Below are 72089 nucleotides of genomic sequence, written 5' to 3'. Positions count from 1 at the left end.
AAATCATTTAAATTGCAAATGTACATATGTTATTTTATCTATTTTAGACTTACTTGCTAACTTATTTTGTATTACGTTTTAACTGCTACATTGGAAAGAGGATGCCAACCCAATTTCACTGCTGCAACACTGTTCCTAACATTGTTTCCTCAGCGACAATAAAAGACTATTCTATTCTATTCTACACCTGGCACAGTAGCCAAAAATCTCGGTGTCAATCTCGATTCTTGACTTATTTGATAAATACATAAATAATACTACTAGGATAGCTTTTCTACATCTCCGCAACATTACCAAGTTAAGAAATGCATTATTTCGTTATCGCATAAAAAGCTCTAACATGTTAAAAGTGCATACTTTTTAGAATTGTGTAATGTTTTCATATATATTTTTCTACCTCCATTTTTTTAAATCGCAGTTAGTATGCCAGTGAAAGCTGGTGTTCTGAAAATCTGTGCTACCCGTCAAGCTGTCCTACCTAGGGCTACTGTGCATGCGCATTCTACTTTCACATTAGTGTTTAGCGTAGCCCATAATTGTGTGCTGCCAGCTGTTTTTTCTCTTGGATTAACGGTGAATATTGCCCATTTATCGTATTTAATCATATTGCAACATAAATCTTTTTGCATTTTATTGTGTTTTGTCGACAATTGTTAAATATTTTTGTAAATATCCTAGGAAAGACCTCGTAAATATTACTATTATGTGTTTCTAACACATAAAGGTTCTAAATTTCTGCTGGTCAGTTTGTTTTACCCTTGCCAATAAATACTCATTCTCGATTTTATCCATCTGTTTATTCTGTCCTACACTAGCTGGTTTTAGTTGATTGACCTTGAAACGAGCACTTCTTAATGCTTAACGTTCGTTCTGTTTGGCTATTTTACATTTCTAAAGCAACTTTCTTAAACAGAAATAACCATGTAATGTGAATGACGTTTGCACTGTCACATTGATCTCAGTGGGTTTCTAAGACATTTCTTAAGCACAGTGTTCCAGTAATCAGTACATAACTTAATTAACTCTTATTGCAGAAAGCACAAACCGATAAGCTAATATAGCCTATAAAATGATTGTACCTACAGTTTAATGGTAGAAGCACGTACCAATAAGCTAAAATAGCCTATTAAATGATTGTACCTAAAGTATTAATGGTAGAAGCACATTCGGATAAGGTAATATAGCCTATTAAATGATTGTACCTACCTACAGTATTAATGCTGTACACACGTTCAGATAAGGTAATATAGTCTATAAAATGATCGTACCTACAGTATTAATGCATGAAGCACGTTCGGATAAGGTAATATAGCCTATAAAATGATCGTACCTACAGTATTAATGCTAGAAGCACGTTCGGATAAGGTAATATAGCCTATTAAATGATCGTACATACAGCTACTGCTGCGGTAGTTCATTTTTACATATCGATAGAAATATAGATATATCTCTAATTTTGCGCTACGGGTGTGCACTGACAATGACGTGAAATTAGCATGCGCAGTAGCCCTAGGTAGGACAGCTCGACGGGTAGCACAGATTTTCAGAACACCTGTTGAGAGATCGTTCATGTAACTTTTTCAGCAGCAATTCAGTGCTGAACATGAGCCGCTATGCAGATAAATAAAATAATATATTTTAACAACAAATTTCTGTAAAATGTTGTGATAAAATAAATAGACTAAGATTACAAAGAAACAATGGTACATAGCGCTGAAAATACAGGAGCTAAAAGAACTGTGTTTAAACTGAACTTAAAGGCTGGTCAAAACGTTTTTAGTTTCCGTGTTTGAATCCATGTTCCGCTGAAGATTTCTTTCTTTTCCACAGACATTTGTTATTCGTGTTATTACTCCTCTTGCTGTGGGTCCATTGCTTAGACACTGTCGCAACAGGTTGTATGAAAACACATCCCTAAAGCTCAGTATTTGTTAAATATATACATGCAGTGTATATATACATGCAGTGTAATTTGTTAGAGCATATTTCAATGTTACACTGTTATGTCAAGCAGCCTAGTAAACATACTATAAATGTTTTGGCTACAAATAATTGTTTTAACCTGTTGAAGTGTCAGTGATGCAGCACAGTTCCTTCAAATCGAGTGGAGAGGAGGGAGGCAAAAATACCAAGGAATTAAAAACAAGTAGCAGAGTTGAGGAACGTAAGACAAAATTCCCCATCTTGCCCCTGGGCCTATCATGACGGTACATTTTTAAATAAGTCTGTCTGTCTAGCACGTTTTTAAAAGCCTTGATTAATCGTACATTGTAGGAAGTGAGTCGATACTTTCACGTTGATAAGGGAACTCAAGTTGGATTCTTTATGAATGTATCCGTGGTCTTTTACCTCATACTGACACAATGAGACAGTCCGTTATCTTATACCCGTACACCCGAGGTTGGGGTCCCTTAGCAAAAAGAAGTTTATTCAAGTGTACTATGAGTATACTTATTTTTTTACTAAAACTGAGGAAGTATACTTGAAGGTGACTTTTTATAAACTATATTTTAGATACGTAAGCATAGTATAGTGAAGTATACTTATAGTGTAGTATATACTTGGTATAGTGAAGTATATACTTGGCTTATACTGAAAGGTCTAAACAGAAGTCTAAGACTACATTAATACCAAGACTTACACTTTGTCACGTTGAGGACCCCGGCCCCTCCCTTTTGGGCGTGTGTCAACGTTGTCCACGTGCTTTGTCTGCGTCAGTGAATTCCGTGGTGAAGGCTATGTCGTGTGAATAATGTGTCTCACCTGTGAATCGTCTCGTAATCACGTGGGGCTAATGTGGTTTGTCTATTTAATGTGCGCTTGCGCAGTGTCCTGTGCTCGTTGTTGTCTAAAGTCTACACGTCTTTGTAGTAAACGTTATATGTTTCTTGTGCGCTATTGCGCAATCTTCGTGTTTAAATAAAAAGTGACGTCTACAGCAAGGATCCGGTGTCTCGTCCTTCGCTCACCCCGTATCGTCACACACTTGTATTTTAATGCTAAAACTTGTACTTATACTTTAGTATACTTTTTACATCTTTCTGCCACAAAGTACTTATACTTACTATATCTTGCTCCAAGTGCATAATAAGGTCAAGTCGTTGACTCATGCTTAACTTTTAATTTATATATTAATAGTATAATGCTGGAGTTTATGTTATGTTTACATTTTTACAAGCATATGCACAAGTTTTGCTTTACCTGTCACGCTACAGCCCCTGACCCCTCCCCTTTGGGCGTGTGTTTATGTTGTCTACGTCTAGTCGTCTGCGTCTGTGGATCTTTGTGGGTGTGGTTGTGTCTGAGTGTGTTCATCGGTCTCACCTGTGGCTCGTCTCGTGATCACTCTGGGCTCATGTGGTTTGTCTATTTAATGTGCATTCACGAACTGTCCCATGCTCATCTTTGTCAGAGTCGATCACGTTTACATGTGTTTCACGTGCACTGTCTTTGCTTTTCATGTGTCAAATAAAGTGCTGTTTGTACCGCAAGATAGGACTCCATGCCTCGTCCTTATCTCGCACCCCAGCGTAACATTACCACTTTTTACAAACAAGGAGTTGATCTTGGAGAGACCATTATGTTTATATTTTTTACATGCAAATGTGCACTTTTCCTTTCATTTTCTCCAGTAAGGAAGGATTTTATTTCATATGTATTTGTTTTTGAAATGTGTGAAATGTTTGAAAATATAACAAACTTGTTTTCACCATTCTGTCTTGTGATTTTGTAAATGCATCACACTCTTGTGTACATAAAGTACATTTTAAGAATACTTTAAGGAGAATATTTCAAGTACATAAATAGTAAGCTACAAGTAATATGCCAAGCAAAGTTTAAGTAAACTAGTGACCAATGTTTATAACAGTATTCTTAAAGTATACAATAAAAATTGACTCGAAGTATAACTAGTACAATGGCAGTATATTGATAAGTGTACTTGTGGTATACCAAGTACATTGATACCATATAGATGAGTATACTAGTTTTATACTATAAAGTGTACTTTTGAAAACTTAAAATGAACTTTAAAGCATACTTTTATAAACTAGAATTTAGTCCATTGCAATCCAATTTAGTCCAAAAAAGTAGTAAATTGGTTTACTTTCTAGTACACTTAAAGTATATGGTTTGTAGTACACTTGCAATACTTATACTGTAGTATACTTAATAAAATGAACTTTAAGTATACTACTTTTTGCTAAGGGGTGCGGTCAGTGGCGTGCACACATAGACATCAGGTGGTGCTAAAGCACCACCAACTCTGCCCTTTATCAACGAAAGTGCCCTTTTGAAACTTCGGTTTTTTTTTGTTTTTTTTATTTTTATTATTATCATTTTACTGAGGTCGGTTTGAAATTATCTTTTGAAAACCTGAGCGATTAAAATCAATGCCCTGAAATGCGCCACCACCTCGCACACACCCGACCTCTCTCTTCCTTTAACACCAGATGCGCTGCAGCAGTTCAGTTCAGCGAGGGGAAGGAAGCGTCTTCAGCACAGCACACACGCTCACAGATAGACTTCTTCTCCCGTCCCCACCAGCCAGATCACATACACATCAAGTAAAATCGTACCGTTTGCCCTCTAAGCCCAACGTGAAATTATTTTCTTGTGCAGTAAAATGTCTCATACAGCACCAAACTACTAAGCATTTTTAGCCGACTGATCACCTGATAAACTAGTCGCTCTAGCCCAAATCAATGATAGATAACGTGAGGACGACCACATACAAATGATTAAGGTAGAGTTTGCAAATCTATGTATTAAGCTGAAAGTTTTCTGTTGTATAGGTTTTGTTAGGCAACATAAATTAACACATTCGTTTGTGAAAGAAGAAACGGGAAGTTCCCCATTACCTGTGAAAAATGCCCATCTGCATTCATGTAATGACAACACACCTAATTGTAGGCCTATATTGATTTACTAATTGCAAAATATATGCAACAAGGCCTGCAGACAGTGGAGGGTAAACAGAAGTTAACTGAAGGACATGACTGCATATTGGATATGAATTTTATTAGTTGGCTGCGTGACTTTTTTCCATTGAAAACTCACGTTTAGAGAATGTGACAAATAAAAGTCAAATTTCATTCAACATGTGCTTGTAATCTCTTTTATAATGAAGTGTTCCACGTGCGCTAAAAAGTGCCCCCCCCCCCCCGAGCACTTGCCCCCCAAAATGTCTGTGCACGCCACTGGGTGCGGTACATCATGTTTCTGCGCAGTTATATTCTGGTGCAGAGGGAGGGAGAGTCATTGGGTATATAAACGGCTTCCTGCTTCAGACAGAAGTGTGTATCTGAGCTGACAACATGGACCTGACCCTTGCCAAAGTTAAAGGCGAAAATCTGTGCAGAAAGTTCAAAAGTGGGGAAGGGGATCACGTTGGGACTCTTGACCATTTGAAGCAAGAGCAGGCCGACGCTGCGAAAAGTGCCGCACTGGAAATCCTCCAGGACGCGCTGGACAAGAAGCTGTACGGCAATCCTCCCGATTACATGAACTCGTGCACTTTGGATCCTGACCCATTCAAATATAGCTCAGTCCTCACAAAGGAACTTCTGGAAAACATGATAGAGGAAATGAAGAAAGTTACCTTCCTGGAGAACACGGATGATGAATATAGAGACGTTTATGCCTACGTTAACTCGAACGAACGGAGTAAGGTGTATCTGTGCCCGCTGTTCTGGGGTGCGGCTGATCACCTTTCGGAGGACTCGAAACCTGAAACTCTCATACACGAAGTCTCGCACTTTCTTGGCACTGAAGACATTAGCTACGACTTTGTGTGGATAGAGCTCCATGAGACCATGGGTACACTTGTCGGAACAGCCGTGGCATACAAAGAAGACGTCAAGATAATATTAGGGGAGAGTAACTGGAACACGAGTGACAGTCAGAACAACGCAAACTGCATCGAGTACGAGTTTGAAATGATCCTTAATCACACAGAGGACTATTCTGTAGAAGACCAGAAATATCCGTGTTGTGGCGAAAAAAAAAGAAATTCTGTATGTTTAGCCAGAGATATATGGCATTACGTAAACGAGACAGTGCTTTCAAATGTACATCACTAAAAAATGAACGCATGCTGTTGCTGCATTTACTAAGGTTACTTTAATTGAAGTTACTTAAATATACTTGGGTTGTCAGATGTACTTAATACATGCATATTTGGTCAGTACAGCATTGTTAAATAAACTCAACAGGCTTCGCTATTTTGTGCATCCGAGACATTGGTGTGTGTCTGCGAACTCTATAGTCTCTAACTTGATATAATCTTAGGATGTGGGACTTTACTTCGTCACTATAGTTACTCTACAATGATGTGTAATATACATAATACATCTATATACCTGCTATAATAAAAGTATTCATAGACCATGTGTAATTGTGTCAGTTTTGTGAAGATCTGTCAGATATTTGATTAAACCGGATGTCTGGCTTGACAAAATGAGCTACCATCTTTAAGAACTGCTCAGTTATATAAAGCAACAGTTAAATGGCACAAGTCATACGACACATTCGATTAGTCCACCAATCAGCCAAATTATCATCTATTTATCACGGACTTGTGTTAACGGGCCGCCCAATGGAGGATGGGTTCCCTTTTGAGTCTTGGTCCTCCCGAGGTTTCTTCCTATTCCCCACCTATAGGGAGTTTTTACTTGCCACTGTCGCCTTTGGCTTGCTCATTAGGGATCTGGACCCATACGATTGTAAAGCTGCTTTGTGACAACGTGTGTTGTGAAAAGCGCTATATAAATAAATTTGTCTTGACTTGACTATTTATACATCTCGTTATCGCTAAAATATTTGCATATATCGTGGAATTTGTGTATTCTTTTGATTTTTCTATCCCCATTATTTAAAATCGCAGCTAGTATAGCAGGAACACTAATATGACAGTAGATAGCAGGAAGAGAGCTATCACTTAAACACAACACTTTTCAGCGGCAATTCAGTGCTGCACATGAGTTGCTACATAAACAAATAAAATCATTTATTTTAACAGAACAAATTGTTGTGATGAATGCAAAATAGATTAAGAATAAAAATAATAATAGTAGGCCTACAGCTCTGAAAATACAAACGATAAAGGAACTGTTTACACTAAGCCGAAATCCTGGTCAAATAATTTTTTAAGTTTCAATTTCAAAGTATTTGGTGTTTTTCTAATATCCATTACAAGAAAACCCTGAACTACTAAACAACTACAGAAAAAGTGCTGCACATTTCTCTTTACGGAAACTACTGATACAGAGGAAGTGTTGTGCATTTCTCTTTATGGAGATGTCACTAAATAACAGGGCTTCTCTGATCTCATGGTCAACACGCCACCCAGAAGACCATCACTGTGGTCTCGCATGCTGCCTCCACTTCACTGGCAGGTTTAGAGACGCACCAACCAGTAGTGGACCTTCCTACGTAAGCATAGTATAGTGAAGTATACTTATAGTGTAGTATATACTTGGTATAGTGAAGTATATACTTGGCTTATACTGAAAGGTCTAAACAGAAGTCTAAGACTACATTAATACCAAGACTTACACTTTGTCACGTTGAGGACCCCGGCCCCTCCCTTTTGGGCGTGTGTCAACGTTGTCCACGTGCTTTGTCTGCGTCAGTGAATTCCGTGGTGAAGGCTATGTCGTGTGAATAATGTGTCTCACCTGTGAATCGTCTCGTAATCACGTGGGGCTAATGTGGTTTGTCTATTTAATGTGCGCTTGCGCAGTGTCCTGTGCTCGTTGTTGTCTAAAGTCTACACGTCTTTGTAGTAAACGTTATATGTTTCTTGTGCGCTATTGCGCAATCTTCGTGTTTAAATAAAAAGTGACGTCTACAGCAAGGATCCGGTGTCTCGTCCTTCGCTCACCCCGTATCGTCACACACTTGTATTTTAATGCTAAAACTTGTACTTATACTTTAGTATACTTTTTACATCTTTCTGCCACAAAGTACTTATACTTACTATATCTTGCTCCAAGTGCATAATAAGGTCAAGTCGTTGACTCATGCTTAACTTTTAATTTATATATTAATAGTATAATGCTGGAGTTTATGTTATGTTTACATTTTTACAAGCATATGCACAAGTTTTGCTTTACCTGTCACGCTACAGCCCCTGACCCCTCCCCTTTGGGCGTGTGTTTATGTTGTCTACGTCTAGTCGTCTGCGTCTGTGGATCTTTGTGGGTGTGGTTGTGTCTGAGTGTGTTCATCGGTCTCACCTGTGGCTCGTCTCGTGATCACTCTGGGCTCATGTGGTTTGTCTATTTAATGTGCATTCACGAACTGTCCCATGCTCATCTTTGTCAGAGTCGATCACGTTTACATGTGTTTCACGTGCACTGTCTTTGCTTTTCATGTGTCAAATAAAGTGCTGTTTGTACCGCAAGATAGGACTCCATGCCTCGTCCTTATCTCGCACCCCAGCGTAACATTACCACTTTTTACAAACAAGGAGTTGATCTTGGAGAGACCATTATGTTTATATTTTTTACATGCAAATGTGCACTTTTCCTTTCATTTTCTCCAGTAAGGAAGGATTTTATTTCATATGTATTTGTTTTTGAAATGTGTGAAATGTTTGAAAATATAACAAACTTGTTTTCACCATTCTGTCTTGTGATTTTGTAAATGCATCACACTCTTGTGTACATAAAGTACATTTTAAGAATACTTTAAGGAGAATATTTCAAGTACATAAATAGTAAGCTACAAGTAATATGCCAAGCAAAGTTTAAGTAAACTAGTGACCAATGTTTATAACAGTATTCTTAAAGTATACAATAAAAATTGACTCGAAGTATAACTAGTACAATGGCAGTATATTGATAAGTGTACTTGTGGTATACCAAGTACATTGATACCATATAGATGAGTATACTAGTTTTATACTATAAAGTGTACTTTTGAAAACTTAAAATGAACTTTAAAGCATACTTTTATAAACTAGAATTTAGTCCATTGCAATCCAATTTAGTCCAAAAAAGTAGTAAATTGGTTTACTTTCTAGTACACTTAAAGTATATGGTTTGTAGTACACTTGCAATACTTATACTGTAGTATACTTAATAAAATGAACTTTAAGTATACTACTTTTTGCTAAGGGGTGCGGTCAGTGGCGTGCACACATAGACATCAGGTGGTGCTAAAGCACCACCAACTCTGCCCTTTATCAACGAAAGTGCCCTTTTGAAACTTCGTTTTTTTTTTGTTTTTTTTATTAGGGTTCACACACGTAGTGTGGGAAACCTATTGTAATTGTCGGGTTTTTTCTTTCTTATTAGGGTTCACACACACAGTGTGGGAAACCTATTGTAATTGCTGAAGTTTTTCTTATTATTATTTTTCCCCCTGTAAAACGCATACTGCAGCCTAGACCGTAAGGCCCAGAAAGACCAAACTTGGCAACAAGGTGCAGCAGGTGTGCAATGAGAGAAATAGAGACAGGGACCCACATTGGCCTGATGGTGGCGCTATAGCGCAGCATTTTGCGTTTTGGTCCATATCTCCCACAACGTAGGGCCTAGAAACAAAATTCCACTTCTGTTGGATTCCTTGGGTCAAGGCAAATAAAAAATAAATTTGAACTATTAAGCTCCGCCTACTTAGATTTTTTGCTAATTTGCATAATATGCAAAACCTACTTTTTTATACTAGTCCCTGGTTTTTCATCCGATCACCACAACCTTGGTGTCAAAATATTCAGGAGAATCTCATTATCAAAGTTGCTTAAAAACATTTTGAGATTTGCATACAGTCTGGTTGTCACATGTCAATCAATAGCTCCAAGGCGTGGCCAAATTTACTTAAACAGCCATATCTCAGCAACGCTTTGATGGATCTTCATAAAATTTTAACAATTGTTAGGGCACATGACTCCGAGGTCATAGGTCAAAGCTGGCCACGATTGTCCACTAGGGGGCGCTATAACATGGGAAAAACTGTATCTCAGAAACCATTAGTCACATCAAGCCAAAACTTTACAGGCATCATCAGGGGCCCAAGTGATATCAAGACATACAATGATGACATCATCACTCAAAAAACATGGCCGCCATGAGCCAATTAATTTTTATTTGAATTAATTGGCCATTTGACAGACTTACCATTGGCCAAACAACATGAAACCTTACCACTGTGCATATCTCAGGACTATGTGTCATGCTGTGCAGTTTTAAAACATTTGGCCACAAGGTGGCGCTATTTGTGAAAATCATGCATAACTCCTCCAAATTTTCACTTAGGAACATGCAACTTGCTTCTTTTTATTCCTTGCCGTAGACCTGACAACTTTGCAATTGCAAGTCCTAAAAAAAATGCATACTTTTGTCACATTCATCTATTGTTTGAAAATAGCTATTTACAAACTAGTCATAGGAATTTGATCCAATTATGGAAAAATTGCTATGAGCATAATCCGTAGACTCTGTAGGTAAAAACTGATTAAAAAAATGTTGGATTTTTATTTATCTGATTGGTCCATGTTCCCATTATATCATTGTGGCCATGCCATATATGACCTATATTGCTATAACTCATAAACCATGTATGCAATCAACTCCCAATTTGAAAGGCTTTTATATCCTGAAGTCCTTGTGAGGTATGCCAAGTTTGGTTTAAATTGGCCTGTCGGGGGCGCTACAGTACCCAAAAACCTAAGAAAACATAAAAACTCATGCTGCAATCTTGTTATGCAGAATACAGACAAGTAATTGGTCTTGTATGATCCAGATCAATAAGTTCTATAACATTGCAATTGCATCTTATAACAAAAAGTGCACTGCCTGACCAGAAATGAACCTTTTAATTCACCAAAATGTCATTGCATTACTGATATTAATGAGATATCAGTATGATAGTACTTGGGCTCCATCTAGTGGCCAAACACCGAAACTGACTGAAAACTATTGCTCACATGAAACACCACACAAACACACACAAAGCTGATCTCAGCATGTGATTTAGTTCTGTGATCTGAATCATTTTGCCAATACACATTATTTTGATTCTTTTCGGCCTTTAGTGCCTCAACTGAATCTTTTTTTTTTACATAAAGTACACAGCCTGACCAGAAACGAACCTTTTAATTCACCAAAATATCCTATTTCATTACTGACATTAATGAGATATCAGTATGGTAGTACTTGGCCTCCATCTAGTGGCCATATTCTGACTGAAAACTATTGCTCACATGAAATACCACACAAACACACACAAAGCTGATCTCAGCATGTGATTTAGTTCTGTGATCTGAATTATTTTGCCAATGCACATTATTTTGATCCTTTTAGCCCTTTAGTGCCCCAATTGAACCTTTTTTTGCACATTGATTTATTTGTGCATTTTTTCCACTCAAACAGCTTCTTTTTCACATTTAGGGTCTAAAGGACCTTTTGGGCCTCTGCCTATTGAGGCCAAGAGGCCTATTCGTGTGTGAACCCGCCAATTGCCGCTTGCGGCTATATTTAGGGCTCCGAGCACCAAAGGTGCTGGAGGCCTATTGTAATTGTTAGGATTTTTCTCCTTATTATTATTAGGGTTCACACACGTAGTGTGGGAAACCTATTGTAATTGCTCGAATTTTTCTTCTTTTTTTTTTTTCTTCTTATTATTATTATTTTTCTCCGCATAAAACGCATACTGCAGCCTAAACCGTAAGGCCCAGGGAGACCAAACTTGGCAGACTGGTGTAGTCTGTTTGCGGGACCGTGTTAAAGTACAGAGACCCACATTGGCCTGATGGTGGCGCTATAGCGCAGCATTTTGCGTTTTGGTCCATATCTCCCACCCCGTAGGTCGTAGAAACAAAATTCCACTTCAGGTGCATTCCTTGGCTCCAGACAAACAAAAAAGCCTCAAGAACCATTAAGCTCCGCCTACTTAGATTTTTTGCTAATTTGCATAATATGCAAAACCTACTTTTTTATACTAGTCCCTGGTTTTTCATCTGATCACCACAATCTTGGTGTCAAAATATTCACAAGAATCTCATTATCAAGGAATATCAACAAAACTGTGACATTGGTATACAGTCTGGTTGTCACATGTCAATCAATAGCTCTGAGGTGTGGCCAAATTGACTTCAGCAGCTATATCTCAGCAATGCTTTGACCTATCTTTATGAAAATTTATCAGTTGTTAGGGCACATGTCTCAGAGGCCACAGGTCAAAGCTGGCCACGATTGTCCAATAGGGGGCGCTATAACATGGGGAAATTTGTTTCTCAGAAACCATTAGTCACACCAAGCCCAAACTTTACAGGCATCATCAGGGGCCCAAGTGGTATCAAGGCACACAATGATGACCTCATCACTCAAAAAACATGGCCGCCATGAGCCAATTAATTTTTATTTGAATTAATTGGCCATTTGACAGACTTACCATTGGCCAATCAACATGAAACCTCATCACTGTGCATATCCCAGGACTATGTGTCATACTGTGCAGTGTTGAAACATTTGGCCACTAGGTGGCGCTATTTGTGAAAATCATGCATAACTCCTCCAAATTTTCACTTAGGAACATTTAACTTGTTTCTTTTTATACCTTGCAGTAGACCTGACAACTTTGCAATTACAAGTCCTATTAAAAAATGCATACTTTTGTCACATTCATCAATTGTTTGAAAATAGCTCTTTAAGAACTAGTCCTAGGAATTTGATCCAATGATGGCAAAAATGGCATAGGCATAATCTGTAGACACTGTAGTTAACTAAATAAGGAAAAAATGTTGCATTTTTATTTGTCTGATTGGTCAATTTTTCCATTATATCCTTCTGGCCATGCCATAAATGACCTTTATTGCTATAACTCATAAACCATGTAAGTGATCAACTCCTAATTTGAAAGGCTTTTATACACTGAGTTCCTTGTGAGGTAGGCCAAGTTTGGTTCAAATTGGCCTGTCGGAGGCGCTACAGTACTCAAAAACCTGAGAAATCATAAAAACTCACGCAGCAATCTTGTTATGCAGAATGCAGACAAGTAATGGGGCTTGTATGATTCAGATCAATGAGGTCTATAACATTGCAATTACATCTCATAACAAAAAGTGCACTGCCTGACCAGAAATGAACCTTTTAATTCACCAAAATGTCATTGCATTACTGAGATTAATGAGATATCAGTATGATAGTACTTGGGCTCCATCTAGTGGCCAAACACCGAAACTGACTGAAAACAATTGCTCACATGAAACACCACACAAACGCACACAAAGCTGATCTCAGCATGTGATTTAGTTCTGTGATCTGAATCATTTTGCCAATACACATTATTTTGATCCTTTTGGGCCTTTAGTGCCTCAGTTGAATTGAATGTTTTGTCACATTGATTTACTTATGCATTTTTTCCACTCAAACAGCTTCTATTCACTTTTGGGTCTAAAGGACCTATTGCGCTTCTTTTTGCCTATTGAGGCCAAGAGGCAAATTTGTTGGTCTAAAAGACCCTTTGGGCTTTTTTGCCTTTTTTGTGTGAACCCGCCAATCGCCGCTTGCGGCTATATTTATTATTATTATTATTATTATTATTATTATTCTTTTTCTCCGCTAAAACGCGTTGTGCAGCCTAAACCGTAAGACCTACAGACTTCTCCTTTGGCCAACTTGTAGTACTCCTCTCCGCTACTCAGGCGCAACACGCCAGCCCGATCCGACCATAGGTGGCGCTATAGCGCACACAAACGCATGAAAAAGTTTAAACAGGTGTTTCTCCTAAACCGTATGTCCTAGAGACAAAATGTAAACTTCATCTGATCAGGCATGTGCTCATCTAAAAAAAGTTTCATTGAAGCCATATGCTCCGCCCCTTACATGTCGAGCTAATTTGCATAACATGCAAATACGCACACATTTTTGAGCGCGAACTAGTCCCTGGATTTTTCACATACATGCACATTTGTGGTATCCAGGCGCTCACAAGAGTCTGAACTTTGATTCTAGCAGAGCAAAAATGCACATTTCTGCTCATGGGCGTGGCCACATGCCTCACAAGTCAAAGGTCAAAAAATCCTTCGCCAAAAATACACATATTCTACTATATCTCAGGCATGCTTTCACGTATTCACACCAAATTTCACATACATGCACCTATTGGGTGTCTAGACCTGCACATACATTTTGGGAGACATGCACACCTAGGTGGCGCTATAACGGCCAAAAAACTCTCCTGCCCACACCGATTAACCAAATAACTCCAAACTTGGTGCGCATCATCTATATGCACCTACGGCACAGGTCCTTGACCTGCACCATCATATGTCCAATATGGCCGCCGCTATCGACCAATCAGCTTTCAGTCCGCTAAAATGCATCGTGCAGCCTAATCCGTAACACCTACAGACTTCTCCTTTGGCCAACTTGTAGTACTCCTCTCCGCTACTCAGGCGCAACACGCCAGTCCGATCCGCCCATAGGTGGCGCTATAGAGCGCAAAAAATTGTCACGCCTACACCGTATGTCATAAACAAAAAATTCCAATTGCATCTGATCAGTCATCTTCCATTCTACAAAAAATACATTTGAACCCATAAGCTCCGCCCCTTACATGTCGAGCTAATTTGCATAATATGCAAATACACACACATTTTTGAGCGCGAACTAGTCCCTGGATTTTTCACATACATGCACATATGTGGTATCAAAATGTTCAGAAGAGTCTGAACTTTGATTCTAGCAGAGCAAAAATGCACATTTCCACACATGGGCGTGGCCACATGCCTCACAAGTCAAAGGTAAAAAAATTCTTCGCCACAAATCCACATAATCTGCTGTATCTCAGGCATGCTTTCATGTATTCACTCCAAATTTCACACACATGTACCTATTGGGTGTCTAGACCTGCACATACATTTTGGCAGACATGCACACCTAGGTGGCGCTATAACGGCCAAAAAACTCTCCTGCCCACACCGATTGCGCAAATAACTCCAAACTTGTTACAAACCACCACAAATGGTTGTACTGTGAATATTTTAATTTCCATGCTGAACATGCATGCTGATGCAAAGGTCATTCTTTTCCTCAAAAGAGCTAGAGTTGAGCCTGTAATCGGGTCAGGCCCATTAGCTCAATGGATAGAGCAAGGTGCTCCCGGCCACAATGCATGTGGACAATGGTGGTTCGAATCCCGCGCCGGGCAGCACACCACCATAAGTTTTAAAAGCTGCAATTTAGATTCTGTTTTTTTAGCAGGCACTTCATTCACGAACGTGCTTCATATACTTTCATATACATTTCAAATACCTTTACATGATGTACCAGTGGGTGCGCAAATCTTGCCAAACCTCAGCTTGGACCCCGTAATTGCCGCTTGCGGCTATATTTAGGGGTCCAAGCACCAGCGGTGCTGGAACCCTATTGTAATTGTTCTGATTATTATTAGGGTTCACACACGTAGTGTGGGAAACCTATTGTAATTGCTCGAATTTTTCTTCTTTTTTTTTTTTCTTCTTATTATTATTATTTTTCTCCGGATAAAACGCATACTGCAGCCTAAACCGTAAGGCCCAGGGAGACCAAACTTGGCAGACTGGTGTAGTCTGTTTGCGGGACCGTGCTTAAGTACAGACACCCAAATTGGCCTGATGGTGGCGCTATAGCGCAGCATTTTGCGTTTGGGTTCATATCTCCCACCCCGTAGGTCCTAGAAACAAAATTCCACTTCAGGTGCATTCTTTGGCTCCAGACAAACAAAAAAGCCTCAAGAACCATTAAGCTCCGCCTACTTAGATTTTTTGCTAATTTGCATAATATGCAAAACCTACTTTTTTATACTAGTCCCTGGTTTTTCATCTGATCACCACAATCTTGGTGTCAAAATATTCACAAGAATCTCATTATCAAGGAACATCAACAAAACTGTGACATTGGTATACAGTCTGGTTGTCACATGTCAATCAATAGCTCTGAGGCGTGGCCAAATTGACTTCAGCAGCTATATCTCAGCAATGCTTTGACCTATCTTTATGAAAATTTATCAGTTGTTAGGGCACATGACTCAGAGGTCACAGGTCAAAGCTGGCCACGATTGTCCAATAGGGGGCGCTATAACATGGGGAAATTTGTTTCTCAGAAACCATTAGTCACATCAAGCCCAAACTTTACAGGCATCATCAGGGGCCCAAGTGGTATCAAGGCACACAATGATGACCTCATCACTCAAAAAACATGGCCGCCATGAGCCAATTAATTTTTATTTGAATTAATTGGCCATTTGACAGATTTACCATTGGCCAATCAACATGAAACCTCACCACTGTGCATATCCCAGGACTTTGTGTCATACTGTGCAGTGTTGAAACATTTGGCCACTAGGTGGCGCTGTTTTTGAAAATCATGCATAACTCCTCCAAATTTTCACTTAGGAACACGCAACTTGATTCTTTTTATTCCTTGCAGTAGACCTGACAACTTTCCAATTACAAGTCTTAATAAAAAATGCATACTTTTGTCACATTTATCAATTGTTTGAAAATAGCTCTTTAAGAACTAGTCCTAGGAATTTGATCCAATGATGGCAAAAGTGGCATAGGCATAATCTGTAGACACTGTAGTTAAATAAATATGGAAAAAATGTTGCAATTTTGTTTTTCTGATTGGTCAATCTTTCCATTATATCCTTCTGGCCATGCCATAAATGACCTTTATTGCTTTAACTCATAAACCATGCAAGTGCTCAACTCCCAATTTAATAGGCTTTTATACACTGAGGTCCCTGTGAGGTAGGCCAAGTTTGCTTCAAATTGGCCTGTCGGGGGCGCTACAGTACCCAAAAACCTAAGAAATCATAAAAACTCATGCAGCTATGCTGTTATGCAGAATACAGACAAGTAATGGGGCTTGTATGATTCAGATCAATGAGGTCTATAACATTGCAATTACATCTCATAACAAAAAGTGCACTGATGGACCAGAAATTAACCTTTTAATTCACTAAACTGGCCAAATACTGGAACTGACTGAAAAGTATTGCTTAATTGAAACACCACACAGACACTTATTCACACAGTAAGCTAATCTCAGCATGTGATTTAGTTCTATGATCTGAATAATTTTTTCCAATACAATGTATTTTTGTCTTTAGTGCCCCAATGGCCTGTTATTTGTTAACTGGGTCCATCTATATATTCAGCTGTGTCCATGTCTACTGCCTTTTGGATGATCTGCTGATCTGTGGATTAGTCCTGAACTGTGATGATGTCCTCATTCTTCTATGGACAAAATAACCTGAGTACTTGATTGTGTTGGTTTTGCCTGTATTGTAAATGAATGCTTTTCTGATCATATAAAATACAAGGTACCGCTAGTCAAAAGGTCAAAATGTGCAAATCTGTCCTAACAGCTTTGTTAAACATTTCTCTTCATCACTGGGGCCCCATCAGACACTAACTACACTGTACTGTATATATTTTTATTATAGTATATATTTACCAAAGACATACAAACCTCTTTCATGCAAAAGTGTCAAAAGTTGCAAATTATTTGGCACATTGTTTAAAGGTCAAAAGATCAATGTTTTCAACATTTCTCATAAAGTTTTCTCATGATCACTCATGATATGTGGAGGTCTCTTTATACAGGCTATGTGCACCAAGTATCTGCATTCAAGAGGCTTATTTCCAGAGGTGGGCATTCCAGGTTCAGGAAGTAAATGTCCTCACTAGAACTTTGTTCAGGTTTCCTGGATTGTGTTGATTCCACTAATTTTACCTGGATTGCACTAATTGGAAAATCTAGCAAGCTTCAGTAAAATCCTGGTGAAGATTTTTACTTTCTGAACCTGTAATGTCCACCTCTGATTATTTCACCTCACATGATCAAAGTGATTAAGGCCTCTGGTCCTGATAACCCTAACACACACGTGCATAGACATATGTGGACACTCATGCATGCATGCACATGGTCATGCACATATATCCAGTGCACACATATGCACACTCACCAAGCCAGAAAGCCATTTTCAAATAGGTTGATATATTTTCCTACATTTACACACTCACTTAAAAATATTATGCCACAAAGACATGCTCTTATATACTTTTGGTACTTTACATCTGGAATTATGGGTCCTAGTCATTTATAGAAAATGGCTTTAACAGTATGTGTGTTTGAAAACTGACTAAAATGTTGCATGTGATTGTATCTAACCCTAATCATAATTTCCTAAAAACAAGTGTGTATGTGATTTTCATTTACATAAAATTGTCAGATATATTGACAAACACAACAATGCAAATATATTTTCATATTTGGGCTTTGTTTATTTGAGACCAGTGCACATTGTCAATATAATAACACACAAGACAACCTCTTTATAAACATAATGTATTTTATTTATAACTGACAATCAACACAATGCAAATCTTTTCATGTTCAGTCTGTTTATTTAAGACCATTTCATAAAAAATATTGATCTAGATAAATATAATAAAAAAATAAATAAATAATAATTTATAGTACAACTATTGTAATAATACCTCACTATGGAGCTGAGGTGCCCTGTACTGGTTCACAGCAAATAAAATAAACATCAGATAATAATACAGTCCACAGTAAATTTAAATTTTGTCATTATTGAGTTCAAAGCAGACCTGTAGTTAGTAATCACAATATGTGTAGACATCTATATATCTCTATGTGCAGAATGCAAGCAGCTTTACAAGCGCATGGGTCCATATCCCTAATGAGCAAGCCAGGGGCGACAGTGGCAAGGAAAAACTCCCTTGGCATGATTAGGAAGAAACCTTGGGAGGACCAAGACTCAAAAGGGAACCCATCCTCCATTGGGAGCCCAGCTAGTAGTCACAGTCCCTCCAATATGGAAGTTGAGCCTCAGGTGGAAAGGACTTGTGTGACTGAATTTTCCTGAAGAATCATCTGAGCACATCAAATAGAGAGATAGTTAAGGTGCAGCTTTGACAGTTAGAGTGAAGGTGTTTGTCTGATCTCTAAAGGAATGTGAAATATGTTTAGCATACCTGCAGCAGGAACATCTGTATCACATATCTGTCCACCTTTTAATTCTGTGATAAGAATGCCTGCCAATCCACATGTGCTAGATATTACATCATTGGTAGATCACTCTAACATGGTCCTACAGTGCACCCTGATGCCATCAAGACCACATGCCATGTGTCAAGGAACCATCCATAAAGATCTGAGCACATCAGACACAGACATGGTTAATGCGCACCTGTCACAGTACAATGGTAGTTTAACTGTACATACAGTTGTTTGTCACCAAATCACAATAGAACAGCTTACCTGCTGAATGCAGCAGATCAAAATTTGTCCATCTCTATGATCTGTGATAGCACGCAAATTATTCCATATGTGCTTGATGTCACATCCTTGGTAGTTGACTGCAACTTGTCCCTGTAGTATGATGACACTTAGAAGGACATTAGAAGGACATTCATGGCTTTCCTGTATGACACCAGGTTCCCAGAGATGCAGAGGTGTCAATTCTAGGTTCAGAAAGTGAAAGTCCTCACCAGGATTTTGCTCAGGCTTCCTGGATTGTGTTGATTCCACTAATTTTACCTAGATTGCACTAATTAAAAAATCTAGCAAGCTTGAACAAAATCCTGGTGAGGACTTTTACTTTCTGAACCTGGAATTGACACCTCTGCAGACATGTATGCAGCACTTTAAATTCTGACCAATAGGTCCAGCCTTTAATCAGGAATTTTGGTTTGTGCAGGATTACATGTGAATTTAAATGCACAAGTCTAGTGCTTGTTGGTAATTGTCTTACCTGTGGATTCAATCCTGAAGTGTGATTTTTGGTAACAGTCCTTTGACAGATGATCTGAGAACTGTTTTGCCTTGTTAAATATTTGGCCTGTATTTTATATGAATACTTTTCACATAATAAAATAAAAAACAAAATAAATAATATACACAATAAAATAAAATGCTGTGAACCAGTTAATAGGGCACTCTCAGCTCCTTAGTCTGTTCCCACAAGAGGCCGTCCAGATAGTTTACCCCCTGTATCCCCCACCCCCCACATCGTCGACGCTTCAAGTTGTGCCTCACGATAGATAGATAGATAGATAGATAGATAGATAATCAAAGGTTTTAGTTCAAAGTGTCACCAAATTGTCAGTAAAGTGTCAGCAAACGTTAAGTACCTGAAATTGAAGATTAATGAAAACAGTTCAGTATAACACATTCATGAAAACTGAAATATGTTGGCATAACAGAAACACTGACATCTTCTGCAGAAACATCTTTGATATATACATGATCAAAGTGCCATGTTCAGTTGTTAGTTGTCTTATAACCTGAGTAAAGCCATATAGTTGCACAGTATTACTGATTGTACTTGTTACAAAAAGATTTTCATTGAAATCTCCCATGATCACTTTTCTTCCTGGGAACCTGTCAATATGAGAAATCAAGTGTATCAGGTTATTTTGAAACATTACCAGATTGTAGGAAGGAGGTCTGTACAGAACTGCCACTGTTGTATTCAGCTGAAATTGAAGATTAATGAAAACAGTTCAGTATAACACATTCATGAAAACTGAAATATGTTGGCATAACAGAAACACTGACATCTTCTGCAGAAACATCTTTGATATATACATGATCAATCAAAGTGCCATGTTCAGTTGTTGGTTCTCTTATAACCTGAGTAAATCCATGGAGTTGCATAGTATTACTGACTGTACTTGTTACAAAAAGATTTTCATTGAAATCTCCCATGATCACTTTTCTTCCTGGGAATCTGTCAATATGAGAAATCAAGTGTATCAAGTTATTTCGAAACATTACCAGATTGTAGGAAGGAGGTCTGTACAGAACTGCCACTGCTGTATTCAGCTGAGGTAGGATGAACTGCAGGCATTCAATGTTAATGCATGGTAAATCAACAATACTACAACCAGTATGTTGTTTATAATACACACCAACACCACCATGTTGTCGATCCTTCAAGTCAGCAAACATCTCCTGACTAGTGTCATATGAAAAATATCTGGGTTTACTATAGAATGTAAATTCAGATAATTCAATATCAATGTTGCAATCATTTGGTTGTAACCAAGTTTCTGTCACACAAATAATGTCAGCTTCCATGTACCTCGTATCATGTCTCAGGTCTTCCACATGGCATGTTAGTCCTTCAACATTGTGCAGAAGAATCTTGTATGACCCAGAGGGAGATGGCAGCTCTGTCACTGGTTCAATAAATAAAGGCATGTTTTGTAATGACTGTTCAATGTCTTCTTTTGCATAAATAGCCCTCTCTTTGAAATCTTTTATCTTAAGCCCTTCCAAAGATGTTACACGACTCAAGGCCACATATGCTTGTCCTGCTGCAAATATCTTTTTTAGTGACACAACAGCTTTTTCCACAGTAAGACCTTGTACTTTGTGAACAGTGCAAGCCCAAGCTAATTTCAGGGGAAACTGACGTCGCATTCCACCACTTTTTGTCACTCTTTCTTCTTCAGGGAAAATAGGAGTGGCTTTTTCAAATCCTGGTTTTAAACAAGGATGTTTTGCTCTTAATTTATTTCCTATTCTTTCATTTTCAAATGTGACATATATTTTGGCTGGAAAGTCATCTTCAGAATCAAAACACACTTCAGCAACTGTACCAAATGCACCGTTTACAAGTCCATCTGCCACATCAATGTTTTTAAGAAGCATAACATGAGCATTTACAGCGATGTGAAGAGATTCTGGTAAAGACGTGTGGGTAGTATGAACATGATGTCCATGCATTCTTTCCAGCCGACCTGTTTTTGCAACCCTTTCAAAGTCCTGCGCATGAATGATAGTAATGTCTGCACATACCTTCTTCAACATGTTTCCATTGTGATCATCCACTTCAGCATTTGTTGCATAAATATACAGAGCAGTACTGTCCAGTTCATCACCTGTTTCACATAGTTTCAACATATTCACATCATGTTCTGACAAATTATCTTGTCTTTTGTGTTTCCTTAAACGACTCAGTAACTGAGCAAACTCCATGTTTTTTTGTCTCATGATTTGTGACAGCTCAACCAATGCAAAGTGGTTCTGCCATAGATTTACACCTTTAGGCTCAGTGTATAGAGACTTTCCTTTCACAGGAGAAAGTTGATAAAAATCTCCAACTGCAATTATAGACACATTTCCAAAAGCAGAATAATCTCCTTGTTGTTTAATCTGTCTTAATCTGCCATGAATATACGATAAGAGTTTGTGATCAACCATTGAGATTTCATCAATAATAACTATTTGTAGATTTCCCAATTTAGCTCTCAGTGAATTAATTTTTTCATCTCCCAGCGGTTGATAAGGCAGCGTTACCTCGGGTGATATAGAGAAACAGTTGTGTATTGTTGCAGCGTCGATGTTAAATGCACTTACACCAGTTGGAGCTGTTATTAACACATGCGTCTCATCTGGATTATCTGACAATCGTGACAGGATGCGACATGATTCGTAGTATATTGCTTTGATTAACATGGATTTTCCAACACCACCTGGACCAGATATAAACACATGAAATGGCTGCGGGTTTTTAGCAAGTGTCTTTTCTAAACACCAATGTCGAATTTTGTAAAATATTTCAGACTGTTGTTCATTTAGTGAACGAAGCACGTACATTGCTTCCTCTTTTCGCATACCTTGCTCTTTTCCTATAGTACAGTGTGGTTCAGTTGGTAATAAATCAGGTATGTCAGCAGCAGAAATATTTTGCTCTGTTTCGTCAGTAGGATTTTCTTTTCTGTCAAGACATTCTAAACGTTCACGTTCGTTCTCTGGACAGATTTCTGCCCAAGCATCTTCCACTGCACCGTTTATTTTTAACTGTTCTTCGGCTTCGTCTATTGTGTCAGCATCTTTCTCGAAATATGACATATTTAAGTCTACTATTGTTTTGACTGATTGGACTTCTTCATCAGAATATTTGATAAACCCAGTCTTATAAAAATCCTCATAAGTGTTGAAAGTCGGTGGCTTCAGTTGACAATCCAAATAATGAGGCAAAAACAATTGCAAAATACTTTGATAATGCTTCTCTGGATGTTTTGTGGGTGAAAAGCGAGCGTATCGCACAACAGCAGCATCTGTTCGTGTCCGTTTCCTTATGAATCCTAAGCTTTTGTCCAACTTTATGGCATCACGAGCTGAACTTTCTGATTTTGACAATATTCTGTACTCCGATGCAAAACTGGCTAAACACATCTGGGAAAATTCGTCTGTTTTTGGTCTATATTTGTATCTGTCTGTGATGCTGTTCATCCATATGTTTTGATTATCGTCATTGTCATATTCAGCTCGCGTTTGTATTACGTGAAGTGGAAGACTCATTCTCACTACGTTATCACCAGTAGGAATAAATTGCACTTTGCGAGAGGCTTCTTTCAGTTTCATGTTAGTAAGTCGGTACACACTTTCCTGAGCTGAAACTTCACGATTGTGCAAAAATACACTTCCGAGTTTCCGTAAAGCATGTTTAGCATCAAGGTTGCCTTGTTCTGTGGCTTCTTTTTGAGTACGTGACAAAAGCAATCCCATCTCTCTCTCAGCTTTGGAAATGTAAGAGATTATATACACAATGCAGGAATATGCATCGACTACAAACTGAATGTCCATATTTGCATTCCAACAACGTATAAGATCTCTGTTGTATTGGTTTACCCATATGTCACCTGGTTTTCTCTTTAGGACAAAAGTAGTTTTTCGGGACACTCGGATATAAGCAGCTTCAAATATCTCTTGACTTATACCAAGCGAAGCAAATAACTCCTCAGTAGAATCAAAGATAACATCTGTATTCAATAACGCATCTTTTACTTTTTTCATGATAGCCTCTGCTACATCTTTTTCCATTGAAGGCATGTTATTACCTTTGGCTGATTCCACATAATTCTCATCTTTCTCTTTAGCATCTTTTTCAGGATTGTCAGTTTTACGCCTTGTTATAAATGTTCTGCTACTCGGTGGACGTGGAAAATTAAAACGACAAGTTGTTTTCTTTTTTCTGCATGATTTTGAATGTCTTTTGCTGTGTTGTTGTACACTGGAAACAATTTCATGCATTTCTTTGTCATCCTCCGATGGCATTTCACATGTCACATAGTGATCTACAAATGACACAACTTCATCATCATCATTTTTGTCCACTTGAGGTGCATCTTTCACCCAAAACAAGCAGTGAGTGTGAGGTGAGCCACGCTGTTGAAATTCAACTCTGTAAAAATAATCAACAATTTCGCCAATTGGTTGGGCTTCAGACATAATCACATCTTTAAGGAAACAGTGGAATCGATGTTCAAACATCCTGGCTGCTGTGACAGGGTTCGTTTTTAATAGAGCACATCTTTCTGACCAGTCTAGATCATCAGTAGAAGTTTCTCTCCCCTCTTGTTTGAGAATGGTTTGTAATAATTCTGGCCACCGCAGATCAGCAGATGAAAATGAGCAAAACCATGTGGGAATACCCAGTTGTCGTACCATGGCAAACAGGTCTTTTTGAACACTTTGCCAGAAAGGAGGTGTGCCACGAATAGGTCTTAGGAATTTATACCCTTCATCAAAATTGAAAATGTTCTGCAAGGCTTCTCTGTTAGTCAACATTTCTGACGTAATCCCAGGTTTGTTGCTTGTATCATGTCCTTTTCTCAATGCAATAGACACATTTGATACAATCTGATTTAACTCTGACAAATATTGACCATAAAAAATGTAATCCAAGTTCTTTGCAAAACGTCCGTCTGCGTTGAGTATTCTGGTGTTCAAGTATCTGCTCAGTGTAAGTTTCTCTTTTCTGTGGTCATGAAAAGTACCCATACCATTTGGAAATAGGACTGGAAAACACTTAGCCTCATTTGAATGATCATTCAAGAGCCTTACAGGATTATTACCTTCTGCAGGTGCCACCGACATTATGCCATCAAAGTGCTGATCCAAAACCTCTTGTGCAATATCAACCGGTTGTAAACATGTGTCCATAAACATACCATGCTGTTGTCTGTCGTGCAAGGTTTCATCTATATCCACATCTTCAGATTCATTATTCTCAGTGTTTTCCTCATCAACATGCTGTGTACATGTGTCATCAGGCTCTTGTGTTTCATGTTCAGTTTGATTTAGGGGATTGACCCAGTCATTATTAAATGTCACATCTCTGTAAAAGTCATTATGTTGTTTAAGGTACAATAATGCATCCTTTATTTTTTCTGTATTAACAAATTTGTACTCATAGTGCCCCTTGTAAGTCAATTTCCTCTTTAGTTTTATGCGAATCATCAAATCAACATTTTCTGTTCTTGGTAGCACTTCAGTTACATCTGTAATGTTAGATGGAACACACACAACAGGTCCATGAACACCATTCTGTCCACCTTTTGGTAAAGACACAAGCCTCATGAATGGAATATTCATCCCAATCAGATGTTGTTCAAGTGAGTTTAGATTGTGTAGTTCAGGTGGAACTGGTTCTAGTGCAAGATTGTTCATAACACTTTCTTCTGGCATTTTCCCATTAAGAATCTTTCTGTGACATGTGTAGCAAATCCACAGTGATCCAGCAGGGCCAGTTTGAATGTTACACTTAGGAACACAGGTATGACTACATCGATGTAAGTATGTGTCAGTAATACATCTCTCTGCTATGGAAACAACCACCTGGGCTTTGTTGAGATATGTATCTTTTCTGCATTTGAGTACTTGATTCTTGAACAATAATCGATGGCATACTGAACACACATATTCAGGACCTGTACTTATTTTCTCTCTGAACTTTTCAATCACATAGTTAATATCTTTGTGTTTATTTTTTTCTGTGTTCTGTCTTTCTTTACTTCTGATTTTAGTAGCATTAGCGTAACAGCTGTCTGTTTTATACCTCGCAATACCAAGTTGATTTTTAGCTGCTTGATGTTGAGGATCAGTATGATACATTTCAAAACTTCTCAGTTTCTTAGCGGCTTTATGTTGTGCATCGGTATGATAAGCTTCAAAACTCTTCTCCATACTCCTCTGTTTCGTAGCTGCTTGATATTTCGGATTGGTATGATACGCTTCAAAACTCCTCTGTTTCGTAGCTGCTTGATATTCCGGATTGGTATGATACGCTTCAAAACTCCTCTGTTTCGTAGCTGCTTGATATTCCGGATTGGTATGATAAGCTTCTAAACTCCGCTGTTTTTTAGCTGCTTGATGTTGAGGATCGGTATGATACATTTCAAAACTTCTCTGTTTCTTAGCCACTTGATGTTGTGCATCGGTATGATAAGCTTCAAAACTCTTTCTTTTTAGAGCCTCTATGTGATGTGCATTTGTAGAATATTTATTAATACTTAATTGTTTCACGTGTTCCCTGTGTTCCATATCCGTCGCATATTTGTTTACACTTGCTTGTTTAACTTTTCCTCTGTGTTCAATATCCGTAGCATATTTGTTCATGCTTAACTGTTTATTCCGTTCTTTATGTTGCAAATTCGTTGCGTATTCAACACTGCTACGTGTTTTGACACTATCTCTGTATATTTCATTTTCACGGTATCGTTTCAGTGTTCTCTGAATCTTTTCCTCCTTTTTCTCTTGGCTTGTTCCATATTTGATTCTCCGTTTCTCAAGTTCAGAGCGACTGCACTTAGTTTCTGACTTTTTGCTGTCACACCTCTGTAAACATAGAACAGCACAGGTCTGTCCATCAGGCACTTTAACACATGTCACTACTTCATAATGAGACTCGCTACAATGTTGGAGATAAATTCCTGCATCTTGGTTGCAACTGTTGCAAGATGAATATTTTAGCCACGTATTTCTAGTGAATGTGAAAATATTCACGCCGATTAGGTTTGCTGCAGCTTGTATTTCAACTTCAGTAGCCCAGGTTCCCACGTATTTCATTCGGGAAGTAGCAAGATAATTTGCAACAGATGAAAACCCTTGTCGAAGACAGTTAATGTACTTAGAGTCGTTTCTCTCCATTTCTGTTGTTACAGCACGTCGTATTTTTCTGTGTTCTTTCTCGCTTCCGCTAATAGCAAATGCCAGTGATCGGAAAAAACAGTTGCCGTCACCAACGATAGTTTTGGTTTCACAAGGATCACCCATCGGTACTGGTACGACAAGGTCTCTACGAGCATGTTCTATGTACACAACGTTTTGCCTTAAACATAACGTCTTCTGCTGTTTCACTGTCAATGGAGAAAACTGAAAGTATTCATGGTGTGTATCGCCAATCAGCACGTCGCTGTCATTTCTCATGGATACATCGGTAAGGTTGTTTACATGCTTCATTCGTTTACCAACATGCAATTCGGGTACTGTTTTCACCTGGGAATCATTTTCAGCTGCTTTGCGTTTACTTTGCACGTTTGCTTTGCTACAGGGTTGTGAACGGTCAAATGCGTCACCTTTCTTAGTTTCATTTGTGTTACAATTTCGTTTTAGCACACTGCTGTAGAGTTCTCGGTGTGTAGTGACAGACAACCCACCTTGTGTTTTCTCTTCCGCTGTGCTTCTGCCAGTCACGTTCACAACAACTCCAGTGACTTCAAATTCTGTACCTTCAGCACGCAATGACATACCTAGGACCATAATGTAGTTCAGCAAAGAGTCAATGTTGGCATGGTATGCGACAACACTCGTACCTGAAATTTCTGTATATGCACCATGTTCGTTTCGAGAATGAGAATCAATAAGTACATATAAGGAGCCCTCTTTAACGATAGCGCACGTACTCTCTTTGATGTTAAACAAACACGCATCAAACTGCATAAACACTCTCCTTATTGCTTCGTCATGTGACATGAGGACGTGCTGTAACTCTCCGTAATCGGGGACGCCGAACTTACCACAAAACATTTCATCATGGCAATTTATTGAAAACTTGTAATCATATAAAGTATGCTCAGTTGGCAAGTCTGTGACATACAAATAGCCTAATGAATCACGAATTCTGCCTGCTTTTCTAATGCTGCTGTAGAGTCTGTCACCATTTATCAGAACATCATCCAGGTCTCTCACTGTCCAAGTCTGCACATTTTTTACTTTGGCTGTCATGATAGCAGTTACACTATTTGCAACACACTGCTTGTTATTATTAATACCAAACCTTGAATGAGCTTGATGAAAAGAACCTCTCAGCATCTTAAATTCAGGATATTCATCAGAAACAGTTAAAGGTACACGTTCATGTAAATGTTCAAAGTTTTTGTAAGCTTTGTGCCCGAAGGCAATTGGTAAAGGCTGCGGCCCGAAGGCAAATGTTATATCGCTGCTGGGGTTACTACCAGGGAGCAACCCCGCCTTTTTATCAATGGGGAAAGGCATAACCCCGTCAGTCAGGACCTTTTCGTCAGGGGATAAAGTCACAACCCCGTCAGTCAGAGATGAAGGTGCATCTTGTGCCTCAGGTGGACTGTGGCTCACAGGAACAGCGTCAGTCAGGACCTTTTTGTCAGGGGATGAAGGCATAACCCCGTCAGTATGAGCCACAACCCTCTTCTCCATCCTCTTCTTGGCAGCAGCTGACCGTCGGGATGCTTTAGTGCGGGGCATCTGAACACAAACATAACATTCTCAGTGCCTTGATGTACTTAAATGCCATACTGAAATAAGCAATACATATACAACAAATCTACACACACAAAAAACATCCCTAAATATACATTACTAACATCATACATTACTAACAACTTAACATCAAAACAAAAAATGCATCACAATAAACCTTTCCTTCAAACACACAAACATCTGTAGTCATCACTCCATTTGTTACACATTTTAACTGAGGTTAATCTGTAACAATGAAATGTAATTTTCATTACCGTAACAAACATTACTAAAAGAAATATTAAATACCAGCATTTGTTTACAAAAAAGCTTTAGCTGCAGTCAAAATGTTTTGAGAATATGTTGAAATGTATCAACTTTCTTTTTAGTTTATAAAAAGTGAGTGGTCAGTGATTACATACACCTACATGGCTTTACACTACACTACAGCAATAAGTATAACAAATCCTAACATATCATCACCTACTTATTCAAAAGTTAACACCAAAATGAATGTGACTTTCTACTACATTGGTAAAAACTTTGCTGTGTGTGAGATGCATCTTCATCCAGCAGGTCTTCATCCAAGACAATCTTGCTTCATCGTTGGCACATCAGCTGTATGATTCTACTCTGTGTACTCAACACCCTTTTATCAGATTTAACATAGATGCTACTGTTACAATAGAGCCTATACACAATGCTGTTTAAAGAAAAATCTAACTGCAATAGTAAATCAACTCTGCATGTGTACTTTAAGTGCATATTAAGTGCATATGCTCAGTCAGTTTACAGATTACACAACAGTAAAAATATAGACCATAAACATGAAAGAATACCTGTTGATTATATATAAAAACACCATATTACACTACTTGACGGTATGCAAACAATAAATCAGTGTTCTAAGGAACAACTTATACTTTTATATATACACTCTGTTATAGTATGTGTTAGCTGCAGTCAAAACAATTGAATATAGTAAAATGTACTCATTTTCTTTTAGTTCATTTAAAGTGAGTGGCCAGTGATTAAATATAACTACATGACTTTACACAACACTACAGCAAATCCTAGGATCTCATGACCTACTTATTCAAAAGTTAATACTAAAATGAATGTGACTTTCTACATTGGTTACAACTGTTTTGTGTAATGCATCTTCATCCAGCAGGTCTTCATCCAAGACATTCTTGCTTCATCGTTGGCACATCAGCTGTATGATTCTATTTTGTGCACCCAACAACCTCTTTACCAGGTTTAACATAGATGCTACTGTTGCAATAGAGCCTATACACAATGCTGTTTAAAGAAAACCTAACTGCAATAGTAAGAATGAATCAAGTGCATATTTAGTTAGCATGTTACACAACAGTGAAACTATAAATCAGACACAAGAATACATGGTAATAAATAATATAAACACCATTATTACAATACTTGAAGGCATGCAAACAATAAAACAGTACTCTAAAGAAGTATTTACACTTTTCTATATTTACTCTTAGTTATAATACATGTGCATTTATAGAAGTATACATCTACAATAATTGATTAAATAGGCTAATACCCTACACATGTGAAATAGCATAAAACATACCTTCAATTTCTTCTTTCTACAGTCTTTCACAGATTCCTGAAAATATAAAGAACATAATGACAGACAACATATTGTAAATTTAAATATAGACAATTGATCAAATTTGATATTACATTTAGCAGACACTCTTATCCAGACTTAAGTGCTTTGCATCTGTTCACAGAAATCATCCTAAATAATCACACTCCATAATTCAAGATACTCTGGAACCAGACTACTACTAAACTACAGGAATCAATGTCATACATTAACTACATCCTGACTGAAACTGTAGTTAATTTTTTACCAAGAAGCACAAATAACCATAGACAGATAGACATACAATTTAAGAACAACAGCAAATGATATCTGCAGAGTTAGTGCATTTAAAAATTGAACAAACAGGTCTACAGTCTACGTTTGAAGACAGAGCGAGCATCTGCAGTCTGTAATCTGCTATACAAAAACCAGACGCCATTTTACTGTAACCACAAACCCATTCTGTCACACGTATACAATCCTTAATTTTTTTAATGTAACAATAAACCTTGAAATTATACAATGAATATAGGCTACAGCTAGAGAATGATGCATATACAGACAATAAAGTGAACTATACTTAAACTACGCAATGAAATGCACCAAGTGAACTACATGGAACATCAAATAATTCATTTTCATTAATTGCTTAAAACATACCTTCAATTTCTTCTTTCAATAGTCTTTCACAAACAACACATTCCTGAAAACAAAGAGAACATAATGACATACAGTATTATCATCAATTGCCTATATTTTAATTTACATTACATTTAGCACAGGTGACTTACAAACAGCTTTTCCTCTCTTTCACAGAAATATTCCTAAATAATTGCAGACAGTCGATAATTCAAGACAATCTGGAACCACACTACTACTAAACTACAGGAATCAATGTCATTACCTACATTAACCCTCCCAGGACTAGGACTTTTTTGCTGTTTAAGCACATTTTCATACATTTGTCTCTAAACATACTTAATTATAACATTTTACCTACATATATCCTATCAAAATGTTCAGAACAATCTCAGCTCTCATCCTAATGAGGTTACATTAAAGACTTGGAGTATTGCATAAATAAATAATATGATCCTAAACCTGAAAATATGAATTAATATGTTCAAAATATTTGCATGTTTCACATGAAACAACACCTTTACTGAAAAAGATCAATTATATTGATGCTTGAAATACGTTTGCTCAAGTGTTTGCCTCACTTAATAGTGAAACATAATATAGGCTATAGCCTATAGTAGTTTACAAGTATAAAGTAGTATATACAAATGTGTACAAAAAATGCACAAATCATATTATTTAGGTGTGATCTTAGATAAAATATGACTGATGAATGACTTTGTATTACACATCAAGCTTCATGGAGAATCAAAATGTCAAACTTCATGTGTGCAACTATAAAAAACAAACAAAAACTGTACACAGCCATAAAAAACTGTACATAGCCTAAACATATCAATTCATCTATATTATTCTATAGCATACTATATACTAGATATATATAGCATACTATACTAGATATAATATACATATCTAGACACATCCATATGAACGCACCGGTGCGTAACTCGAATCTGGGAGAGTTTTAACTACAGCCTCACTTAAACTTTTACCAAGAAGCGCAAATAACCATAAACAGATCACACAACCACGGCAACGCAGCATGATAGCAGTTTCACCATATACTTAACTACATTATAACATCAGTACATGTAGATGTTCATTGTAAAATGTTCAAACTTACAATCACTTAGCTACATATTCCTTAGAGAGCGCTATCGTGCTCGACATTACCACTTTAATCTGTTACACCATAACTTCGGTGTGTCTCTGCTACATGGCCATTACGTTAAAAAAAAAACCCACAAATTATTCGTCACACTTATACAATACTTAACTATTTTAACGTTACAATAAACTTTGGATATGCATGTACAGACAATAAGGTACACAATACAAAAACTACGCGATGAAATGCACTTCTACGTTAAGTACAAGGAACACACAAAACGCCTTGCTGGCATAACCACATGAACGTACCATGTTAGCAGTTTCACCATAAGCTTCCATTCTTTACCCCATTAGCCATTTCCCACACTAAAACTGTATCTAAATACAATTTGCAACCACAAATAAGACCAAAAATGCAACTACGTCAAAAACAAGACAGTTTAAATGGTCGAAACTGACTAGCTAGCATGATACGCACCCAACGACGTGAACGGAACGCGTTAACCACATTATAACACGCCTTAATCCTTTATTTAGTCCATTATGTCCCTCACTACATGTAGACAAAGTACAATTAACCACACACAAGAACATAAATCCAACATCTAAAAAAAACCTTTCTGACAATTATTATATCTTACATTAGTTAAAGATGACAAAAGATATCTTACCTCACCGAGGAACATAGGACTAACTCTCGCGTGCTGGGCAGGATTATGGTCCTGGGCGGTTCCGCGGACCGGAACAGGGTACACGAGAAGAAACGCCCACATAATTAAACCTAGTACACGTTTTACACTGAAAGCAAGTATTTCGTTTTACACTGAAAGCAAGTATTTTTTACTTAGTTATATTTTGATTAAAAATTACTAGTAAAAACCTAGTACACGTTTTACACATAAAAATTCCAAGTAAATGTTAATAATTGGCACTGCTTAATACATCTCCCTGAAAAATGAAGACACCCAATATCCACAAAATATAATTTTATTTTTCAACACAAAAACACAATGGAAACTCCTCCAAGGTGATAGTATTATTAAACACATTTCAAAACATCTTAGGCATTCCTTATAAAAGCATACTGCAGCCGAGACCGTATGCCCAGAAACAACAAACCTGGTAGGCCTATGGCCATAAACAACAGACTCTGTAGGTAAAGACTTTCCGCTTCTCTCTTTCACATACACTCAGAAAAACACAGGCCTCTCTATGGATTTCACATACACACTAACTCTGGCCAGAGATATGTAATTCACTCTCCACATACAACCTCTATATAACTCTGTATGCTTTACTTATCATCAAAGTTTTGTTATATACATATTGCTAGTGGCCTCCCTACTATGGCCACAACAGTGAGAACATGTCAGAGTAGGAACCAGAATGAAATCAGTATTGATATATCCAGGCAAAGATAATATTTTTGTGTCATTGTATAGTAAGCCATCACTCTTTGGTTTGTTTGAAATTCACATTTGACAAATTTTATCAGCTACATGAAAAAGGTTAAAGAGGGGTGTTTACATGTGGGCATTAAACAGACCTCTCCTGCTGCTAGGGTTAGGGTTAGGGTTCACATACACACTAACTCTAGCCATTTCTACCCATTACCCAGTGACTAATAAACAGATATTGAACTTCTTTTTTCCACAAACACTCACACAGGACTACCCACTTTACACACTTTACAACCCATGGGCTCTCCCTCCCCCCTCTCTCTTTCACATGCACTCACAAAAACAAACTACCATTGAGTAGTGACTAATATACAGATATTTAGCTTCTTTTTTCCCCCACACATTCACACAGGACTACCTGTATGCTTCATATACACATTTCTCTAGCCATTTCCAACACACTAACTGATATTTAGCTTAATTTTTTCCATCCACACTCTCAACACATGGCCTCTATACAGCCTGTAATGACATAAGAGAGGACAGAGATATGTAATTCACATTTCACACACAACCTCTATATAACTGTATGCTTTACTTATCATCAAAGTCTTGTTAGATACACATTCCTAGTGGCCTCCCTACTATGGGCACAACAGTGAGAACATGTTAGATTAGGGATGAGAACACCATAAACAGGCAAAGATAAGAATATTTGTGTTATTTTATTGTATAGTAAGCCATCACACTTTGTTTTGTTTGAGATTCACATGTGACAGATTTTGTCAGCTAAATGAAAATGGTTAAAGAGTGGTGTTTACATGTGGGGCATTAACCATTTTAACTCCATCACCTTAAATCACACCTTGTAATACTCAGCAGACTCTGAAATGCTAAGATTAGCAAGAAAATCCTAAGGTTTTGACAAATTAATATTTTTCATATGCATCACAATGCTACCATCATAACACATCAAATTCCGAGTTCAATAACTACGCCATAGTATGTCTGATTGTTATGAAACCACATTCACATGACCATTGTGGTGCTATGTGCCAATTTTGAGCCAAATCCGTCCACAAACAGCTCTACCGTGAATATTTTCATTTTCCATACAAAGCAGTGGAGGGAAGCATAGACAGCTGCTAAGCCACACGCACGTGCCATTCACACTCCCCCATGCTTCCAAGACTTTACAACCCATGGGCTCTCCCTCCCCCTCTCTCTCTTTCACAGGCACTCACAAAAACAAAGGCCTATCCTGGCCTAAAGGGTTCACATACACACTAATTCTAGCCATTACTACCAATTACCCAGTGACTAATATACAGATATTTAGCTTTTTTCCACACACACTCACACAGGACTTCCTATATGCTTCATATATACATTTCTCTAGCCATTTCCAACACACTAACTGATATTTAGCTTCATTTTTCCACCCACACTCTCAACACATGCCCTCTATACATCCTGAAATGACATAAGATAGGACAGAGACATGTAATTCACATTTCACACACAACCTCTATCATCAAAGTCTTGTTAGATACACATTCCTAGTGGCCTCCCTACTATGGGCACAACAGTGAGAACATGTCAGAGTAGGGATGAGAACATCATGAACAGGCAAAGATAAGAATATTTGTGTTATTTTATTGTATAGTAAGCCATCACTCTTTGGTTTGTTTGAGATTCACATGTGACAGATTTTGTCAGCTAAATGAAAAGGGTTAAAGAGTGGTGTTCACATGTGGGGCATTAACCAGAGCTCTCCTGCTGCTATGTTCACAACTTCTGACAAATTCAGCCAAAGGTATATTTATTTGACTAGGCCCCTGGGTCAGTGTGTCAGTGCTTTTAACCTAATTTCAGAATGTGATTTAGTTGTATGGTCTGAATCATTTTGCCAATATCTTCCACACTGTATGGCCTAGAAACAAAATTCTACTTCAGCTGTATTCCTTGGCTCAAGCCAACCAAAAAAGCCTCAAGAAGCCCTTACTGCATACATGACAAAACACATAAACACACACATACAAAGCTAATCACAGCATTTGATTAACTTCTATGATCTGAATCATTTTGCCAATACATTTTGTTTTGATCTTTTGGGCCTTTATTGCCCCAGTTGAATAATTTTTTGCAAATTACTTTATCAGTCCATTTTTTGGACTGAAGTAGCTTCATATCACTTGTTGGTCTAAAAGACCCTTTGGGCTTTTTTGCCTTTTTTTGTGTGAACCCGCCAATCGCCGCTTGCGGCTATATTTAGGGTTCACACACATAGTGTGGGAAACCTATTGTTATTGCTCGGATTTTTCTTTCTTATTATTATTATTATTTTTCTCCGCATAAAACGCATACTGCAGCCTAGACCGTAAGGCCCAGGGAGACCAAACTTGGCAGAATGGTGTAGTCTGTTTGCGGGACCGTGCTAAAGTACAGAGACCCACATTGGCCTGATGGTGGCGCTATAGCGCAGCATTTTGCGTTTTGGTCCATATCTCTCTCCCCGTAGGTCCTAGAAACAAAATTCCACTTCAGGTGCATTCCTTGGCTCCAGACAAACAAAAAAGCCTCAAGAACCATTAAGCTCCGCCTACTTAGATTTTTTGCTAATTTGCATAATATGCAAAACCTACTTTTTTATACTAGTCCCTGGTTTTTCATCTGATCACCACAATCTTGGTGTCAAAATATTCACAAGAATCTCATTATCAAGGAACATCAACAAAACTGTGACATTGGTATACAGTCTGGTTGTCACATGTCAATCAATAGCTCTGAGGCGTGGCCAAATTGACTTCAGCAGCTATATCTCAGCAATGCTTTGACCTATCTTTATGAAAATTTATCAGTTGTTAGGGCACATGACTCAGAGGTCACAGGTCAAAGCTGGCCACGATTGTCCAATAGGGGGCGCTATAACATGGGGAAATTTGTTTCTCAGAAACCATTAGTCACATCAAGCCCAAACTTTACAGGCATCATCAGGGGCCCAAGTGGTATCAAGGCACACAATGATGACCTCATCACTCAAAAAACATGGCCGCCATGAGCCAATTAATTTTTATTTGAATTAATTGGCCATTTGACAGACTTACCATTGGCCAATCAACATGAAACCTCATCACTGTGCATATCCCAGGACTATGTGTCATACTGTGCAGTGTTGAAACATTTGGCCACTAGGTGGCGCTATTTGTGAAAATCATGCATAACTCCTCCAAATTTTCACTTAGGAACATGCAACTTGTTTCTTTTTATACCTTGCAGTAGACCTGACAACTTTGCAATTACAAGTCCTATTAAAAAACGCATACTTTTGTCACATTCATCAATTGTTTGAAAATAGCTCTTTAAGAACTAGTCCTAGGAATTTGATCCAATGATGGCAAAAATGGCATAGGCATAATCTGTAGACACTGTAGTTAACTAAATATGGAAAAAATGTTGCATTTTTATTTGTCTGATTGGTCAATTTTTCCATTATATCCTTCTGGCCATGCCATAAATGACCTTTATTGCTATAACTCATAAACCATGTAAGTGATCAACTCCCAATTTGAAAGGCTTTTATACACTGAGGTCCTTGTGAGGTAGGCCAAGTTTGGTTCAAATTGGCCTGTCGGAGGCGCTACAGTACCCAAAAACCTGAGAAATCATAAAAACTCACGCAGCAATCTTGTTATGCAGAATACAGACAAGTAATGGGGCTTGTATGATTCAGATCAATGAGGTCTATAACATTGCAATTACATCTCATAACAAAAAGTGCACTGCCTGACCAGAAATGAACCTTTTAATTCACCAAAATGTCATTGCATTACTGAGATTAATGAGATATCAGTATGATAGTACTTGGGCTCCATCTAGTGGCCAAACACCGAAACTGACTGAAAACAATTGCTCACATGAAACACCACACAAACGCACACAAAGCTGACCTCAGCATGTGATTTAGTTCTGTGATCTGAATCATTTTGCCAATACACATTATTTTGATCCTTTTGGGCCTTTAGTGCCTCAGTTGAATTGAATGTTTTGTCACATTGATTTACTTATGCATTTTTTCCTCTCAAACAGCTTCTATTCACTTTTGGGTCTAAAGGACCTATTGGGCTTCTTTTTGCCTATTGAGGCCAAGAGGCCAATTTGTTTGTCTAAAAGACCCTTTGGGCTTTTTTGCCTTTTTTTGTGTGAACCCGCCAATCGCCGCTTGCGGCTATATTTATTATTATTATTATTCTTTTTCTGCCTTAAAACGATTCACACAGCCCAAACCGTAAGGCCTACAGACTTGAAACTTGGTCAATAGGTAGTAGTCCCTCCCGCTACTCAGGCGCAAGACGCCAGCCAAATCCGCCCATAGGTGGCGCTACAGCGCACGCAAACGCATTCAAGTAAATTGCCAGTACCACGTATGTCCTAAATTTAAAATTCTTTCATATACATGTTCCTTGTCTCCAAACCTACCAAAAAGCCTCAAGAACCCATAAGCTCCGCCTACTTCGTTTTCGAGCTAATTTGCATAATATGCAAAATCGCACACATTTTTGAGAGCTAACTAGTCCCTGGATTTTTCACATACATGCACATATGTGGTATCAAAACGTTCAGAAGAGTCTGAACTTTAATAATCTTTAACAAAAAGTGCACATTTCTGCACATGGGCGTGGCCACATGCCACACAAGTCAAGGGGCAAAAATTTCACAGCCAAAAATGCACATTTTCTGCTGTATCTCATGCATACTTTTACATATTCACACCAAATTTCATATACATGTACCTGTTGGGCGTCTACACCTGCCCATACATTTTGGCACACATTCACACCTAGGGGGCGCTATAACTGCCAAAAAACTCTCCTGCACACACCGATTGGCCAAATAACACGAAACTTGGTATGCATCATCTACATGCACCTCTGAGACAGGTCCTAGATCTGCACCATCATATGTCCAATATGGCCGCCACCATCGACCAATTAGCTGTCAGTATACAATTTCACAAGCTTTACAAGCTTTACATATGTCAATTGACCTGAAACTCACATGGCATGTTCAGGTGCACACCCTCTAAGACATACTGGGGTATGATGGCAATTGCACCACTAGGTGGCGCTATACTAGAAACTCCTGAATTACGCCCACATAGTATGACATAAAACAACAAACTTGGACTCATATGATTCTACGTAGAATCCTTAACAACTTTGTAATTGCAAGTGCTTTACAAAAATGTACGGATTTTGACATATTATCAAATATGTATAATTTCCATTTTCCACACTACTCCTAGGATTTTCACTCCATCACCGAGCACCAAAGGTGCTGGAGGCCTATTGTAATTGTTAGGATTTTTCTCCTTATTATTATTATTATTATTATTATTCTTTTTCTGCCTTAAAACGATTCACACAGCCCAAACCGTAAGGCCTACAGACTTGAAACTTGGTCAATAGGTAGTAGTCCCTCCCGCTACTCAGGCGCAAGACGCCAGCCAAATCCGCCCATAGGTGGCGCTACAGCGCACGCAAACGCATTCAAGTAAATTGCCAGTACCACGTATGTCCTAAATTTAAAATTCTTTCATATACATGTTCCTTGTCTCCAAACCTACCAAAAAGCCTCAAGAACCCATAAGCTCCGCCTACTTCGTTTTCGAGCTAATTTGCATAATATGCAAAATCGCACACATTTTTGAGAGCTAACTAGTCCCTGGATTTTTCACATACATGCACATATGTGGTATCAAAACGTTCAGAAGAGTCTGAACTTTAATAATCTTTAACAAAAAGTGCACATTTCTGCACATGGGCGTGGCCACATGCCACACAAGTCAAGGGGCAAAAATTTCACAGCCAAAAATGCACATTTTCTGCTGTATCTCATGCATACTTTTACATATTCACACCAAATTTCATATACATGTACCTGTTGGGCGTCTACACCTGCCCATACATTTTGGCACACATTCACACCTAGGGGGCGCTATAACTGCCAAAAAACTCTCCTGCACACACCGATTGGCCAAATAACACGAAACTTGGTATGCATCATCTACATGCACCTCTGAGACAGGTCCTAGATCTGCACCATCATATGTCCAATATGGCCGCCACCATCGACCAATTAGCTGTCAGTATACAATTTCACAAGCTTTACAAGCTTTACATATGTCAATTGACCTGAAACTCACATGGCATGTTCAGGTGCACACCCTCTAAGACATACTGGGGTATGATGGCAATTGCACCACTAGGTGGCGCTATACTAGAAACTCCTGAATTACGCCCACATAGTATGACATAAAACAACAAACTTGGACTCATATGATTCTACGTAGAATCCTTAACAACTTTGTAATTGCAAGTGCTTTACAAAAATGTACGGATTTTGACATATTATCAAATATGTATAATTTCCATTTTCCACACTACTCCTAGGATTTTCACTCCATCACCTCAAATCACACCTTGATATACTCAGCAGACTATGCAATGCAAATGTTGTGCAAAAAATCCTAAGATTTCCACAAATTTATATTTTTCATATGCATCACAATGGTACCATCATAACACATCAAATTCATATTTTAATAACTCCGCCATAGTATGTCCGATATTTATGAAAATTGACATGCACATTCACATGACCATTGTGGTGATATGTGCCAAGTTTGAGCTAAATCCGTGCACAAATGACTCTACAGTGAATATTTTCATTTTCCATACTCAGCAGTGCAAGGAGCGGTAGAGAGCCTTTGAAGCCACGCACGCTCTCATTCTCGCAGACGCAGAGTGCCCCTCTCATCCACTCCCCACCCCCCACTCCCCCAACCTTCTAACACTAAACAACCCATGTCTCTGTCTCCCCCTCCCTCTCTCTATTTCACATGCACTCACTTCTCACACACGCAGAGTGCCCCTCTCTTCCACTCCCCCACACTCCCCCAACCTTCTAACACTTAACAACCCATGGTCTCTGTCTCCCCCTCCCTCTCTCTATTTCACATGCACTCACAAAAAAAGCAGGCCTCCCTATAAGCTTCACATACACACTGCCTTAGCCATGCCTACCCATACATTAGAGAGTAACACATACAAACACCTAATTCACACACACACACACACACACACACACACACACACACACACACACACACACACACACACATACACCTACTTATGTGTATGCATCACAGATTGAGCACATACATGTCTGACATGACAGTGTGAGTTCACTGTGACAACTAAGACTGCCCATTATATGCAATCACTCACACACATACACAGCTCTAACTGATGAACACAAACATTATCACACCAAACCTCTCTCTCTCTATTACACATGCACACACATGCACTGGCCTACCAATAGGTTTCACATACACACTGGCCTAGCCATATCTACTATGCCTTCGCCGCAGGCATGCAAGTCGGTACCTATGCCACTTGCGAGGAGCCCGCTCATTGCCGCTTGCGGCTATATTTAGGGTTCACACACATAGTGTGGGAACCCTATTGTAATTGCTCGGATTTTTCTTTTTAGGGTTCACACACGTAGTGTGGGAAACCTATTGTAATTGCTCGAATTTTTCTTCTTTTTCTTATTATTATTTTTCTACTGATAAAACGCATACTGCAGCCTAGACCGTAAGGCCCAGAGACACCAAACTTGGCAGAATGGTGTAGTCTCTTTGCGAGACCGTGCTAAAGTACAGACACCCACATTGGCCTGATGGTGGCGCTATAGCGCAGCCTTTTGCGTTTTGGTCTATATCTCCCACCCCGTAGGTCATAGAAAGAAAATTCCACTTCAGGTGCATTCCTTGGCTTCAGACAAACAAAAAAGCCTCAAGAACCATTAAGCTCCGCCTACTTAGATTTTTTGCTAATTTGCATAATATGCAAAACCTACTTTTTCCTACTAGTCCCTGGTTTTTCATCGGATTTCTTCAATCTTGGTGTCAAAATATTCAGAAGAATCTCATTATCAATAATTATCAAAAAAAACTGTGACATTTGCATAAATTCTGGTTGTCACATGTCAATCAATAGCTCCGAGGCGTGGCCAAATTGACTTAAGCAGCTATATCTCAGCAACGCTTTGACCAATCTTCATGAAATTTTATCAGTTGTTAGGGCACATGACTCAGAGGTCAGAGATCAAAGCTGGACACGATTGTCCAATAGGGGGCGCTATAACATGGGAAAAACTGTTTCTCAGAAACCATTAGTCACATCAAGCCAAAACTTTACAGGCATCATCAGGGACCCAAGTGGTATCAAGGCACACAATGATGACATCATCACTCAAAAAACATGGCCGCCATGAGCCAAATAATTTTTATTTGAATTAATTGGCCATTTGGCAGACTTACCATTGGGCAATCAACATGAAACCTCTCCAGTGTGCATATCTCAGGACTATGTGTCATGCTGTGCAGTTTTGAAACATTTGGCCACTAGATGGCGCTATTTGTGAAAATCATGCATAACAACACCAAATTGTCGCTTAGAAACATGCAGCTTGATTCTTTTGATTACTTGCAGTACACCTGACAACTTTGCAATTACAAGTCCTATTAAAAAATGCATACTTTTGTCACATTCATCAATTGTTTGAAAATAGCTCTTTTGGACTTAGTCCTAGAAATTTGATCCAATTATGGAACAATTGGTATGAGCATAATCTGTAGACTCTGGAGGTAAAAATTGATTTTAAAATATTGGATTTTAAAATAATCAGGTGGGTCCATTTTTCCATTATATCCTTCTGGCCATTCCATAAATGACCTTTATTGCTATAACTCATAAACCATGTAAGCGATCAACTCCCAATTTGAAAGGCTTTTATAGCCTGAGGGCCTTGTGAGGTATGCCAAGTTTGGTTCAAATTGGCCTGTCGGAGGCGCTACAGTACCCAAAAACCTAAGAAATCATAAAAACTGATGCTGCAATCTTGTTATGCAGGATACAGACAAGTAATGGGTCTTGTATGATTCAGATCAATGAGGTCTATATCATTGCATTTACATCTCATAACAAAGAGTGCAATGCCTGACCAGAAATTAACCTTTTATTTAATCAACAGTCCTATTTCATTGCTGAAATTAATGAGATATCAGTATGGTAGAACTTGGGTCCATCTAGTGGCCAGACACTGGAACTGACTGAAAACTATTGCTCACATGACATACCACACAAACACACACAAAGCTGATCTCAGCATGTGATTTAGTTCTGTGGTCTAAATCATTTTGCCAATACAATTTATTTTGAACCTTTAGGGCCTTTAGTGCCTCAATTGAACCTTTTTTGAACATTGATTTATGCATTTTTTCCACTGAAACAGCTTCTTTTCACTTTTAGTTCTAAATGACCTTTGGGGATCTTTTTGCCTATACAGCCCAAGAGGCCTTTTGGTGTGTGAACCCGCCAATTGCCGCTCGCGGCTATTTTTAGGGTTCACACACATAGTGTGGGAACCCTATTGTAATTGTTAGGATTTTTCTTTCTTCTTATTATTATTATTCTTTTGCCCATTTTTTGACCTAAAACGCATTGTGCAGCCTAGACCGTAAGGCCTAGAAACACCAAACTTGGCAAATTGATAATGTATGGTCCAAGGACCAGACTCAAGTACAGAGACCCACATTGGCCTGATGGTGGCGCTATAGCACACCATTTTGTCGTTTGGTCCATATCTCCCAATCCGTAAGTCATAGAAACAAAATTCCACTTTTTATGGATTCCTTGGCAAAATTCAATAGGACTATTCATATACAACCATTAAGCTCCGCCTACTTAGATTTTTTGCTAATTTGCATAATATGCAAAACCTATTTTTTTATACTAGTCCCTGGTTTTTTATCTGATCACCACAATCTTGGTGTCAAAATATTCACAAGAATCTCATTGTCAATGAATATCAACAAAACTGTGACATTGGTATACAGTCTGACTGTCACATGTCAATCAATAGCTCTGAGGCGTGGCTAAATTGACTTCAGCAGCTATATCTCAGCAATGCTTTGACCAATCTTCATGAAAATTTATCAGTTGTTAGGGCACATGACTCAGAGGTCACAGGTCAAAGCTGGCCATGATTGTTCAATAGGGGGCGCTATAACATGGGAAAAAACGGTTTCTCAGAAACCATTAGTCACATCAAGCCAAAACTTTACAGCCATCATCAGGGGCCCAAGTGGTATCAAGGCACACAATGATGACATCATCACTCAAAAAACATGGCCGCCATATGCCAATTAATTTTAATTTGAATTAATTGGCCATTTGACAGACTTACCATAGGTACATACACATGAAACTGACATGGTATGTTCATGTACACACCCTCTAAGACATACTCATGTTAGAAGGGAATTGCACCACTAGGTGGCGCTATACTAGAAAATCCAGAATTTCTCCTACATATTTTCACTTATCAAGAAATGCTTGCACTCATATGATTGTATGCAGAATTCCTAGCAACTTTGTAATTACATGTGCTTTGCAAAAATGTACCACTTTTTCACTATTATCAAATATATATAACTTGTCATTTTCATACTAGTCCTAGCATTTTAACTCCATCACCTTTAAATCACACCTTGTAATACTCAGCAGACTCTGAAATGCTAAGATTAGGGAGAAAATCCTAAGGTTTTCACAAATTAATATTTTTCATATGCATCACAATGCTACCATCGTAACACATCAAATTCACAGTTCAATAACTACGCCATAGTATGTCTGATTGTTATGAAAATTGACATCCACATTCACATGACCATTGTGGTGTGATGTGCCAATTTTGAGCCAAATCCGTCCACAAACAGCTCTACAGTGAATATTTTCATTTTCCATACTGAGCTGTGCAGGGAGAAGACGAGAGCTGCTCAGCCCACACGCACGTGCCATTCTCGCACACGCTGCCCCCCCCTCCTCCACTCCCCCACCCTTCTAACACTTTACAACCCTTGGGCTCTCCCTCCTCCCTCTCTTTCACATGCACTCACAAAAACAAAGGCCTCTCTGGCCTATAGGTTTTACATACACACTAATTCTAGCCATTACTACCAATTACCCAGTGACTAATATACAGATATTTAGCTTCTTTTTTTCCACACACCCTCACACAGGACTTCCTATATGCTTCATATATACATTTCTCTAGCCATTTCCAACACACTAACTGATATTTAGCTTCACTTTTCCATCCACACTCTCAACTCATGCCCTCTATACATCCTGAAATGACATAAGAGAGGACAGAGATATGTAATTCACATTTCACACACAACCTCTATATAACTGCATGCTTTACTTATCATCAAAGTCTTGTTATATACACATTCCTAGTGGCCTCCCTACTATGGGCACAACAGTGAGAACATGTCAGAGTAGGGATGAGAACATCATGAACAGGCAAACATAAGAATATTTGTGTTATTTTATTGTATAGTAAGCCATCACTCTTTGGTTTGTTTGAGGTTCACATGTGACAGATTTTGTCAGCTAAATGAAAAGGGTTAAAGAGTGGGGTTTACATGTGGGGCATTAACAAGAGCTCTCCTGCTGCTATGTTCACAACTTCTGACAAATTCAGCCAAAGGTATATTTATTTGAGTAGGCCCCTGGGTCAGTGTGTCAGTGCTTTTAACCTAATCTCAGCATTTGATTTAGTTGTATGGTCTGAATCATTTTGCTAATATCTTCCACACTGTATGGCCTAGAAACAAAATTCTACTTCAGCTGTATTCCTTTGCTCAAGCTAACCAAAAAAGCCTCAAGAAGCCCTTACTGCATACATGAAAAAACACACAAACACACACATACAAAGCTAATCACAGCATTTGATTAACTTCTATGATCTGAATCATTTTGCCAATACATTTTATTTTGATCTTTTGGGCCTTTATTGCCTCAGTTGAATAAGACACGCACGTTTGCCATTCTCACACACGCTGCCCCCCTCCTCCACTCCCCCATGCTTCTAACACTTTACAACCCTTGGGCTCTCCCTCCTCCCTCTCTCTCTTTCTCATGCACTCACAAAAACAAAGGCCTCTCTGGCCTATAGGTTTCACATACACACTAATTCTAGCCATTACTACCAATTACCCAGTGACTAATATACAGATATTTAACTTCTTTTTTTCCACACACCCTCACACAGGACTTCCTATATGCTACATATATACATTTCTCTAGCCATTTCCAACACACTATCTGATATTTAGCTTCATTTTTCCATCCACACTCTCAACACATGCCCTCTATACATCCTGAAATGACATAAGAGAGGACAGAGACATGTAATTCACATTTCACACACAACCTCTAAATAACTGCATGCTTTACTTATCATCAAAGTCTTGTTAGATACACATTCCTAGTGGCCTCCCTACTAAGGGCACAACAGTGAGAACATGTCAGAGTAGGGATGAGAACATCATGAACAGGCAAAGATAAGAATATTTGTGTTATTTTATTGTATACTAAGCCATCACTCTTTGGTTTGTTTGAGATTCACATGTGACAGATTTTGTCAGCTAAATGAAAAGGGTTAAAGAGTGGGGTTTACATGTGGGGCATTAAGAAGAGCTCTCCTGCTGCTATGATCACAACTTCAGTCAAATTCAGCCAAAGGTATATTTATTTGACTAGGCCCCTGGGTCAGTGCTTTTAACACTAGAAGCGCCAAAGCTCCGGTCATTTGACCGCTGTGACGTCTACTAGAAGCGCCGCCTCTGGTCGACCTAATTATACCTAGAAGCGCCGAGCACCGGTCACTTGACCGCAGCAGCACAAAAAATAATAATATCTTTGCACTGGATCCAATTTCAGAACCCTCCTTTCATGACTTTTCCCAGAATTGTCCTTTTAATAAACTAGTATTTTTACATTGTTAAAAGAAACCCTGCACATGCTAGTTTCAATCGATTTCGCTCGTATCTCTGTAATATTGTCGTCGTCGCCTACACTTCAAGACTGTGATTCTCTTTTCTGCCAGCGGGTGTCGCAAAGATTCGTATGTCATTTAATATTTAGTATAACTAAATAAAGGTCAATAGTTTTCAAAACTAAATTATTCAAAGTTCAAACTGATTATTGTGTAAAGACAAAACGGAATTCGTCCGTTGAACGAAAGTGAAAGTGTTTCACTTTCCAAAGTCTTAAAATATATACTTTATTTATTAATATTATTTAATATATACTATATATAAGTTTACATCAATGGTTTTCAAACCGTGAGAGCGTCTTGCTTTGCCTAATAAATGCTTTAGTAGTTTGCAGGAATTCTGCGAATGGTAATTAGCCTACTTATCAAGTCAATATCTCAAATAAATGATCTCTCGGGTATAATCCCTCTTCGCCAGGGCTAGCTGTTAGATACATACATTATGTATGGCTGCTTTTGACACACTGGCATTACAAAAGAATTAAGCAGAATGCAAGTTACGTATGTAAATGCATACCTTTGCGAGCGAAACTGAGATGATGGCATGGGCGGTGCTGTTATGAACACTTTATTCACAATAGCATTCATGAGGCAACGTGAGCTATAAATTCGTCGGGACGCGGCTACACAGTTTGAGTGAAAACTCTGCTTGGGCGATCGAACAGCAACACAGTTTGCTTGAAAGCTCGGTTTTGGCGTTTGAACAGCAACATAGTTTGCGTGACTCCTCGGTTTGGGCGTTTGAACAGCAACACAGTTTGCTTGAAAGCTCGGTTTGGGCGATCGAACAGCAACACAAATGTGCAAAGACTGCACCTAAGCTGTGTTTTGAATGTTGAGTTGTGTGAAGCTGACACACAAATCAAAACAAAGGGAACTTAATTTGAGGTGGTGAACGAAACTTATGCAATATACGCTAAAGAGAGACGGGATGCACCCGTTGTTGGCCTGTAGCTGTGTTCTACAACCTCCAAAACCTGGCTGTAATTAATAAATATTGTTCAAACAGTGCATGAACATTAACCACAGCGGCGGAGGTTTATTCTCAAGTTCACAATTCACTACATAAATGGAACTTAATTTGAGGTGGGGAACGAAACTTATGCAATATACGATACATGTAAATCACCGAATGGTGATAACGCTCGGTGATAACACGGTCGTTAGGACGTGGGATCACACATCGGCTATTCACCGATCAAACACCTCATTTGAAACGGCAACACAATACGGCAAGATAAAAAAGTGAACATTAGAGAGGACAGAGGCAACTATATTCGTGAAGCCATCCGTATCATTTTAATAATTTTGCGTTTTGTTACGCAAAGGTACATAGCCTACCTTTTATAATGATATTTTTGTAATTATTTTGCCTATTTATGCTTTTTGTTCTTTGTCTAACACAAAACATTATAGACATTTATTTGTAGATTTGTTATGTTCACCATAGCCTACAATTCACATTAAAACTTGAAATGGCGTAACATTGAGTATACAAACAAACTTGCTTTAGCTCGGTCTACGGGCTTCACTTTGCTACTCTGAGTATCGAACAAGCTTTTTGTGGATGTGGGGGTGGAAGGCTGCAGCGCAGTCTGTTTCATTAGCAAGACAAAAGACGTGAACGCTTCACAGTGGGGGTGCGGGCCAGTGGGTTAGTGGTGTGGCGAACGAACATGATAATATAGTGACATATATGCCAACAGAATAACACACAGACAAATAAGCAAACTATTACACTAACCAAGCAAACTATTACACTAACCAAGAAACAAAACTGAAACTATATTTTGCATTTACGTTTTCGCACAAACCAGGAAATGCAATATGAAACTAAACAAAACTGACAATGGGAAAGCTACTGAGAACAAGGTCACAAGGCACTGATTCTAAAAGGTTTAGTCACATTAATTTGTTAACATATTGACGTTACTTGCAAATGTCACCATTACGAATATTTTGTTTGGGCGGCTCATTCTTCCTTTTGTGCAAAACGCCATCTAGCGTTAATTATGTGTCAGTACCAGCTCCCCTGTGTAAAGACTCAGCGGTCTTTTGACCGCCCGAGGCGCGCTTTAAGTAGGTGAAAACAACACGGCGCTAGTAGGAGGTGGTGAAATCGGTCAGATGACCGGCCCTCCGCGCTTCTAGGTATAAGTATGTAAATGAGGCGCGGCGCTTCTAGTGTTAACCTAATCTCAGCATTTGATTTAGTTGTATGGTCTGAATTATTTTGCATATATCTTCCACACTGTATGGCCTAGAAACAAAATTCTACTTCAGCTGTATTCATTGGCTCAAGCCAACCAACAAAGCCCTTAATGCATACATGAAAAAACACACAAACACACACAGACAAAGCTAATCACAGCATTTGATTAACTTCTATGATCTGAATCCTTTTGCCAATACATTTTGTTTTGATCTTTTGGGCCTTTATTGCCCCAGTTGAATAATTTTTTGCAAATTACATTATCTGTCCATTTTTTGGACTGAAGTAGCTTCATATCACTTGTTGGTCTAAAAGACCCTTTGGGCTTTTTTGCCTTTTTTTGTGTGAACCCGCCAATCGCCGCTTGCGGCTATATTTTTAGGGTTCACACACGTAGTGTGGGAAACCTATTGTAATTGCTCGAATTTTTCTTCTTTTTTTTTTTTTTTTTTCTTCTTATTATTATTATTATTTTTCTCCGGATAAAACGCATACTGCAGCCTAAACCGTAAGGCCCAGGAAGACCAAACTTGGCAGACTGGTGTAGTCTGTTTGCGGGACCGTGCTAAAGTACAGAGACCCACATTGGCCTGATGGTGGCGCTATAGCGCAGCATTTTGCGTTTTGGTCCATATCTCCCACCCCGTAGGTCGTAGAAACAAAATTCCACTTCAGGTGCATTCCTTGGCTCCAGACAAACAAAAAAGCCTCAAGAACCATTAAGCTCCGCCTACTTAGATTTTTTGCTAATTTGCATAATATGCAAAACCTACTTTTTTATACTAGTCCCTGGTTTTTCATCGGATTTCTTCAATCTTGGTGTCAAAATATTCAGAAGAATCTCATTATCAATAAATTTGAACAAAATTGTTACATTTGCATACATTGTCGTTGTGACATGTCAATCAATAGCTCTGAGGCGTGGCCAAATTTACTTCAGCAGCTAGATCTCAGCAACGCTTTGACCAATCTTCATGACAATTTATCAGTTGTTAGGGCACATGACTCTGAGGTCACACGTCAAAGCTGGCCCAGATTGTCCAATAGGGGGCGCTATAACATGGGAAAAACTGTTTCTCAGAAACCATTAGTCACATCAAGCCAAAACTTTACAGGCATCATCAGGGGCCTAATTGGTATCAAGGGACACAATGATGACATCATCACTCAAAAAACATGGCCGCCATGAGCCAATTAATTTTGATTTGACCTAATTGGCCATTTGATAGACTTACTATTGCCCAATCAACATGAAACCTCACCACTGTGCATTTCTCAGGACTATGTGTCATGCTGTGCAGTTTTGAAACATTTGGCCACTAGGTGGCGCTATTTGTGAAAATCATGCATAACTCCTCCAAATGTTCACTTAGGAACATGCCGCTTGATTCTTTTGAGTCCTTGCAGTACGCCTGACAACTTTGCAATTACAAGTCCTATTAAAAAATGCATACTTTTGTCACATTCATCAATTGTTTGAAAATAGCTCTTTAAGAACTAGTCCTTGGAATTTGATCCAATGATGGCAAAAATGGCATAGGCATAATCTGTAGACACTGTAGTTAACTAAATATGGAAAAAATGTTGCATTTATATTTTTCTGATTGGTCAATTTTTCCATTATATCCTTCTGGCCATGCCATAAATGACCTTTATTGCTATAACTCATAAACCATGTAAGTGATCAACTCCCAATTTGAAAGGCTTTTATACACTGAGGTCCTTGTGAGGTAGGCCACGTTTGGTTCACATTGGCCTGTCGGGGGCGCTACAGTACCCAAAAACCTAAGAAATCATAAAAACTCATGCAGCAATGCTGTTATGCATAATACAGACAAGTAATGGGGCTTGTATGATTCAAATCAATGAGGTCTATAACATTGCAATTACATCTCATAACAAAAAGTGCACTGCCTGACCAGAAATGAACCTTTTATTTCACCAAAATGTCCTATTACATTACTGAGATTAATGAGATATCAGTATGGTAGTACTTGGGCTCCATCTAGTGGCCAAACACCAGAACTGACTGAAAACTATTGCTCACATGAAACACCACACAAACACACACAAAGCTGATCTCAGCATGTGATTTAGTTCTGTGATCTGAATCATTTTGACAATACACATTATTTTGATCCTTTTGGGCCTTTAGTGCCTCAGTTGAATTGAATGTTTTGTCACATTGATTTATTTGTGCATTTTTTCCACTCAAACAGCTTCTATTCACTTTTGGGTCTAAAGGACCTATTGGGCTTCTTTTTGCCTGTTGAGGCCAAGAGGCCAATTTGTTAGTCTAAAAGACCTTTTGGGCTTTTTTGCCTTTTTTTGTGTGAACCCGCCAATCGCCGCTTGCGGCTATTTAGGGTTCACACACATAGTGTGGGAACCCTATTGTAATTGTTAGGATTTTTTTAGGGTTCACACACATAGTGTGGGAAACCTATTGTTATTGCTCGGATTTTTCTTTCTTATTATTAGGGTTCACACACATAGTGTGGGAAACCTATTGTTATTGCTCGGATTTTTCTTTCTTATTATTAGGGTTCACACACGTAGTGTGGGAAACCTATTGTAATTGCTCGAATTTTTCTTTTTTCTTCTTATTATTATTATTTTTCTCCGCATAAAACGCATACTGCAGCCTAGACCGTAAGGCCCAGAGACACCAAACTTGGCAGAATGGTGTAGTCTCTTTGCGAGACCGTGCTAAAGTACAGAGACCCACATTGGCCTGATGGTGGCGCTATAGCGCACCATTTTGCGTTTTGGTCCATATCTCCCAAACCGTAGGGCCTAGAAACAAAATTCCACTTCTGATGGATTCCTTGGTTCAAGCCAAACAAAAAAGCCTCAAGAACCATTAAGCTCCGCCCACTTAGATTTTTTGCTAATTTGCATAATATGCAAAACCTACTTTTTTATACTAGTCCCTGGTTTTTCATCCGATCACCACAAGCTTGGTATCAAAATGTTCAGAAGAATCTCATTATCAATATTCCTGGAAAAAATTGTGACATTTGCATACAGTGTCGTTGTGACATGTCAATCAATAGCCTCGGGGCGTGGCCAAATTTACTTAAACAGCTATATCTCAGCAACGCTTTGACGGATCTTCATAAAATTTTAACAGTTGTTAGGGCACATGACTCCGAGGTCATAGGTCAAAGCTGGCCACGATTGTCCAATAGGGGGCGCTATAACATGGGAAAAACTGTTTCTCAGAAACCATTAGTCACATCAAGCCAAAACTTTACAGGCATCATCAGGGGCCCAAGTGATATCAAGACACACAATGATGACATCATCACTCAAAAAACATGGCCGCCATGAGCCAATTAATTTTTATTTGAATTAATTTGCCATTTGACAGACTTACCATTGGCCAATCAACATGAAACCTCACCACTGTGCATATTTCAGGACTATGTGTCATGCTGTGCAGTTTTAAAACATTTGGCCATTAGGTGGCGCTATTTGTGAAAATCATGCATAACTCCTCCAAATTTTCACTTAGGAACATGCAACTTGTTTCTTTTTATTCCTTGCAGTAGACCTGACAACTTTGCAATTACAAGTCCTATTAAAAAATGCATACTTTTGTCACATTCATCTATTGTTTGAAAATAGCTATTTACAAACTAGTCATAGGAATTTGATCCAATTATGGAAAAATTGCTATGAGCATAATCAGTAGACTCTGTAGGTAAAAACTGATTAAAAAAATAATGGATTTCTATTTATCTGATTGGTCCATTTTCCCATTATATCATTGTGGCCATGCCATATATGACCTATATTGCTATAACTCATAAACCATGTATGCAATCAACTCCCAATTTGAAAGGCTTTTATATCGTGAAGTCCTTGTGAGGTATGCCAAGTTTGGTTCAAATTGGCCTGTCGGGGGCGCTACAGTACCCAAAAACCTAAGAAAACATAAAAACTCATGCTGCAATCTTGTTATGCAGAATACAGACAAGTAATTGGTCTTGTATGATCCAGATCAATAAGTTCTATAACATTGCAATTGCATCTTATAACAAAAAGTGCACTGCCTGACCAGAAATGAACCTTTTAATTCACCAAAATGTCATTGCATTACTGATAAAAATGAGATATCAGTATGATGGTACTTGGGCTCCATCTAGTGGCCAAACACCGAAACTGACTGAAAACTATTGCTCACATGAAACACCACACAAACACACACAAAGCTGATCTCAGCATGTGATTTAGTTCTGTGATCTGAATCATTTTGCCAATACACATTATTTTGATCCTTTTCGGCCTTTAGTGCCCCAATTGAACATTTTTTTGCACATTGATTTATTTGTGCATTTTTTCCACTCAAACAGCTTCTTTTGGGTCTAAAGGACCTATTGGGTCTATTGCCTATTGAAGCCAAGTGGCCTATTCGTGTGTGAACCCGCCAATTGCCGCTTGCGGCTATATTCTTATTATTATTTTTCTCCGCATAAAACGCATACTGCAGCCTAGACCGTAAGGCCCAGGGAGACCAAACTTGGCAGAATGGTGTAGTCTGTTTGCGGGACCGTGGTAAAGTACAGACACCCACATTGGCCTGATGGTGGCGCTATAGCGCAGCATTTTGCGTTTTGGTCCATATCTCCTACCCCGTAGGTCCTAGAAACAAAATTCCACTTCAGGTGCATTCCTTGGCTCCAGACAAACAAAAAAGCCTCAAGAACCATTAAGCTCCGCCTACTTAGATTTTTTGCTAATTTGCATAATATGCAAAACCTACTTTTTTATACTAGTCCCTGGTTTTTCATCTGATCACCACAATCTTGGTGTCAAAATATTCACAAGAATCTCATTATCAATGAATATCAATAAAACTGTGACATTGGTATACAGTCTGGTTGTCACATGTCAATCAATAGCTCTGAGGCGTGGCCAAATTGACTTCAGCAGCTATATCTCAGCAATGCTTTGACCAATCTTCATGGAAATTTATCAGTTGTTAGGGCACATGACTCAGAGGTCACAGGTCAAAGCTGGCCCAGATTGTTCAATAGGGGGCGCTATAACATGGGAAAAACTGTTTCTCAGAAACCATTAGTCACATCAAGCCAAGACTTTACAGGCATCATCAGGGGCCCAAGTGGTATCAAGGCACACAATGATGACATCATCACTCAAAAAACATGGCCGCCATGAGCTAATAAATTTTTATTTGAATTAATTGGCCATTTGACAGACTTACCATAGGTTCATACACATGAAACTGACATGGTATGTTCATGTACACACCCTCTAAGACATACTCATGTTAGAAGGGAATTGCACCACTAGGTGGCGCTATACTAGAAAATCCAGAATTTCTCCTACATATTTTCACTTATCAAGAAATGCTTGCATTCATATGATTGTATGCAGAATTCCTAGCAACTTTCTAATTACATGTGTTTTGCAAAAATGTACCACTTTTTCACTATTATCAAATATATATAACTTGTCATTTTCATACTAGTCCTAGCATTTTAACTCCATTACCTTTAAATCACACCTTGTAATACTCAGCAGACTCTGAAATGCTAAGATTAGCAAGAAAATCCTAAGGTTTTCACAAATTAATATTTTTCATATGCATCACAATGCTACCATCGTAACACATCAAATTCACAGTTCAATAACTATGCCATAGTATGTCTGATTGTTATGAAAATTGACATCAACATTCACATGACCATTGTGGTGCTGTGTGCCAAGTTTGAGCCAAATCCGTCCACAAACAGCTCTACAGTGAATATTTTCATTTTCCATACTGACCAGTGCAGGGAGGCATAGACAGCTGCTAAGACACGCACGTTCTCACACACGCTGCCCCCCTCCTCCACTCCCCCATGCTTCTAACACTTTACAACCCTTGGGCTCTCCCTCCCCCTCTCTCTCCTTCACATGCACTCACAAAAACAAAGGCCTCTGGCCTATAGGTTTCACATACACACTAATTCTAGCCATTACTACCAATTACCCAGTGACTAATATACAGATATTTAGCCTCTTTTTTCCACACACCCTCACATAGGACTTCCTATATGCTTCATATATACATTTCTCTAGCCATTTCCAACACACTAACTGATATTTAGCTTCATTTTTCCATCCACACTCTCAACACATGCCCTCTATACATCCTGAAATGACATAAGAGAGGACAGAGACATGTAATTCACATTTCACACACAACCTCTAAATAACTGCATGCTTTACTTATCATCAAAGTCTTGTTAGATACACATTCCTAGTGGCCTCCCTACTATGGGCACAACAGTGAGAACATGTCAGAGTAGGGATGAGAACATCATGAACAGGCAAAGATAAGAATATTTGTGTTATTTTATTGTATAGTAAGCCATTACTCTTTGGTTTGTTTGAGATTCGCATGTGACAGATTTTGTCAGCTAAATGAAAAGGGTTAAAGAGTGGGGTTTACATGTGGGGCATTAACAAGAGCTCTCCTGCTGCTATGTTCACAACTTCTGACAAATTCAGCCAAAGGTATATTTATTTGACTAGGCCCCTGGGTCAGTGTGTCAGTGCTTTTAACCTAATCTCAGCATTTGATTTAGTTGTATGGTCTGAATCATTTTGTTTAATATCTTCCACACTGTATGGCCTAGAAACAAAATTCTACTTCAGCTGTATTCCTTTGCTCAAGCCAACCAAAAAAGCCTCAAGAAGCCCTTACTGCATACATGAAAAAACACACAAACACACACATACAAAGCTAATCACAGCATTTGATTAACTTCTATGATCTGAATCATTTTGCCATGACATTTTGTTTTGATCTTTTGGGCCTTTATTGCCCCAGTTGAATATTTTTTTGCAAATTACTTTATCTGTCCATTTTTTAGACTGAAGTAGCTTCATATCACTTGTTGGTCTAAAAGACCCTTTGGGCTTTTGTGCCTTTTTTTGTGTGAACCCGCCAATCGCCGCTTGCGGCTATATTTATTATTATTTTTCTCCGCATAAAACGCATACTGCAGCCTAGACCGTAAGGCCCAGAGACACCAAACTTGGCAGAATGGTGTAGTCTCTTTGCGAGACCGTGCTAAAGCACAGAGACCCACATTGGCCTGATGGTGGCGCTATAGCGCACCATTTTGCGTTTTGGCCCATATCTCCCAAACCGTAGGGCCTAGAAACAAAATTCCACTTCTGATGGATTCCTTGGCTCAAGCCAAACAAAAAAGCCTCAAGAACCATTAAGCTCCGCCTACTTAGATTTTTTGCTAATTTGCATAATATGCAAAACCTACTTTTTTATACTAGTCCCTGGTTTTTCATCGGATCACCACAATCTTGGTGTCAAAATATTCAGGAGAATCTCATTATCAAAATTGCTTAAAAACATTTTGAGATTCGCATACAGTCTGGTTGTCACATGTCAATCAATAGCTCCGAGGCGTGGCCAAATTTACTTAAACAGCCATATCTCAGCAACCCTTTGACGGATCTTTATAAAATTTTAACAGTTGTTAGGGCACATGACTCCGAGGTCATAGGTCAAAGCTGGCCATGATTGTCCAATAGGGGGCGCTATAACATGGGAAAAACTGTTTCTCAGAAACCATTAGTCATATCAAGCCAAAACTTTACAGGCATCATCAGGGGCCCAAGTGATATCAAGGCACACAATGATGACATCATCACTCAAAAAACATGGCCGCCATGAGCCAATTAATTTTTATTTGAATTAATTGGCCATTTGACAGACTTACCATTGGCCAAACAACATGAAACCTCACCACTGTGCATATCTCAGGACTATGTGTCATGCTGTGCAGTTTTAAAACATTTGGCCACTAGGTGGCGCTATTTGTGAAAATCATGCATAACTCCTCCAAATTTTCACTTAGGAACATGCAACTTGTTTCTTTTTATTCCTTGCAGTAGACCTGACAACTTTGCAATTACAAGTCCTATTAAAAAATGCATACTTTTGTCACATTCATCAATTGTTTGAAAATAGCTATTTACAAACTAGTCATAGGAATTTGATCCAATTATGGAAAAATTGCTATGAGTATAATCAGTAGACTCTGTAGGTAAAAAGTGATTAAAAAAATTTTGGATTTTTATTTTTCTGATTGGTCCATTTTCCCATTATATCATTGTGGCCATGCCATATATGACCTTTATTGCTATAACTCATAAACCATGTAAGTGATCAACTCCCAATTTGAAAGGCTTTTATATCCTGAAGTTCTTGTGAGGTAGGCCAAGTTTGGTTTAAATTGGCCTGTCGGGGGCGCTACAGTACCCAAAAACCTAAGAAATCATAAAAACTCATGCAGCAATCTTGTTATGCAGAATACAGACAAGTAATGGGGCTTGTATGATTCAGATCAATGAGGTCTATAAGATTGCAATTACATCTCATAACAAAAAGTGCACTGCCTGACCAGAAATGAACCTTTTAATTCACCAACATGTCATATTGCATTACTGAGATTAATGAGATATCAGTATGATAGTACTTGGGCTCCATCTAGTGGCCAAACACCGGAACAGACTGAAAACTATTTCTCACATGAAACACCACACAAACACACACAAAGCTGATCTCAGCATGTGATTTAGTTCTGTGATCTGAATAATTTTGCCAATACATATTATTTTGATCCTTTTGGGCCTTTAGTGCCCCAATTGAACCTTTTTTTGCACATTGATTTATTTGTGCAGTTTTTCCACTCAAACAGCTTCTTTTCACATTTTGGGGTCTAAAGGACCTTTTGGGCCTCTGCCTATTGAGGCCAAGAAGCCTATTCGTGTGTGAACCCGCCAATTGCCGCTTGCGGCTATATTTTTTATTATTATCATTTTACTGAGGTCGGTTTGAAATTATCTTTTGAAAACCTGAGCGATTAAAATCAATGCCCTGAAATGCGCCACCACCTCGCACACACCCGACCTCTCTCTTCCTTTAACACCAGATGCGCTGCAGCAGTTCAGTTCAGCGAGGGGAAGGAAGCGTCTTCAGCACAGCACACACGCTCACAGATAGACTTCTTCTCCCGTCCCCACCAGCCAGATCACATACACATCAAGTAAAATCGTACCGTTTGCCCTCTAAGCCCAACGTGAAATTATTTTCTTGTGCAGTAAAATGTCTCATACAGCACCAAACTACTAAGCATTTTTAGCCGACTGATCACCTGATAAACTAGTCGCTCTAGCCCAAATCAATGATAGATAACGTGAGGACGACCACATACAAATGATTAAGGTAGAGTTTGCAAATCTATGTATTAAGCTGAAAGTTTTCTGTTGTATAGGTTTTGTTAGGCAACATAAATTAACACATTCGTTTGTGAAAGAAGAAACGGGAAGTTCCCCATTACCTGTGAAAAATGCCCATCTGCATTCATGTAATGACAACACACCTAATTGTAGGCCTATATTGATTTACTAATTGCAAAATATATGCAACAAGGCCTGCAGACAGTGGAGGGTAAACAGAAGTTAACTGAAGGACATGACTGCATATTGGATATGAATTTTATTAGTTGGCTGCGTGACTTTTTTCCATTGAAAACTCACGTTTAGAGAATGTGACAAATAAAAGTCAAATTTCATTCAACATGTGCTTGTAATCTCTTTTATAATGAAGTGTTCCACGTGCGCTAAAAAGTGCCCCCCCCCCCCCCCCCCGAGCACTTGCCCCCCAAAATGTCTGTGCACGCCACTGGGTGCGGTACATCATGTTTCTGCGCAGTTATATTCTGGTGCAGAGGGAGGGAGAGTCATTGGGTATATAAACGGCTTCCTGCTTCAGACAGAAGTGTGTATCTGAGCTGACAACATGGACCTGACCCTTGCCAAAGTTAAAGGCGAAAATCTGTGCAGAAAGTTCAAAAGTGGGGAAGGGGATCACGTTGGGACTCTTGACCATTTGAAGCAAGAGCAGGCCGACGCTGCGAAAAGTGCCGCACTGGAAATCCTCCAGGACGCGCTGGACAAGAAGCTGTACGGCAATCCTCCCGATTACATGAACTCGTGCACTTTGGATCCTGACCCATTCAAATATAGCTCAGTCCTCACAAAGGAACTTCTGGAAAACATGATAGAGGAAATGAAGAAAGTTACCTTCCTGGAGAACACGGATGATGAATATAGAGACGTTTATGCCTACGTTAACTCGAACGAACGGAGTAAGGTGTATCTGTGCCCGCTGTTCTGGGGTGCGGCTGATCACCTTTCGGAGGACTCGAAACCTGGAACTCTCATACACGAAGTCTCGCACTTTCTTGGCACTGAAGACATTAGCTACGACTTTGTGTGGATAGAGCTCCATGAGACCATGGGTACACTTGTCGGAACAGCCGTGGCATACAAAGAAGACGTCAAGATAATATTAGGGGAGAGTAACTGGAACACGAGTGACAGTCAGAACAACGCAAACTGCATCGAGTACGAGTTTGAAATGATCCTTAATCACACAGAGGACTATTCTGTAGAAGACCAGAAATATCCGTGTTGTGGCGAAAAAAAAAGAAATTCTGTATGTTTAGCCAGAGATATAGGGCATTACGTAAACGAGACAGTGCTTTCAAATGTACATCACTAAAAAATGAACGCATGCTGTTGCTGCATTTACTAAGGTTACTTTAATTGAAGTTACTTAAATATACTTGGGTTGTCAGATGTACTTAATACATGCATATTTGGTCAGTACAGCATTGTTAAATAAACTCAACAGGCTTCGCTATTTTGTGCATCCGAGACATTGGTGTGTGTCTGCGAACTCTATAGTCTCTAACTTGATATAATCTTAGGATGTGGGACTTTACTTCGTCACTATAGTTACTCTACAATGATGTGTAATATACATAATACATCTATATACCTGCTATAATAAAAGTATTCATAGACCATGTGTAATTGTGTCAGTTTTGTGAAGATCTGTCAGATATTTGATTAAACCGGATGTCTGGCTTGACAAAATGAGCTACCATCTTTAAGAACTGCTCAGTTATATAAAGCAACAGTTAAATGGCACAAGTCATACGACACATTCGATTAGTCCACCAATCAGCCAAATTATCATCTATTTATCACGGACTTGTGTTAACGGGCCGCCCAATGGAGGATGGGTTCCCTTTTGAGTCTTGGTCCTCCCGAGGTTTCTTCCTATTCCCCACCTATAGGGAGTTTTTACTTGCCACTGTCGCCTTTGGCTTGCTCATTAGGGATCTGGACCCATACGATTGTAAAGCTGCTTTGTGACAACGTGTGTTGTGAAAAGCGCTATATAAATAAATTTGTCTTGACTTGACTATTTATACATCTCGTTATCGCTAAAATATTTGCATATATCGTGGAATTTGTGTATTCTTTTGATTTTTCTATCCCCATTATTTAAAATCGCAGCTAGTATAGCAGGAACACTAATATGACAGTAGATAGCAGGAAGAGAGCTATCACTTAAACACAACACTTTTCAGCGGCAATTCAGTGCTGCACATGAGTTGCTACATAAACAAATAAAATCATTTATTTTAACAGAACAAATTGTTGTGATGAATGCAAAATAGATTAAGAATAAAAATAATAATAGTAGGCCTACAGCTCTGAAAATACAAACGATAAAGGAACTGTTTACACTAAGCCGAAATCCTGGTCAAATAATTTTTTAAGTTTCAATTTCAAAGTATTTGGTGTTTTTCTAATATCCATTACAAGAAAACCCTGAACTACTAAACAACTACAGAAAAAGTGCTGCACATTTCTCTTTACGGAAACTACTGATACAGAGGAAGTGTTGTGCATTTCTCTTTATGGAGATGTCACTAAATAACAGGGCTTCTCTGATCTCATGGTCAACACGCCACCCAGAAGACCATCACTGTGGTCTCGCATGCTGCCTCCACTTCACTGGCAGGTTTAGAGACGCACCAACCAGTAGTGGACCTTCCTACGTAAGCATAGTATAGTGAAGTATACTTATAGTGTAGTATATACTTGGTATAGTGAAGTATATACTTGGCTTATACTGAAAGGTCTAAACAGAAGTCTAAGACTACATTAATACCAAGACTTACACTTTGTCACGTTGAGGACCCCGGCCCCTCCCTTTTGGGCGTGTGTCAACGTTGTCCACGTGCTTTGTCTGCGTCAGTGAATTCCGTGGTGAAGGCTATGTCGTGTGAATAATGTGTCTCACCTGTATATACCCTATTATTGGTTATGAATATTTTTTATTCCTGTTTGATCTTCGGGTCTGGGGTAAAAAGTAAAAAAAATACATAAACATTTTAGGTTTATATACTATATGTGTTTTATACGCACACTATGTTTTATACACGTACTCATTTATAATCGTGTGTCCTGTAATCAATAGATTAAAATAAATACTGCGTCCTGCTTTAAAAAGGTGATTTGCATATATGTCACGTGCTGCATGCCGGCGTGATGTTGGACACGCCCCCACGCGACGCGATGCTGGCGACTCGGCGACGGAGAGCGATTTTATCGCTTTCGGTGTGAACGCACAGTTATACTCAACACAGTCACCCGACAGGGGTGTGTTCTGAGTGCTCTTCTAGGCATACGTTACACAGAGCCGCATTTGACCTTCCTAAGTGTCCATCACACTGCCTCCACCTCCAGGGGACGCCCCAGTGTCTGACACCTGCCATGTGAACTTCCGCACGCAACTGCCCCGTCCATGGTCCGCGGTCCTCGCCCCTGGCTTCAGGTTCACCCACACCAGGAGAGGACACGTCCCCCATGTCCCACTTCTGACACCATGATGAAGGCTGAAGCCAGCTGCCCCGTCCTGATGGTCCTAAGGTGTTCAACAAACAGATCAGCAAGGCTCGTCTTGGTTTCTCCAGGATAAAGATGATTCAGACCATCAGGATTAAGGACTTGTCATGTCCAGTGACAGGGCATTTAATCCTGATGGACATTGGGTGTTAATGACATCTGTCAATCAATCAATGTAATTTCCATTTGTTGCAATAAAATTAGGAAACTCAATGAAAGACAACTTACGGACCTCTGTCTGAAAGGTACTGTTACACACACACACACACACACACACACACACACACACACACACACACACACACACACACACACACACACACACACACACACACACACACACACACACACACACACAACCAAAATGTGTGCTCAACACACTCCAGACCATAAGGGGGCAGTGTTGGACACCTAGCCACGCCGTCGTGGCTCGTGTAATCTCGCGATACTGCCATTTTCTAAGCGTTGGGAGAAACATGGCCGCGTTGTACGAGGGGTACACGCTGTGCGGTCTCGTACCAACGCAGGAGCCCCCGGAATCGGGAATTCAGGGGGTCGAATTGAATGGAGACGACGATCAAGTTCTCGTAACCGACTCTACAAGATCTGTCACTGTTTATAAGGTAATACGATTTGAATAAATCTTCCATGGTTGATGAAACCATCTGTTTCGCAATGGTTGGCGTGTAAACACGAGCGTGGTGTGATCGCCGGACGCCTGATGTGTTTATTACTAACTCACCACCTCCAGCTGTACAGTTAACCACCTTTACTGTATAAAGACCATCAGGATGAAGAAATAAGATAACGTAGATGGTTAGTTATCAACCCTGGCTGGGTATGAGGCCGCCACGGTACGACAGCTGACGAGAGATCGCGACACGGAGGGAGTTGTTGGCTGTCTTGGGGGAAGACGTCCGGTCTTCTGGGTTATCAACCATGTGACGATGGGGATGTTTCTCAAACTGGTTCCCAGGTTTCCGATAAGAAGCCTCTGGGTAGCTGGACGGTGAAACAGGGCCAGTTTATATCCTGCCCAGTGATCTACAATTCACAAACAAAGGAGTACGTGGCAGTTACAAACCACAAGGTAAGATGGAAAAGAGGAATTTACTAGTCGAATAGCATGAATATATAGTGTGTATATATATATAGAATATACAGTGGGCCGTGTCCATATTAATTTGACACTTCTCGTTCAGGTTATCAGAGTTTGGAAAGATGAAGATATCAATCTTGACCAAGCCTTCAAAGCAACGGTAAGTGTTTGAGAAGAGTAAACTCTTTACAGTGTATTTTTCAGTGCTCATATTAACGTGCTTCTTATGATGTGGGACTTTGAACAGTGCTTCATATTCAGCCTGCTAGATTCGCAGATATTTTTATGTTGTCACAAACCTCTGCGGCGCGTTGAACCTCCGCTGTCTGCACGCCAGGTGTCTGCCGAGATCTACAGAGTGCACTCGGTGTCAGAGTGTGAACCGGTGGTGCTGTTCCGGCGTGGGGGGGTCCGGCACCTGGACTCACTCCTCGCCGCTCCACAACAACCAGTAGAGGAGGTCCTGAGGGAGGACGAGGTGATCAGGTGAGAGACGAGCGTGCAGACTCAAGGAATCTTCATCTTTCATCACTGCGCTGAAGGTCTCGTCTTTCTAATTCAATTACCATGTCATCTCTGTGCTCTTTCCTCGAAGGACGGACATTTTGTTTGATCTCTTGTTTGAATCATTGTGACTAGTTTAAAAGTTGATGCATTGTTTATAATGAAGGATTCTTATAATTGCATAAACTATGACACCTTCGACCACTTCGGCTAGCTGATGATAAAAGGCACCGTAATGAGAGCTGCTGTATGACTCTCGTCAGGTGGAGTACGGTGGTGCGGACGGAGAATCAGCTGGTTGTCCTGTTTAGCGCAGAACAGGTATGGTGAGCAGATGGCGCTACATCCGTCCAAACGTCACCCTCACACGAGTGTTCCCTTTACCCCGGGTGTAGGCCCTATATGCAGTCATGACTCTGTTTCAAAGGATAAGTTTGTAATACCGATTTGGATAACTGAGTTATAGCAAGCAGAGCCACTTAGGCTGATATAAGGGCGTACTCACACTAGGCACGGTTTGCTGGTTCCGTGCTGGGGCCCGGTTACCCCCCCTCCCCACTCCCCCTCTGGCCTGCACTTACACTGCCTTCATCAAGCCGGCCCGAGCACGCTTCCCGTCATCACAACGCCACTTTATTTGGGGAAAAAAAGCGCGCTCGCACAAAACTATGGAGTTCACGATTCTCTTTTTATTGTATTTTTGGAGTCGTTTTGGGAGTGCAGAAACACGGTGCAAGCACAGATTTATCGATAATTTAACACGATTGTCTGCTAATCGCTTTGCCGCTATGACTGTTTAACGTGAGCATCGCATCACTGACGTCATGTTTGAGTTCAAGCGAAATGAACCAATCAGACGAGGCACCAAGCGGGCCCGGGCACGGATAGCGCTCACACTAGAAGCGAACCGTGCCCGAGTCCACATGAATCGTGCCCTGGCCCACCTCTTCAAGCGGGCCCGAGCACGGTTAACTGATCCGGGCACGGTTGGAGCGCTCACACTAGCCAAACGAACCGTGCTTCGGCAGGGAACCGTGCCCGGATCACAGAGCCTAGTGTGAGTACGCCCTAAGTAAAGTCGTGTTAAAGGTTTCTACGGATTGTAATAAGGTCTTTTAAATGTGATGTATCAGTCTTTTCTGTTTGTGCTTCATTTAATAGAGAATGAGCTTGGTGTGTGTGTGTGTGTGTGTGTGTGTGTGTGTTTCAGGGGGGAGAACACTGCCTGTATGTTCAGAGGTTCAGTCCCAACACTCTGGTGAAGCACCGGGTGGAGGTGGAGTCTCCTCTCTCCGCTCCACTCAGCTACGCTGCCACCATCAGACAGGGAAACATCCACCTGCTCTACTGGTGTAAGCCTCCACCCACCCAACTTCAGAGAACTTTCAGCATGAACAGGAGTATCTGACTTCTGAAACTACCATGGTCTCCTGTCTCCTCCACGCAGACCCTAACGGCACCGTGTATGAGAGCACAATCACCGCGCGACCCCCGACCCCTGCGGTCGCCGAGGAGACGCGAGCCCTCCCGCGCAGCCTGCTCCTGCGTCTCCCCGTCGGCCGGGGCGAGCTGCTCTCCGCCTCCGCCCTGCCGCTGGACGAGGCCCACGTGGCCGTGGTGGGGGTCCCGCATCCTTCCGCCGGGACCGGCAAAGGTACCGCATACACTTTAAATAAGACTTTAGAGAATATATGTAGAAAGCTCCGGGCTTTAATAAATGTCCGGCACCGTTTCGTTATGGGGTTGTCACGTGCTGTGCTGGATGTGACACGTATGTGAGACTTTTGGGGGATTTTTGGAATGGCTGGTCCGGTTTGCACTTTTCTTATTTGCTGAGAATGGTGGCGTGTGCCTGTTCCTCATAGCGGCCCATGTGGGGAAGGTCCAGTGCTTCTGTGTGACTCTGGTTCCTCTTTCTCGTAGATTACCTGTGTCTCTGGAACACTCACTTCCAGACCCTGCAGGCAAGCAGGGAGCTAGCTGGCAAGATATACGGCCAGGTCAGATTCACACACACACACACACACACACACACACAGACACACACACACACACACACACACACAGTCCGTTCTGACATCACCTCACCTCTTAAATCTACTGTCAGAATAGTTTTATGAGTAGACTGAATTAATATCCTGAGAATCCTGAGAATGTCTGCTACATTTGACCAGTTTTCTACGACAAATAAATACGTGTAAACGTGACACCTGATGGTCGTTGTCTGGCGTCGTGCTGGATTTCGTCTCGTTGGGTTTGAGTGACGGGCCTGAAGCTGCTGCCGGACTGACCCGCCCCCTCGTGTCCACACAGGTGTGGTGTTACTCTGGGAAGCTGTTTGTGACTCATGGGAAAACGCTGTCCGTCGTCCCCTTCGCGTGTCACAGGTCGTCTCTGGCCGCCGCCATGGGGAAGCTGAAGGGAACGGTCGCCGACGGTAACCGCCGTTTCCGTAGTGACTCCCCCAGCGACCGCGTACGCAGGCGTCGCACTTCTGTGTGTAAGACCTCCCGGTGTTGACGTGGGTGTGGCTTGTGTGCAGAGAGCAAGGGGCGGAGTCTGGTGCCGTCGTGGAACGCGCTGCTTCACGGAGACGCGAGGCAGACGACGGCGGGAGGAAGAGGAACGAGTTCACGCACGACTACGGCAAGCGCAGCGGCCGGAACACGTCAAACACTCACGCAGCACACAAACATCACAAGTGCATCACTAGTGCTGGGTGTTTGATTTTGGTTCTTTGGTTTCCATTCAGAAGCCGAGCTTAAATACCCAGTGCCCCACAATGGAGCAGTTGACCAGGACCATCCAGGTAAGCAGCCCTCTATAGCCGGTGGTCTCGCTCTGTAGCCGGTGGTCTCGCTCTGTAGCCGGGGGTCTTGCACTGTAGCCGGGGGTGTCTCGCACTGTAGCCGGGGGTGTCTCGCTCTGTAGCCGGGGGTGTCTCGCACTGTAGCCGGGGGTCTCTCGCTGTAGCCGGGGGTCTCTCGCTGTAGCCGGGGGTCTCTCTCTGTAGCCGGGGGTCTCTCTCTGTAGCCGGGGGTCTCTCGCTGTAGCCGGGGGTCTCTCTCTGTAGCCGGGGGTCTCTCGCTGTAGCCGGGGGTCTCACTCTGGAGCTGGGGGTCTCTATAGTTCGCTAACATGCCTGTGTCGTGCAGGTGGGCTCTGTGGAGGAGGTGCAGCGGGAGGTGGAGACATTCCTGTGCAGGGTGGAGCACACAGAGCTGCAGCTGGCAGCAGGCAGACTGGCATCTCAAGTGGTGGCACGGTGCCTGAGCCAGCCCATCTTCTACCCGAGGGTCACCCTGCTCCAGCTGGCCGACACGCGCTACCTGTGTCACAGGTGAGGAAGACGGCCGTCCAGGTGCGTGTGCCGCTTCTAGGCCTGTGTGCGGGATTGTGCTGAATCTGTCTGGTGGTGTGCAGTGTGTGTCCTGGCCTGCTGCCTCTGGCCTTGGAGAAGAAGGACTTCCGTCTCTGCCAGGTCTGCCTGCAGCTCTTCCGTGATATCCCAGAATCCATCACCTGCGCCTGTCTCAAAGTCATTCTCAGGTAAGCCTGGCTATGGCCTTTCCCTGCAGCGGTCAGGAGAATCCTCCCCCCTACCATGGACCCCTACGAAAAAAATGTTTTATGCCATTTGGGGGCCAAGATTTGGAACTAAATAGGAATTTTGTCTCCTCCGGCAGCCCGTAGAACGTGGTCAGCTACTCCTCAGTAAATGTGTGCACTTTCTGGCCTGTTCCACAGTTTTCCCGACAGCGAGCTGGAACGTGTGGATTTAGAACAGGACAGCCTGTGCTTCATGAAGGCCCTCTCTCAGGCCCCCGGGGCCTCCCACCACACCGCCGACCAGCACAACGGCTTCTGCCCCGCCGCTCTGGGGGAGGACGGAGGAGACGCTGCTCCACACACACCAAACCACGTCACCACGCCCCCTGAAAACCTGCACGGTCTGAAAACCGACTGCCCTGTTGGACTCCACAAAGCAGTTCTATTGTATCCTTCCTGCTGTGGAATATTCAATATTATCATTTTTCTTTGTGTTTGTGAAGAATTTGAGGGTGGATTTATTTCTTATTTATATAATTGATAATAGCATAAATCTTAAGCACTAATTAATTCTGAAATGTTGACATGTGTATCAGGCCCTCAGTCTCCTGTTCCTCAGTTTCACTAAATGATGGTGTGGCCCTTTAAGAGGTATAACAACAAACACATTTTATAAAATAATTAGAAAACAACATTGGAATAGGCAAAGGAGAAAGACACTGTGGGCTGAGATCTTTGTTTTTGTTAACCTTGTAAATCCTGTAAAGCGCTTTGTGACAACATGTGTTGTGAAAAGCGCTATACAAATATATTTGATTTGATCTTTAAAGTTGTTCAGTCACTGGCAAAGTCACCAAGTTAGCAGGAGCCAACAAAGCACAAGTGGAGTGTGTGCTGAACGCTTTGGGTTAATGAGTGTGTTCAGAATCCCTCAGTGTTGACCCTTGACCCCAAGTTCTTCACTAGAAATGAGGTTCTGCAGACAGCGCACAGTGACGGGCTCCTCCTCCCCTATCTGAAGGACCTCAGTGTCCCTCAGGTCATAGTAAGTAACGCACATTCGTAGTGAGTAACCGTCGTAGTAGAACGGGGCGGAACTGAACGGGACGGGGCGGTACAGAACGAGCCCGCCCCACTGCGATCCGGGAGTGATGAACTAGGGGTTCACGCAGCACTTATTTGCCTTCTGTGTCTTCAGCTCTTCCTGAAGTACCTGCAGTTCCTGTACTTCAAGTATTCACAAGATGTCCACTCTCAAATACAGGCCCTCCGAATGCCGACCCTGACTCAGGTGTGTGTTAACTCTAGACTCTAGTGTGTGTGCACTCGTCTGTGTGTGCTCATGTGTACATAAGCGCATGTACAAGAGGGAGAAAAGCTGACTGAATCAACCCCATCTCTGCTGTTCTAGATTGTGTGTGTGTGTGTGTGTGTGTGTGTGTGTGTGTGTGTGTGTGTGTGTGTGTGTGTGTGTGTGTGTGTGTGTGTGTGTGTGTGTGTGTGTGTGTGTGAGACTAATCAAGCCCATCTCTGCTCTTCTAGATCATGGATTGGGTTTGCTTGTTACTGGATGCTCAATTCACAGTCCTGGTATTAACTCCTGAGGCAAAACGTTTGCTGGCTGGCCTTCACAAGTTTACGAAGTCACAGGTAACTCATCTGTTTCCATGGGAACACAGGGATGAGGTAGTGAGTGTTGCCATGGTCCCCTGGTTTGTTATTGATTTTTAGGGGAACTGAAGAATCATCTCGTACATAAACTTTCTACCAACACCTTTTACAGATTAGCAACACCTGCTTAAATTAGATTAGATTGGATTGAACTTTATTAATCCCAGAGGGAAAGTCGGTTATTCTTAAATTCTTAAAATGAATAATTTAACCATAACTTGTCTTTAATTCTGCTTGTAGGTGAAGTTGTTTTCTGAACTGGGGAAGATTGAAGGGAGTCTAGAAGTTCTGAAGAACTCCAAGCAGTCCAGCAGTATTGGCCAGTATTCCATAGAAGTTGTGGAGCTCTTTTAGAGAACTTGTACAGATGCTTTTAAATAAAACTCTGCTGATTAACTACATACTGTGAATCGCTGCTTTTGTCTTGATTTTTCAGACAGTCGGCTGCAGATTTAATGGAGAGCAGTGCTTACTTTAAAAGTGCATGCCCGTTTACAACACTTTGATTTCTTATAGAATGGAACCATTAATAAATTGATGAGCGCTGCTCTGATCAGCTGGTTTGCTGGGAAGCACCATGATGCTTCTCAGAGAATCAACAGTTCAAAATGATCCGCTAGCCGATTGTGGGAGGTGAACTGTGGAGTTAGCTAGTTAGTTATAAGCTTAAACTAGATAACGCTAACCAGCTGAATTTGTTGGCTTCTGAGATATGTCGAGCTGAGATATGTTAAGCTGACAAATGTAGATCTTATGTCATAAATTTACTTGACAACACCGGCTGCCTTGAATGGGACAAAAATAAAATGAGCCTTGGTTGTCGTACTATATAGTTAAATATCCTGTGTATAAATCCGGTTTACCTGTCTGTCATTTCTGCAGATTTTATTTCTGATGTACAGTGAAAATTACATGCTTAAGTGTAAATTTAGTGGTGGAAAACTATTGGTCTTTAGTGGTCATCTTTTTTCTCTACTGCCTGTCTTTGAACTACTTGCAATATGTCTGTATGTAACACTGAACATGTATGTCCTGGTCAAGTGTTATGTTATACATGTTTAATGTTGTATATATTAAACTACGTAGATAATAAATGTTAAAAATATATTTACAATGGTGCATACATAAACGCTATCGAACATACAGAGAGCAGCATTTTTCTACGTTAACCCAAAAGACTGGTGAAAACGTGTTCCACTAAAACATTGATCGCCAATGATTATACACAATATTATGGCTAATTTTAAGGTAGTTACGGTGTTAACTAACAATTACAGTCAAGATAAAATTAGTAATTCAGTAGTACTTACTTTTAATATAGCTGAAAAAAATCGAATGTTTAGTGTGTGTGTGTTATTTTAAAGCACAACTAATGACGAACGTAACTTAGATTTAAATATCAGGACAAATCAATACAGATAAGAACCAAAACGAGAGGCGGTAATTGAAAGGAGGCGCCACTTGGCCGTCAACGGAGAGATCATTTCACGACAAAACGGATCCGTTGTCGGCAGGATTCGAACCTGCGCGGGGAGACCCCAATGGATTTCTAGTCCATCGCCTTAACCACTCGGCCACGACAACATGCACAACATCTTCTCCATTAGCGGATAGCAACCTAGCATTGACCTTTACAGTCATTTTGAAATATTGTGGACACGACAAGGAAAATATCTTTATGAGCGTGAGAAAAACTCGACCAATTTAGTTTCTTTACATTCCCAAAGCAAGGCACACCCGAAAGTACGTTCACTTCCAGTCTACTAAATGAAGCGTGTCCATTGTTCAAATGTATTACGTGCTCTTCACCTCAAGGTGTCGCTGTGGTCACATAAATGTAATTACAATCAACTAAACTCGTCCAAAATGCGAGGAGTAGAATTCATACTATACAATAAATAAACAAAAAAATGTAATTTCTTGTACATATCTAGATTATATAACTGAAAACAACAGTGAATAATGTACTGGCAAGAAATTGGTTCACAACGAATTCATTTAATACTCATAATGAATAATGGAAAAAATTGTTTATTTTTTTATCATTATTTTTTTTTTTACAAATGCACATTACCATTCAAAATTGGTCAGGACGATCAATAATTATTCGCCTCCAACGCGAAACAACCGCGGTCGCGTCTTTTGTGTTCACAGCCAGCTTATCGCAGCGTGCGCGTCGTTTTTCGCTGCCTTGCACGCTCGCGTGGAGGTGAAGCGGGCCCCGTGGAAGGGAAAAAAGCGCCCTGCGCGAGATGCATCCAATTGCACAGCCGGAGAGCCAACTGCAGTTCTAGACCTGCAGTTTTAGACCTGCAGTTCTAGACGTGCTGTAGTTTTAGACATGCGCCACCTAGCGGCTCGGAATGTAGCTAACGACAGCCAACTGCAGTTCTAGACCAGCAGTTCCAATGCATGCCGTAGGCTCAGGGGCTTGTATATTGTAATAATCCATTGTATAAAGAGTTTATTTGTTAAATATGCCCATTGATTCTCAATTGTTTTAGCCAAATCTCTAACATTTGACAAGTTTTAAACGATAATCTACACCACATTTTGTATTTAAATAGAAGTAGTACGCCTCATTTTCCCTGTTCTTTTAGGGAGTTTGGATTAATTTTGTCATTTACACACACAGCTTGTCTCCTGAAGATATTTTATTTTTAATTAAACTACTGGATTACTGGCATAGGCTATTTTATATTAAATCAGCAAAAATTGCATAATGTCCGGATGCTTTCAGTGAGTAAGCATACGTTTCCAGAATGTTAGGAGTGATTTATTTTACTTGTATACCTTCATTGGCATGCAACTTGGGGTTTTTCGCTCACACGCCACACATCCGATTTCTCACGCCGAAAAAAAATCTAGTTTATTTACCTCTCTCTCTCTCTATATATATATATATATATGATTCAATGAGTTACCAGTTCGCTCTGGCGCAAACACTGGCGATCGATCGATCGATCGCTATATAATACTTCGCAGGACTAGCATTTCTCTCAAAGTCGAAGTAGCTATAAAGTAGCCATAAAGGTAGCCAGAGACACACTAACGCTAGCCAGATTCATCCTTCATGACATAAACATTGCGATAACACAAAAATGTTACATTTACATTTATGGCATTTAGCAGACTAAATATATGTCTATCATATATTAATATGCTCAATTGTATCAATATTCAGAACATAGTCTGGGTTCTTATGGGTTAATAATGATGGGGAAATGCTACTTTAGCTTGCTTACTACTTTTAGTATTAATAGTAGCGTAGTACGTGCTAATTTCCTTCCTTTAAGTTGTTTCAAATTTAATCAAAGCTACTAAATAGCCATAAAGGTAGCCAGAGCTAATGAACTAAGACACACTAACGCTAGCCAGATTCATCACATAAACATTCATGACATAAACATTACGATAACCCAAAAATGACCTTCAGACATTATCATATATCTATCATATATTATTGCTGCTTATAAATATCATTCTTCCATCTGCTCCCGCGACATACTAAAACACTATCTGGATATTACGTTACATACATCTAAAACTACGGCACGTCTAGAACTGCAGGTCTAGAACTGCAGGTCTAAAACTGCGGTTGGCTCTCCGGGTGTGCAATTGGATGATGTAGCCGCACGCGCCCCCCCCCCCCTTCTCGCGCGCACCGAACGCTGGCGCGCGGCAGAAGGCGCCGAGCGCGTGCGGCAGAAGCGAGTCACGTGACCGCCGCCGAGGGCCTGCTGTGTGTTTTCAGTGGGGAAAGAGGGGAAGAAAAAAAAAAAAAACATGGCGGCTGCAGGCGAGCCGGAGCGGGACAGCGGCCATTCCGAGCGAGCTTTGCGCTCTTAATCGAGTCCGGTGCTTCGCGGGGGGGGCTGCACCTTTGAGGACTACCGGGGCTCGGCTGTGTTTTGTCGGGGGGGGGTTTTGTGGGTTTGTGGCGCGAAAAGACTGGAAATAAGAGATTTTATTT

General features: G+C 40.0%; 2 protein-coding genes, 1 long non-coding RNA gene and 1 other non-coding gene across 23 annotated transcripts in view; 2 read left to right on the top strand and 2 right to left on the bottom strand.

Moving 5' to 3' along the window:
* Positions 1-18394: 18394 nt before the first annotated feature.
* LOC143522151 (uncharacterized) lies at positions 18395-32626 on the bottom strand. 20 transcript variants are annotated; one of them, XR_013132949.1, is made up of 10 exons: positions 32571-32626; positions 30811-30853; positions 30133-30168; positions 27473-28538; positions 21106-21202; positions 20933-20979; positions 20799-20861; positions 19281-20497; positions 18995-19173; positions 18403-18893 (listed from the first exon to the last, which is right to left on the bottom strand). It is a non-coding gene; the product is annotated as an uncharacterized LOC143522151 (long non-coding RNA). The 20 variants fall into 20 exon arrangements; XR_013132950.1 differs by lacking the exon at positions 20933-20979 and having other exon boundaries at positions 18405-18893; positions 19281-20152; positions 20450-20497; XR_013132952.1 differs by adding an exon at positions 21825-21907 and having other exon boundaries at positions 18395-18893; positions 19281-21202; positions 27473-27565; positions 28093-28538.
* A 29105-nt stretch (positions 32627-61731) lies between these two features.
* nol11 (nucleolar protein 11) lies at positions 61732-68517 on the top strand. The gene is made up of 18 exons (XM_077015887.1): positions 61732-61916; positions 62270-62383; positions 62496-62552; positions 62730-62878; positions 63160-63217; positions 64107-64248; positions 64344-64550; positions 64820-64896; positions 65210-65333; positions 65439-65542; positions 65649-65705; positions 66052-66236; positions 66320-66445; positions 66644-66892; positions 67412-67490; positions 67644-67736; positions 67988-68095; positions 68357-68517. The coding sequence occupies exons 1-18, from the start codon at positions 61770-61772 to the stop codon at positions 68468-68470; spliced, it is 2190 nt and encodes a 729-aa protein (XP_076872002.1). The 5' UTR covers positions 61732-61769; the 3' UTR covers positions 68471-68517.
* A 1101-nt stretch (positions 68518-69618) lies between these two features.
* On the bottom strand, positions 69619-69700 carry trnas-aga (transfer RNA serine (anticodon AGA)). The gene has a single exon. It is a non-coding gene; the product is annotated as a tRNA-Ser (tRNA).
* Positions 69701-71854: 2154 nt separating this feature from the next.
* Positions 71855-72089, top strand: part of LOC143522252 (nucleosome-remodeling factor subunit BPTF-like) — a 42473-nt gene continuing 42238 nt past the window's right edge. The window contains 1 exon segment of the mRNA XM_077016059.1: positions 71855-72089. This exon segment is cut by the window's right edge and continues 571 nt beyond it. The gene's annotated coding sequence lies outside the window, so the exon portion shown is untranslated.

The sequence above is a fragment of the Brachyhypopomus gauderio genome, chromosome 8 (assembly GCF_052324685.1).
Source record: "Brachyhypopomus gauderio isolate BG-103 chromosome 8, BGAUD_0.2, whole genome shotgun sequence".
NCBI lineage: Eukaryota > Metazoa > Chordata > Actinopteri > Gymnotiformes > Hypopomidae > Brachyhypopomus > Brachyhypopomus gauderio.
Note: the sequence above shows the minus strand (reverse complement) of the source record. Positions and strands in the feature narration are given on the sequence as shown.

Bases quoted from the DNA above. Each gene is read 5' to 3' on its own strand.
- nol11 (XM_077015887.1), top strand. From the start codon at position 61,770: ATGGCCGCGTTGTACGAGGGGTACACGCTGTGCGGTCTCGTACCAACG. The intron at 64,897-65,209 runs GTCAGATTCACA...GTGTCCACACAG, and splicing joins CTGGCAAGATATACGGCCAG to GTGTGGTGTTACTCTGGGAA. The intron at 65,543-65,648 runs GCAAGCGCAGCG...GTTTCCATTCAG, and splicing joins CGAGTTCACGCACGACTACG to AAGCCGAGCTTAAATACCCA.